The sequence below is a fragment of the Microcaecilia unicolor genome, chromosome 14, assembly GCF_901765095.1.
Source record: "Microcaecilia unicolor chromosome 14, aMicUni1.1, whole genome shotgun sequence".
NCBI classification, from domain to species: Eukaryota; Metazoa; Chordata; class Amphibia; order Gymnophiona; family Siphonopidae; genus Microcaecilia; species Microcaecilia unicolor.
Genome location: NC_044044.1, coordinates 44,466,490 through 44,538,078, shown reverse-complemented (window position 1 = coordinate 44,538,078; position 71,589 = coordinate 44,466,490). Strand labels below are relative to the sequence as shown.

At 49.0% G+C, this 71,589-nt stretch overlaps 2 long non-coding RNA genes across 2 annotated transcripts; both read right to left on the bottom strand.

The window, feature by feature from the left end:
• Positions 1-51,886: 51,886 nt before the first annotated feature.
• On the bottom strand, positions 51,887-52,536 carry LOC115458420. Its single transcript, XR_003940056.1, has 3 exons — positions 52,490-52,536; positions 52,297-52,371; positions 51,887-52,104 (listed from the first exon to the last, which is right to left on the bottom strand). It is a non-coding gene; the product is annotated as an uncharacterized LOC115458420 (long non-coding RNA).
• Positions 52,537-62,180: 9,644 nt separating this feature from the next.
• LOC115458408 lies at positions 62,181-62,980 on the bottom strand. The gene is made up of 3 exons (XR_003940054.1): positions 62,908-62,980; positions 62,790-62,843; positions 62,181-62,191 (listed from the first exon to the last, which is right to left on the bottom strand). It is a non-coding gene; the product is annotated as an uncharacterized LOC115458408 (long non-coding RNA).
• Positions 62,981-71,589: the final 8,609 nt, after the last annotated feature.

The window sequence follows — 71,589 nt, the reverse complement described above, 5'->3', positions numbered from 1 at the left end:
GGGTGGTGGACTTTGGTCCTGAGGAACTGAGTTCGATTCCCACTTCAGGCACAGTCAGCTCCTTGTGACTCTGGGCAAGTCACTTAACCCTCCATTGCCCCATGTAAGCCGCATTGAGTCTGCCATGAGTGGGAAAGCGCAGGGTACAAATGTAACAAAAATAAAATAGATACTATTGGAGATTCAACATGGAATCTAGCTACTATTGGAGATTCTACATGGAATGTTGCTATTCCACTAGCAACATTCCATGTAGAAGGCTGCGCAGGCTTCTGTTTCTGTGAGTCTGACGTCCTGCACGTACGTGCAGGATGTCAGACTCGCAGAAGCCTGCGCGGCCACATTGGTGATCTGCAAGGGCCGACTTCTACATGGAATGTTGCTACTATTGGAGATTCTACATGAAATGTTGCTATTCCACTAGCAACATTCCATGTAGAAGGCTGCGCAGGCTTCTCTTTCTGTGAGTCTGACGTCCTGCACGTACGTGCAGGATGTCAGACTCGCAGAAGCAGAAGCCTGCGCGGCCACATTGGTGATCTGCAAGGGCCGACTTCTACATGGAATGTTGCTAGTGGAATAGCAACATTCCATGTAGAATCTCAAATAGTAGCAACAGTGGAGGAGTGGCCTAGTGGTTAGGGTGGTGGACTTTGGTCCTGAGGAACTGAGTTCGATTCCCACTTCAGGCACAGTCAGCTCCTTGTGACTCTGGGCAAGTCACTTAACCCTCCATTGCCCCATGTAAGCCGCATTGAGTCTGCCAAATAGTGGGAAAGCGCAGGGTACAAATGTAACAAAAATAAAATAGATACTATTGGAGATTCAACATGGAATCTAGCTACTATTGGAGATTCTACATGGAATGTTGCTATTCCACTAGCAACATTCCATGTAGAAGGCTGCGCAGGCTTCTGTTTCTGTGAGTCTGACGTCCTGCACGTACGTGCAGGATGTCAGACTCGCAGAAGCAGAAGCCTGCGCGGCCACATTGGTGATCTGCAAGGGCCGACTTCTACATGAAGCCATGAGTGGGAAAGCGCAGGGTACAAATGTAACAAAAGGAAAAAATAGATACTTTTGGAGATTCTACATGGAATGTTGCTACTATTGGAGATTCTACATGGAATGCTGCTATTCCACTAGCAACATTCCATGTAGAAGCCTGCGCGGCCACATTGGTGAGCTGCAAGGGCCGACTTCTACATGGAATGTTGCTAGTGGAATAGCAACATTCCATGCAGAATCTCAAATAGTAGCAACAGTGGAGGACTGGCCTAGTGGTGAGGGTGGTGGACTTTGGTCCTGGGGAACTGAGGAACTGAGTTCGATTCCCACTTAAGGCACAGGCAGCTCCTTGTGACTCTGGGCAAGTCACTTAACCCTCCATTGCCCCACGTAAGCCGTATTGAGCCTGCCATGAGTGGGAAAGCGCAGGGTACAAATGTAACAAAAATAAAAATTTCAGAGACAGCAGGGGGGGGGGGGGGGGGATTTAGAAACGGAAGGAACAATGACTCAACACAACTGTAAACGCCTTGCTTTCATTTAATAGGCCTTTTGGTTGTTAAACTTGCCCATACCTGCTGTTATACCTGCTAACTGTTAGCCCTGCCTTCCAGCCAGAAAGAAAGTGTGTGTCTCTCTCTCTCTGAGACTGATGGATTGTTTGAGAAAGTTCCTAAGGGTGAAAGCCCCAACCATGATCAAACACCTGTCACCCACCCCATCTGCAGTCATTCCCAGACACACTCTTTAAGATGTTCCCAGTTGACTTGCACAGGATTACTTTATTTATTTTTTGTCTATTAGATTGTAAGCTCTTTGAGCAGGGACTGTCTTTCTTCTATGTTTGTGCAGCGCTGCGTACGCCTTGTAGCGCTATAGAAATGCTAAATAGTAGTAGTAGTAGTAGTAGAGAACCCAGAGCAATCGTCCCTCCATGGACGTGAGTTGTGGGGGGGGGGGGGGGGTAGGGGGAACTCCACTATTTGAATGAAGTATTGAAATCATGGGAACCTGTGGGGAATGAATAGATTCATTGTCTTGCTTTTCTGTTTTGGGGGTTACACGGGATGGATGATTTGCTGGTGTACAATTTTGAATAAACTATGGGTCTCTTCATGGTATTTGGTATCATTCCGGAAGGTTTTAATTGTTAGTGGAATGAGGGAACAATTCTCCCAAGGTGCCAGTGAGTAGAGTGGGCAGAAAAAGAGTGTGTGACTGACTACACAGCTGAGAGTGTGTGGGAGTTGCAAGGTGTACAGAGAATGGAGAGAGACAAGGAGTCAAGTGAACACAGCTGATTCACACACCTGGAACACTGCCCTGAAACCCTTCAGGCAATAGTTTACGGAAGCTGGCAGTTATTGCGCGGTCCACTATAATAAATCTTTAAATCTGTGTTTTCTTTTAATAAACTTCAGATTTTCTCAACATAAAGCCAAAATTAATCCATCAATAGAAAACACTATTTGCACCCATGGAAAGGAATACGCAGACCTGTTTATATATTTTTACTTTGTTAGAATGCAGCAAAAGTTGGTATGTCAAATTTTAAATAACACCAATAAATGAAATGTCCTTTAAATATGATTTAACACTCGTGTTCTCCCCAAAACCGATTCTCACCCCTAAAATCCCATGTTGGACAATTGAGAATAGGGAGGGTGAGTGACTCCATGATTTAACAGCTATAAAGGTTAATGAAAGCAAGCAAAGAAATCCATAGAAAACAGGGTTAAAGAGGGTAAATAGTGGAGTGCCGCATGGATCTGTACTGGGGCTGGTGCTGTTTAATGTAAGCCCCTCCCCCACTCCTGGGTTAAGACGGATTACCAAATGTGTTCTGGTTCAGGTTTTCAATGTAGTCTTGACCGGGTGGCACAAACCCACCAGGAGCAGGAGAGGAGATACAAATAAAACTAGTGAGATGTAACTAGTTAAAAGTTTCTTTATTCAAAACATTCGCTAACAATTTAAGGAACTATAAGACTCACTAAATGACAGTTTTCCCTGATTAACCAGATATTGCTCTTAACTATTGCGTCTTTACTTTTTCACAGGATTCCTTTTACAGAATACCAACCCCCCAAGGAGCTATGGACGTAATCTACTTAGATTTCAGCAACGCTTTTGACACGGTTCCCCACAGGAGGCTCTTAAATAAACTGGAGGGGCTGAAGATAGGACCCGAAGTGTTGAACTGGATTAGGAACTGGTTGACGGACAGACGCCAAAGGGTGGTGGTGAATGGAATTCGCTCGGAGGAGGGAAAGGTGAGTAGTGGAGTGCTGGGGCCAATTCTGTTCAATATATTTGTGAGTGACATTGCCGAAGAGTTAGAAGGTAAAGTTTGCCTATTTGCGGATGATACTAAGATCTGTAACAGAGTGGACACCCGGGAGGGAGTGGAAAACATGAAGAAGGATCTGAGGAAGCTAGAAGAATGGTCTAAGGTTTGGCAATTAAAATTCAGTGCTAAGAAATGCAAAGTGATGCACTTAGGGAATAGAAATCCACGGGAGACGTATGTGTTAGGCGGGGAGGAGTCTGATAGGTACCGACGGGGAGAGGGATCTTGGGGTGATAGTATCTGAGGATTTGAAGGCGACGAAACAGTGTGACAAGGCGGTGGCCATAGCTAGAAGGTTGTTAGGCTGTATAGAGAGAGGTGTGACCAGCAGAAGAAAGGGGGTGTTGATGCCCCTGTATAAGTCGTTGGTGAGGCCCCACCTGGAGTATTGTGTTCAGTTTTGGAGGCCGTATCTTGTTAAGGATGTAAAAAGAATTGAAGCGGTGCAAAGAAAAGCTACGAGAATGGTATGGGATTTGCGTTATAAGACGTATGAGGAGAGACTTGCTGAACTAAACATGTATACTCTGGAGGAAAGGAGAAACAGGGGTGATATGATACAGACGTTCAAATATTTGAAAGGTATTAATCTGCAAACGAACCTTTTCCGGAGATGGGAAGATGGTAGAACGAGAGGACATGAAATGAGATTGAAGGGGGGCAGACTCAAGAAAAATGTCAGGATGCATTTTTTTCACGGAGAGAGTAGTGGATGCTTGGAATGCCCTCCCGCGGGAGGTGGTGGAAATGAAAACAGTAACGGAATTCAAACATGCGTGGGATAAGCATAAAGGAATCCTGTGCAGATGGAATGGATCCTCAGGAGCTTAGTCGAGATCGGGTGGCAGAGCCGGTGGTGGGAGGCAGGGCTGGTGTTTGGGAGGCGGGGATAGTGCTGGGCAGACTTATACGGTCTGTGCCAGCCGTTAGTTGGGAGGCGGGGCTGGTGGTTGGTAGGCGGGGATAGTGCTAGGCAGACTTATACGGTCTGTGCCAGAGCCGGTGGTGGGAGGCAGGGATAGTGCTGGGCAGACTTATACGGTCTGTGCCAGAGCCGGTGGTGGGAGGCAGGGATAGTGCTGGGCAGACTTATATGGTCTGTGCCAGAGCCGGTGGTTGGGAGGTGGGGCTGCTGGTTGAGAGGCGGGGATAGTGCTAGGCAGACTTATACGGTCTGTGCCCTGAAGAGCACAGGTACAAATCAAAGTAGGGTATACACAAAAAGTAGCACATATGAGTTATCTTGTTGGCCAGACTGGATGGATTGTGCAGGTCTTTTTCTGCTGTCATCTACTATGTTACTATGTAGTAACAGATCAGATAAGTACTAGCTAAATATTCTCCGATTTATACTATTAACATGCATGTAATCAACAAAAACTAGTCTAAAATGTGTCAACCTTCAAGAATTGATTCTTTGTGGTTTCTTTTCTTTCCCTAGATACCTCTTCAGGACAACTGTAAAGTAAGTAAAAGTTCATGTGTTTACTTTCTTAATCAAGTCTTGCAGAATCTTTAGTCAATGCACATTTAGTGGCGCAAAGGATACTTTTTTCCTGCTTTCTTGCTCTATCTTCTTTTCTTCTCCTTTCTTGGTTCGGTGGGTACCATGTCGTCATGTGATGATTATGATGATGGAACTGTCTGGGACCAGGAATCTCCGGGTACCTACTATCCTAGGCTTTAATTAACTGAAAAATGCAAAACCTTACACCCTACCTGTTGGCCCTGGTGGATAACACCATTTTCAGTGTGCAAGGATAATTGTTTTTTTTTCTCTGGCTTGCTACCCAGTACACAAAAAAAAAATGATAATTCTGTGTCCCTACTCTTTCCCTCCCACAGTTAATAAATACAAGGAATATTGAGAGTAATTTTCCTTAAACCAGCTGAGAACATAAAATTACCTGGGGTTGAAATAACTCCCAGCTGTATTACTTATGCACTGCCGCCTGAAGACAGTGTAATAAATGTTCTCTTACAAGTAATTGCTCATTCAAAGTCCCTGTGCATCTTTCCACTTTTAAATCTCCTTCCCAAATCTTTTAGATTTGATGGAACTTTGAAATGCACTTATAATCAGCATTTGCGCTGAAAATAAGGAATATGCCACCTTATTACTAAATAATCCTGTTTACCAGCTCATTTAAACATTAGCTTTCTGGTAGGATTTATTGTGTCAGTTCATTTTTGTTTCCCACAGACTCTCACACAGCTCAGGCACCTCTCTAAAAGCCCCTAAAACGCGTTAAGCTTTTTAAATTAAAGAATTAAACTTAGGCTCTCACATCACACTCGTCAATTTCCCTTAAAACACTCCCCAGTCTGTTTTTTAAACAGATTTCCTCTAAAACTGTAAGCAGACACCTAACATAGGTCTGGCCAGGTTTTTTTCCTTACCTCCCAACTGCCTTAACAGTAACATTTGGAACTCTAACTATGTCATACACAGCACAAGCCCAGCAGGAGCCTGTGCCCTGCTCACTGTCTATGTCATACACAGCAGAAGCCCAGCAGGAGCCTCTGCCCTGCTCACTGTCTATGTCATACACAGCAGAAGCCCAGCAGGAGCCTCTGCCCTGCTCACTGTCTATGTCATATACAGCAGAAGCCCAGCAGGAGCCTGTGCCCTGCTCACTGTCTATGTCATACACAGCAGAAGCCCGGCAGGAGCCTGTGCCCTGCTCACTGTCTATGTCATACACAGCACAAGCCCTGCTCACTGTCTATGTCATACACAGCAGAAGCCCAGCAGGAGCCTGTGCCCTGCTCACTGTCTATGTCATACACAGCAGAAGCCCGGCAGGAGCCTGTGCCCTGCTCACTGTCTATGTCATACACAGCACAAGCCCTGCTCACTGTCTATGTCATACACAGCAGAAGCCCAGCAGGAGCCTGTGCCCTGCTCACTGTCTATGTCATACACAGCAGAAGCCCAGCAGGAGCCTCTGCCCTGCTCACTGTCTATGTCATATACAGCAGAAGCCCAGCAGGAGCCTGTGCCCTGCTCACTGTCTATGTCATACACAGCAGAAGCCCGGCAGGAGCCTGTGCCCTGCTCACTGTCTATGTCATACACAGCACAAGCCCTGCTCACTGTCTATGTCATACACAGCAGAAGCCCAGCAGGAGCCTGTGCCCTGCTCACTGTCTATGTCATACACAGCAGAAGCCCGGCAGGAGCCTGTGCCCTGCTCACTGTCTATGTCATACACAGCACAAGCCCTGCTCACTGTCTATGTCATACACGGCAGAAGCCCAGCAGGAGCCTGTGCCCTGCTAACTGTCTATGTCATACACAGCAGAAGCCCAGCAGGTGCCTGTGCCCTGCTCACTGTCTATGTCATACACAGCAGAAGCCCGGCAGGAGCCTGTGCCCTGCTCACTGTCTATGTCATACACAGCACAAGCCCGGCAGGAGCCTGTGCCCTGCTCACTGTCTATGTCATACACAGCAGAAGCCCAGCAGGTGCCTGTGCCCTGCTCACTGTCTATGTCATACACAGCAGAATCCCAGCAGGAGCCTGTGCCCTGCTCACTGTCTATGTCATACACAGCAGAAGCCCAGCAGGAGCCTGTGCCCTGCTCACTGTCTATGTCATACACAGCAGAAGCCCGGCAGGAGCCTGTGCCCTGCTCACTGTCTATGTCATACACAGCAGAAGCCCGGCAGGAGCCTGTGCCCTGCTCACTGTCTATGTCATACACAGCAGAAGCCCGGCAGGAGCCTGTGCCCTGCTCACTGTCTATGTCATACACAGCAGAAGCCCGGCAGGTGCCTGTGCCCTGCTCACTGTCTACGTCATACACAGCACAAGCCCGGCAGGAGCCTGTGCCCTGCTCACTGTCTATGTCATACACAGCAGAAGCCCGGCAGGAGCCTGTGCCCTGCTCACTGTCTATGTCATACACAACACAAGCCCGGCAGGAGCCTGTGCCCTGCTCACTGTCTATGTCATACACAGCACAAGCCCGGCAGGAGCCTGTGCCCTGCTCACTGTCTATGTCATACACAGCAGAAACCCGAGAGGAGCCTGTGCCCTGCTCACTGTCTATGTCATACACAGCAGAAGCCCGGCAGGAGCCTGTGCCCTGCTCACTGTCTATGTCATACACAGCAGAAGCCCGGCAGGAGCCTGTGCCCTGCTCACTGTCTATGTCATACACAGCAGAAGCCCGAGAGGAGCCTGTGCCCTGCTCACTGTCTATGTCATACACAGCACAAGCCCGGCAGGAGCCTGTGCCCTGCTCACTGTCTATGTCATACACAGCACAAGCCCAGCAGGTACCTGTGCCCTGCTCACTGTCTATGTCATACACAGCAGAAGCCCAGCAGGAGCCTGTGCCCTGCTCACTGTCTATGTCATACACAGCAGAAGCCCGAGAGGAGCCTGTGCCCTGCTCACTGTCTATGTCATACACAGCACAATGTCAGTCTATGTCATACACAGCACAAGCCCAGCAGGAGCCTGTGCCCTGCTCACTGTCTATGTCATACACAGCACAATGTCAGTCTATGTCATACACAGCACAAGCCCAGCAGGAGCCTGTGCCCTGCTCACTGTCTATGTCATACACAGCAGAAGCCCGGCAGGAGCCTGTGCCCTGCTCACTGTCTATGTCATACACAGCAGAAGCCCAGCAGGAGCCTGTGCCCTGCTCACTGTCTATGTCATACACAGCACAAGCCCGGCAGGAGCCTGTGCCCTGCTCACTGTCTATGTCATACACAGCACAAGCCCGGCAGGAGCCTGTGCCCTGCTCACTGTCTATGTCATACACAGCAGAAGCCCGAGAGGAGCCTGTGCCCTGCTCACTGTCTATGTCATACACAGCACAAGCCCGGCAGGGGTCTGTGCTCTGCTCACTGTCTATGTCATACACAGCAGAAGCCCGGAAGGAGCCTGTGCCCTGCTCACTGTCTATGTCATACACAGCAGAAGCCCGAGAGGAGCCTGTGCATTCCTCACTGTCTATGTCATACACAGCAGAAGCCCGAGAGGAGCCTGTGCCCTGCTCACTGTCTATGTCATACACAGCACAAGCCCGGCAGGGGTCTGTGCTCTGCTCACTGTCTATGTCATACACAGCAGAAGCCCGGAAGGAGCCTGTGCCCTGCTCACTGTCTATGTCATACACAGCACAAGCCCGGCAGGGGTCTGTGCTCTGCTCACTGTCTATGTCATACACAGCAGAAGCCCGGAAGGAGCCTGTGCCCTGCTCACTGTCTATGTCATACACAGCACAAGCCTGGCAGGAGCCTGTGCCCTGCTCACTGTCTATGTCATACACAGCAGAAGCCCGAGAGGAGCCTGTGCCCTGCTCACTGTCTATGTCATACACAGCAGAAGCCCAGCAGGAGCCTGTGCCCTGCTCACTGTCTATGTCATACACAGCAGAAGCCCGGCAGGAGCCTGTGCCCTGCTCACTGTCTATGTCATACACAGCAGAAGCCCAGCAGGAGCCTGTGCCCTGCTCACTGTCTATGTCATACACAGCAGAAGCCCCAGAGGAGCCTGTGCCCTGCTCACTGTCTATGTCATACACAGCAGAAGCCGGTCAGGGGCCTGTGCCCTGCTCACTGTCTATGTCATACACAGCAGAAGCCCGGCAGGAGCCTGTGCCCTGCTCACTGTCTATGTCATACACAGCAGAAGCCCGAGAGGAGCCTGTGCCCTGCTCACTGTCTATGTCATACACAGCAGAAGCCCGGCAGGAGCCTGTGCCCTGCTCACTGTCTATGTCATACACAGCAGAAGCCCGAGAGGAGCCTGTGCCCTGCTCACTGTCTATGTCATACACAGCACAAGCCCGGCAGGAGCCTGTGCCCTGCTCACTGTCTATGTCATACACAGCACAAGCCCGGCAGGTACCTGTGCCCTGCTCACTGTCTATGTCATACACAGCAGAAGCCCAGCAGGAGCCTGTGCCCTGCTCACTGTCTATGTCATACACAGCACAAGCCCGGCAGGGGTCTGTGCTCTGCTCACTGTCTATGTCATACACAGCAGAAGCCCGGCAGGAGCCTGTGCCCTGCTCACTGTCTATGTCATACACAGCAGAAGCCCGGCAGGAGCCTGTGCCCTGCTCACTGTCTATGTCATACACAGCAGAAGCCCGGCAGGAGCCTGTGCCCTGCTCACTGTCTATGTCATACACAGCACAAGCCCCGCAGGAGCCTGTGCCCTGCTCACTGTCTATGTCATACACAGCAGAAGCCCCAGAGGAGCCTGTGCCCTGCTCACTGTCTATGTCATACACAGCACAAGCCCGGCAGGAGCCTGTGCCCTGCTCACTGTCTATGTCATACACAGCAGAAGCCCCAGAGGAGCCTGTGCCCTGCTCACTGTCTGTCATACACAGCACAAGCCCGGCAGGAGCCTGTGCCCTGCTCACTGTCTATGTCATACACAGCAGAAGCCCGAGAGGAGCCTGTGCCCTGCTCACTGTCTATGTCATACACAGCAGAAGCCCAGCAGGAGCCTGTGCCCTGCTCACTGTCTATGTCATACACAGCAGAAGCCCAACAGGAGCATGTGCCCTGCTCAATGTCTATGTCATACACAGCAGAAGCCCGGCAGGAGCCTGTGCCCTGCTCACTGTCTATGTCATACACAGCAGACGCCCAGCAGGAGCCTGTGCCCTGCTCACTGTCTATGTCATACACAGCAGAAGCCCGGCAGGAGCCTGTGCCCTGCTCACTGTCTATGTCATACACAGCAGAAGCCCGGCAGGAGCCTGTGCCCTGCTCACAGTCTATGTCATACACAGCACAAGCCCTGCTCACTGTCTATGTCATACACAGCAGAAGCCCAGCAGGAGCCTGTGCCCTGCTCACTGTCTATGTCATACACAGCAGAAGCCCGGCAGGAGCCTGTGCCCTGCTCACTGTCTATGTCATACACAGCACAAGCCCAGCAGGAGCCTGTGCCCTGCTCACTGTCTATGTCATACACAGCACAATGTCAGTCTATGTCATACACAGCACAAGCCCAGCAGGAGCCTGTGCCCTGCTCACTGTCTATGTCATACACAGCAGAAGCCCGGCAGGAGCCTGTGCCCTGCTCACTGTCTATGTCATACACAGCAGAACCCCGGCAGGAGCCTCTGCCCTGCTCACTGTCTATGTCATACACAGCAGAAGCCCAGCAGGAGCCTGTGCCCTGCTCACTGTCTATGTCATACACAGCAGGAGCCTGTGCCCTGCTCACTGTCTATGTCATACACAGCAGGAGCCTGTGCCCTGCTCACTGTCTATGTCATACACAGCACAAGCCCGGCAGGAGCCTGTGCCCTGCTCACTGTCTATGTCATACACAGCAGAAGCCCGAGAGGAGCCTGTGCCCTGCTCACTGTCTATGTCATACACAGCACAAGCCCGGCAGGGGTCTGTGCTCTGCTCACTGTCTATGTCATACACAGCAGAAGCCCGGCAGGAGCCTGTGCCCTGCTCACTGTCTATGTCATACACAGCAGAAGCCCGGCAGGAGCCTGTGCCCTGCTCACTGTCTATGTCATACACACACTGTGTATGTCATACACAGCACAAGCCCAGCAGGAGCCTGTGCCCTGCTCACTGTCTATGTCATACACAGCAGAAGCCCGAGAGGAGCCTGTGCCCTGCTCACTGTCTATGTCATACACAGCACAAGCCCGGCAGGAGCCTGTGCCCTGCTCACTGTCTATGTCATACACAGCACAAGCCCGGCAGGAGCCTGTGCCCTGCTCACTGTCTGTCATACACAGCAGAAGCCCGGCAGGAGCCTGTGCCCTGCTCACTGTCTATGTCATACACAGCAGAAGCCCGAGAGGAGCCTGTGCCCTGCTCACTGTCTATGTCATACACAGCAGAAGCCCAGCAGGAGCCTGTGCCCTGCTCACTGTCTATGTCATACACAGCAGAAGCCCAGCAGTAGCCTGTGCCCTGCTCACTGTCTATGTCATACACAGCAGAAGCCCAGCAGGAGCCTGTGCCCTGCTCACTGTCTATGTCATACACAGCAGAAGCCCAGCAGGTGCCTGTGCCCTGCTCACTGTCTATGTCATACACAGCAGAATCCCAGCAGCAGCCTGTGCCCTGCTCACTGTCTATGTCATACACAGCAGAAGCCCAGCAGGAGCCTGTGCCCTGCTCACTGTCTATGTCATACACAGCAGAAGCCCGGCAGGAGCCTGTGCCCTGCTCACTGTCTATGTCATACACAGCAGAAGCCCGGCAGGAGCCTGTGCCCTGCTCACTGTCTATGTCATACACAGCAGAAGCCCGGCAGGAGCCTGTGCCCTGCTCACTGTCTATGTCATACACAGCAGAAGCCCGGCAGGTGCCTGTGCCCTGCTCACTGTCTACGTCATACACAGCACAAGCCCGGCAGGAGCCTGTGCCCTGCTCACTGTCTATGTCATACACAGCAGAAGCCCGGCAGGAGCCTGTGCCCTGCTCACTGTCTATGTCATACACAACACAAGCCCGGCAGGAGCCTGTGCCCTGCTCACTGTCCATGTCATACACAGCACAAGCCCGGCAGGAGCCTGTGCCCTGCTCACTGTCTATGTCATACACAGCAGAAACCCGAGAGGAGCCTGTGCCCTGCTCACTGTCTATGTCATACACAGCAGAAGCCTGCAGGAGCCTGTGCCCTGCTCACTGTCTATGTCATACACAGCAGAAGCCCGAGAGGAGCCTGTGCCCTGCTCACTGTCTATGTCATACACAGCAGAAGCCCGGCAGGAGCCTGTGCCCTGCTCACTGTCTATGTCATACACAGCAGAAGCCCGAGAGGAGCCTGTGCCCTGCTCACTGTCTATGTCATACACAGCACAAGCCCGGCAGGAGCCTGTGCCCTGCTCACTGTCTATGTCATACACAGCACAAGCCCAGCAGGTACCTGTGCCCTGCTCACTGTCTATGTCATACACAGCAGAAGCCCAGCAGGAGCCTGTGCCCTGCTCACTGTCTATGTCATACACAGCAGAAGCCCGAGAGGAGCCTGTGCCCTGCTCACTGTCTATGTCATACACAGCACAATGTCAGTCTATGTCATACACAGCACAAGCCCAGCAGGAGCCTGTGCCCTGCTCACTGTCTATGTCATACACAGCACAATGTCAGTCTATGTCATACACAGCACAAGCCCAGCAGGAGCCTGTGCCCTGCTCACTGTCTATGTCATACACAGCAGAAGCCCGGCAGGAGCCTGTGCCCTGCTCACTGTCTATGTCATACACAGCAGAACCCCGGCAGGAGCCTCTGCCCTGCTCACTGTCTATGTCATACACAGCAGAAGCCCAGCAGGAGCCTGTGCCCTGCTCACTGTCTATGTCATACACAGCAGGAGCCTGTGCCCTGCTCACTGTCTATGTCATACACAGCAGGAGCCTGTGCCCTGCTCACTGTCTATGTCATACACAGCACAAGCCCGGCAGGAGCCTGTGCCCTGCTCACTGTCTATGTCATACACAGCAGAAGCCCGAGAGGAGCCTGTGCCCTGCTCACTGTCTATGTCATACACAGCACAAGCCCGGCAGGGGTCTGTGCTCTGCTCACTGTCTATGTCATACACAGCAGAAGCCCGGCAGGAGCCTGTGCCCTGCTCACTGTCTATGTCATACACAGCAGAAGCCCGGCAGGAGCCTGTGCCCTGCTCACTGTCTATGTCATACACACACTGTGTATGTCATACACAGCACAAGCCCAGCAGGAGCCTGTGCCCTGCTCACTGTCTATGTCATACACAGCAGAAGCCCGAGAGGAGCCTGTGCCCTGCTCACTGTCTATGTCATACACAGCACAAGCCCGGCAGGAGCCTGTGCCCTGCTCACTGTCTATGTCATACACAGCACAAGCCCGGCAGGAGCCTGTGCATTCCTCACTGTCTATGTCATACACAGCAGAAGCCCGAGAGGAGCCTGTGCATTCCTCACTGTCTATGTCATACACAGCAGAAGCCCGAGAGGAGCCTGTGCCCTGCTCACTGTCTATGTCATACAAAGCAGAAGCCCGGCAGGAGCCTGTGCCCTGCTCACTGTCTATGTCATACACAGCAGAAGCCCAGCAGGAGCCTGTGCCCTGCTCACTGTCTATGTCATACACACACTGTGTATGTCATACACAGCACAAGCCCAGCAGGAGCCTCTGCCCTGCTCACTGTCTATGTCATACACAGCACAAGCCCAGCAGGAGCCTGTGCCCTGCTCACTGTCTATGTCATACACAGCAGAAGCCCGGCAGGAGCCTGTGCCCTGCTCACTGTCTATGTCATACACAGCAGAAGCCCAGCAGGAGCCTGTGCCCTGCTTACTGTCTATGTCATACACACACTGTCTATGTCATACACAGCAGAAGCCCGGCAGGAGCCTGTGCCCTGCTCACTGTCTATGTCATACACAGCAGAAGCCCGGCAGGAGCCTGTGCCCTGCTCACTGTCTATGTCATACACAGCAGAAGCCCGGCAGGAGCCTTTGCCCTGCTCACTGTCTATGTCATACACAGCAGAAGCCCGGCAGGAGCCTGTGCCCTGCTCACTGTCTATGTCATACACAGCAGAAGCCCGGCAGGAGCCTGTGCCCTGCTCACTGTCTATGTCATACACAGCAGAAGCCCGGCAGGAGCCTGTGCCCTGCTCACTGTCTATGTCATACACAGCACAAGCCCAGCAGGAGCCTGTGCCCTGCTCACTGTCTATGTCATACACAGCAGAAGCCCGGCAGGAGCCTGTGCCCTGCTCACTGTCTATGTCATACACAGCAGAAGCCCGAGAGGAGCCTGTGCCCTGCTCACTGTCTATGTCATACACAGCAGAAGCCCGAGAGGAGCCTGTGCCCTGCTCACTGTCTATGTCATACACAGCAGAAACCCGAGAGGAGCCTGTGCCCTGCTCACTGTCTATGTCATACACAGCAGAAGCCGGTCAGGGGCCTGTGCCCTGCTCACTGTCTATGTCATACACAGCAGAAGCCCGGCAGGAGCCTGTGCCCTGCTCACTGTCTATGTCATACACAGCACAAGCCCGGCAGGGGTCTGTGCTCTGCTCACTGTCTATGTCATACACAGCAGAAGCCCGGCAGGAGCCTGTGCCCTGCTCACTGTCTATGTCATACACAGCAGAAGCCCGGCAGGAGCCTGTGCCCTGCTCACTGTCTATGTCATACACAGCACAAGCCCAGCAGGAGCCTGTGCCCTGCTCACTGTCTATGTCATACACACACTGTGTATGTCATACAGAGCACAAGCCCAGCAGGAGCCTGTGCCCTGCTCACTGTCTATGTCATACACAGCAGAAGCCCCAGAGGAGCCTGTGCCCTGCTCACTGTCTATGTCATACACAGCACAAGCCCGGCAGGAGCCTGTGCCCTGCTCACTGTCTATGTCATACACAGCAGAAGCCCCAGAGGAGCCTGTGCCCTGCTCACTGTCTGTCATACACAGCACAAGCCCGGCAGGAGCCTGTGCCCTGCTCACTGTCTATGTCATACACAGCAGAAGCCCGAGAGGAGCCTGTGCCCTGCTCACTGTCTATGGCATACACAGCAGAAGCCCAGCAGGAGCCTGTGCCCTGCTCACTGTCTATGTCATACACAGCAGAAGCCCAACAGGAGCATGTGCCCTGCTCAATGTCTATGTCATACACAGCAGAAGCCCGGCAGGAGCCTGTGCCCTGCTCAATGTCTATGTCATACACAGCAGAAGCCCGGCAGGAGCCTGTGCCCTGCTCACTGTCTATGTCATACACAGCAGACGCCCAGCAGGAGCCTGTGCCCTGCTCACTGTCTATGTCATACACAGCAGAAGCCCGGCAGGAGCCTGTGCCCTGCTCACTCTCTATGTCATACACACACTGTGTATGTCATACACAGCAGAAGCCCGAGAGGAGCCTGTGCCCTGCTCACTGTCTATGTCATACACAGCAGAAGCCCGAGAGGAGCCTGTGCCCTGCTCACTGTCTATGTCATACACAGCAGAAGCCCGAGAGGAGCCTGTGCCCTGCTCACTGTCTATGTCATACACAGCAGAAGCCCGGCAGGAGCCTGTGCCCTGTTCACTGTCTATGTCATACACAGCAGAAGCCCAGCAGGAGCCTGTGCCCTGCTCACTGTCTATGTCATACACAGCACAAGCCCGGCAGGAGCCTGTGCCCTGTTCACTGTCTATGTCATACACAGCAGAAGCCCAGCAGGAGCCTCTGCCCTGCTCACTGTCTATGTCATATACAGCAGAAGCCCAGCAGGAGCCTGTGCCCTGCTCACTGTCTATGTCATACACAGCAGAAGCCCGGCAGGAGCCTGTGCCCTGCTCACTGTCTATGTCATACACAGCACAAGCCCTGCTCACTGTCTATGTCATACACAGCAGAAGCCCAGCAGGAGCCTGTGCCCTGCTCACTGTCTATGTCATACACAGCAGAAGCCCGGCAGGAGCCTGTGCCCTGCTCACTGTCTATGTCATACACAGCACAAGCCCTGCTCACTGTCTATGTCATACACAGCAGAAGCCCAGCAGGAGCCTGTGCCCTGCTCACTGTCTATGTCATACACAGCAGAAGCCCAGCAGGAGCCTCTGCCCTGCTCACTGTCTATGTCATATACAGCAGAAGCCCAGCAGGAGCCTGTGCCCTGCTCACTGTCTATGTCATACACAGCAGAAGCCCGGCAGGAGCCTGTGCCCTGCTCACTGTCTATGTCATACACAGCACAAGCCCTGCTCACTGTCTATGTCATACACAGCAGAAGCCCAGCAGGAGCCTGTGCCCTGCTCACTGTCTATGTCATACACAGCAGAAGCCCGGCAGGAGCCTGTGCCCTGCTCACTGTCTATGTCATACACAGCACAAGCCGTGCTCACTGTCTATGTCATACACGGCAGAAGCCCAGCAGGAGCCTGTGCCCTGCTAACTGTCTATGTCATACACAGCAGAAGCCCAGCAGGTGCCTGTGCCCTGCTCACTGTCTATGTCATACACAGCAGAAGCCCGGCAGGAGCCTGTGCCCTGCTCACTGTCTATGTCATACACAGCAGAAGCCCGGCAGGAGCCTGTGCCCTGCTCACTGTCTATGTCATACACAGCAGAAGCCCAGCAGGTGCCTGTGCCCTGCTCACTGTCTATGTCATACACAGCAGAATCCCAGCAGGAGCCTGTGCCCTGCTCACTGTCTATGTCATACACAGCAGAAGCCCAGCAGGAGCCTGTGCCCTGCTCACTGTCTATGTCATACACAGCAGAAGCCCGGCAGGAGCCTGTGCCCTGCTCACTGTCTATGTCATACACAGCAGAAGCCCGGCAGGAGCCTGTGCCCTGCTCACTGTCTATGTCATACACAGCAGAAGCCCGGCAGGAGCCTGTGCCCTGCTCACTGTCTATGTCATACACAGCAGAAGCCCGGCAGGTGCCTGTGCCCTGCTCACTGTCTACGTCATACACAGCACAAGCCCGGCAGGAGCCTGTGCCCTGCTCACTGTCTATGTCATACACAGCAGAAGCCCGGCAGGAGCCTGTGCCCTGCTCACTGTCTATGTCATACACAACACAAGCCCGGCAGGAGCCTGTGCCCTGCTCACTGTCTATGTCATACACAGCACAAGCCCGGCAGGAGCCTGTGCCCTGCTCACTGTCTATGTCATACACAGCAGAAACCCGAGAGGAGCCTGTGCCCTGCTCACTGTCTATGTCATACACAGCAGAAGCCCGGCAGGAGCCTGTGCCCTGCTCACTGTCTATGTCATACACAGCAGAAGCCCGGCAGGAGCCTGTGCCCTGCTCACTGTCTATGTCATACACAGCACAAGCCCGGCAGGAGCCTGTGCCCTGCTCACTGTCTATGTCATACACAGCACAAGCCCAGCAGGTACCTGTGCCCTGCTCACTGTCTATGTCATACACAGCAGAAGCCCAGCAGGAGCCTGTGCCCTGCTCACTGTCTATGTCATACACAGCAGAAGCCCGAGAGGAGCCTGTGCCCTGCTCACTGTCTATGTCATACACAGCACAATGTCAGTCTATGTCATACACAGCACAAGCCCGGCAGGAGCCTGTGCCCTGCTCACTGTCTATGTCATACACAGCACAATGTCAGTCTATGTCATACACAGCACAAGCCCAGCAGGAGCCTGTGCCCTGCTCACTGTCTATGTCATACACAGCAGAAGCCCGGCAGGAGCCTGTGCCCTGCTCACTGTCTATGTCATACACAGCAGAAGCCCGGCAGGAGCCTCTGCCCTGCTCACTGTCTATGTCATACACAGCAGAAGCCCAGCAGGAGCCTGTGCCCTGCTCACTGTCTATGTCATACACAGCAGGAGCCTGTGCCCTGCTCACTGTCTATGTCATACACAGCAGGAGCCTGTGCCCTGCTCACTGTCTATGTCATACACAGCACAAGCCCGGCAGGAGCCTGTGCCCTGCTCACTGTCTATGTCATACACAGCAGAAGCCCGAGAGGAGCCTGTGCCCTGCTCACTGTCTATGTCATACACAGCACAAGCCCGGCAGGGGTCTGTGCTCCGCTCACTGTCTATGTCATACACAGCAGAAGCCCGGCAGGAGCCTGTGCCCTGCTCACTGTCTATGTCATACACAGCAGAAGCCCGGCAGGAGCCTGTGCCCTGCTCACTGTCTATGTCATACACACACTGTGTATGTCATACACAGCACAAGCCCAGCAGGAGCCTGTGCCCTGCTCACTGTCTATGTCATACACAGCAGAAGCCCGAGAGGAGCCTGTGCCCTGCTCACTGTCTATGTCATACACAGCACAAGCCCGGCAGGAGCCTGTGCCCTGCTCACTGTCTATGTCATACACAGCACAAGCCCGGCAGGAGCCTGTGCCCTGCTCACTGTCTGTCATACACAGCAGAAGCCCGGCAGGAGCCTGTGCCCTGCTCACTGTCTATGTCGTACACAGCAGAAGTCCGAGAGGAGCCTGTGCCCTGCTCACTGTCTATGTCATACACAGCACAATGTCAGTCTATGTCATACACAGCACAAGCCCAGCAGGAGCCTGTGCCCTGCTCACTGTCTATGTCATACACAGCACAATGTCAGTCTATGTCATACACAGCACAAGCCCAGCAGGAGCCTGTGCCCTGCTCACTGTCTATGTCATACACAGCAGAAGCCCAGCAGGAGCCTCTGCCCTGCTCACTGTCTATGTCATACACAGCACAAGCCCGGCAGGAGCCTGTGCCCTGCTAACTGTCTGTGTCATACACAGCAGAAGCCCGAGAGGAGCCTGTGCCCTGCTCACTGTCTATGTCATACACAGCAGAAGCCCGAGAGGAGCCTGTGCCCTGCTCACTGTCTATGTCATACACAGCAGAAGCCCGGCAGGAGCCTGTGCCCTGTTCACTGTCTATGTCATACACAGCAGAAGCCCAGCAGGAGCCTGTGCCCTGCTCACTGTCTATGTCATACACAGCAGAAGCCCAGCAGGACCCTGTGCCCTGCTCACTGTCTATGTCATACACAGCAGAAGCCCAACAGGAGCATGTGCCCTGCTCACTGTCTGTCATACACAGCAGAAGCCCGGCAGGAGCCTGTGCCCTGCTCACTGTCTGTCATACACAGCAGAAGCCCGGCAGGAGCCTGTGTCCTGCTCACTGTCTATGTCATATACAGCAGAAGCCCAGCAGGAGCCTCTGCCCTGCTCACTGTCTATGTCATACACAGCAGAAGCCCAGCAGGAGCCTCTGCCCTGCTCACTGTCTATGTCATATACAGCAGAAGCCCAGCAGGAGCCTGTGCCCTGCTCACTGTCTATGTCATACACAGCAGAAGCCCGGCAGGAGCCTGTGCCCTGCTCACTGTCTATGTCATACACAGCACAAGCCCTGCTCACTGTCTATGTCATACACAGCAGAAGCCCAGCAGGAGCCTGTGCCCTGCTCACTGTCTATGTCATACACAGCAGAAGCCCAGCAGGAGCCTCTGCCCTGCTCACTGTCTATGTCATATACAGCAGAAGCCCAGCAGGAGCCTGTGCCCTGCTCACTGTCTATGTCATACACAGCAGAAGCCCGGCAGGAGCCTGTGCCCTGCTCACTGTCTATGTCATACACAGCACAAGCCCTGCTCACTGTCTATGTCATACACAGCAGAAGCCCAGCAGGAGCCTGTGCCCTGCTCACTGTCTATGTCATACACAGCAGAAGCCCGGCAGGAGCCTGTGCCCTGCTCACTGTCTATGTCATACAAAGCACAAGCCCTGCTCACTGTCTATGTCATACACGGCAGAAGCCCAGCAGGAGCCTGTGCCCTGCTCACTGTCTATGTCATACACAGCAGAAGCCCAGCAGGTGCCTGTGCCCTGCTCACTGTCTATGTCATACACAGCAGAAGCCCGGCAGGAGCCTGTGCCCTGCTCACTGTCTATGTCATACAAAGCACAAGCCCTGCTCACTGTCTATGTCATACACGGCAGAAGCCCAGCAGGAGCCTGTGCCCTGCTCACTGTCTATGTCATACACAGCAGAAGCCCAGCAGGTGCCTGTGCCCTGCTCACTGTCTATGTCATACACAGCAGAAGCCCGAGAGGAGCCTGTGCCCTGCTCACTGTCTATGTGATACACAGCACAATGTCAGTCTATGTCATACACAGCAGAAGCCCAGCAGGAGCCTGTGCCCTGCTCACTGTCTATGTCATACACAGCAGAAGCCCGAGAGGAGCCTGTGCCCTGCTCACTGTCTATGTCATACACAGCAGAAACCCGAGAGGAGCCTGTGCCCTGCTCACTGTCTGTCATACACAGCAGAAGCTGGTCAGGGGCCTGTGCCCTGCTCACTGTCTATGTCATACACAGCAGAAGCCCGGCAGGAGCCTGTGCCCTACTCACTGTCTATGTCATACACAGCAGAAGCCCGGCAGGAGCCTGTGCCCTGCTCACTGTCTATGTCATACACAGCAGAAGCCCGAGAGGAGCCTGTGCCCTGCTCACTGTCTATGTCATACACAGCAGAAGCCCGAGAGGAGCCTGTGCCCTGCTCACTGTCTATGTCATACACAGTAGAAGACCGAGAGGAGCCTGTGCCCTGCTCACTGTCTATGTCATACACAGCACAAGCCCGGCAGGAGCCTGTGCCCTGCTCACTGTCTATGTCATACACAGCACAAGCCCAGCAGGTACCTGTGCCCTGCTCACTGTCTATGTCATACACAGCAGAAGCCCAGCAGGAGCCTGTGCCCTGCTCACTGTCTATGTCGTACACAGCAGAAGCCCGAGAGGAGCCTGTGCCCTGCTCACTGTCTATGTCATACACAGCACAATGTCAGTCTATGTCATACACAGCACAAGCCCAGCAGGAGCCTGTGCCCTGCTCACTGTCTATGTCATACACAGTAGAAGACCGAGAGGAGCCTGTGCCCTGCTCACTGTCTATGTCATACACAGCACAAGCCCAGCAGGTACCTGTGCCCTGCTCACTGTCTATGTCATACACAGCAGAAGCCCCAGAGGAGCCTGTGCCCTGCTCACTGTCTATGTCATACACAGCACAAGCCCGGCAGGAGCCTGTGCCCTGCTCACTGTCTATGTCATACACAGCAGAAGCCCAACAGGAGCATGTGCCCTGCTCAATGTCTATGTTATACACAGCAGAAGCCCGGCAGGAGCCTGTGCCCTGCTCACTGTCTATGTCATACACAGCAGAAGCCCAGCAGGAGCCTGTGCTCTGCTCACTGTCTATGTCATACACAGCACAAGCCCGGCAGGAGCCTGTGCCCTGCTCACTGTCTATGTCATACACAGCACAAGCCCGGCAGGAGCCTGTGCCCTGCTCACTGTCTATGTCATACACAGCAGAAGCCCGAGAGGAGCCTGTGCCCTGCTCACTGTCTATGTCATACACAGCACAAGCCCGGCAGGGGTCTGTGCTCTGCTCACTGTCTATGTCATACACAGCAGAAGCCCGGAAGGAGCCTGTGCCCTGCTCACTGTCTATGTCATACACAGCACAAGCCTGGCAGGAGCCTGTGCCCTGCTCACTGTCTATGTCATACACAGCAGAAGCCCGAGAGGAGCCTGTGCATTCCTCACTGTCTATGACATACACAGCAGAAGCCCGAGAGGAGCCTGTGCCCTGCTCACTGTCTATGTCATACACAGCAGAAGCCCAGCAGGAGCCTGTGCCCTGCTCACTGTCTATGTCATACACAGCAGAAGCCCAGCAGGAGCCTGTGCCCTGCTCACTGTCTATGTCATACACAGCAGAAGCCCGGCAGGAGCCTGTGCCCTGCTCACTGTCTATGTCATACACAGCAGAAGCCCAGCAGGAGCCTGTGCCCTGCTTACTGTCTATGTCATACACACACTGTCTATGTCATACACAGCAGAAGCCCGGCAGGAGCCTTTGCCCTCCTCACTGTCTATGTCATACACAGCAGAAGCCCGGCAGGAGCCTGTGCCCTGCTCACTGTCTATGTCATACACAGCACAAGCCCGGCAGGAGCCTGTGCCCTGCTCACTGTCTATGTCATACACAGCAGAAGCCCGGCAGGAGCCTGTGCCCTGCTCACTGTCTATGTCATACACAGCAGAAGCCCGGCAGGAGCCTGTGCCCTGCTCACTGTCTATGTCATACACAGCAGAAGCCCGGCAGGAGCCTGTGCCCTGCTCACTGTCTATGTCATACACAGCAGAAGCCCAGCAGGAGCCTGTGCCCTGCTTACTGTCTATGTCATACACACACTGTCTATGTCATACACAGCAGAAGCCCGGCAGGAGCCTTTGCCCTCCTCACTGTCTATGTCATACACAGCAGAAGCCCGGCAGGAGCCTGTGCCCTGCTCACTGTCTATGTCATACACAGCAGAAGCCCGGCAGGAGCCTGTGCCCTGCTCACTGTCTATGTCATACACAGCAGAAGCCCGGCAGGAGCCTGTGCCCTGCTCACTGTCTATGTCATACACAGCACAAGCCCAGCAGGAGCCTGTGCCCTGCTCACTGTCTATGTCATACACAGCACAAGCCCGGCAGGAGCCTGTTCCCTGCTCACTGTCTATGTCATACACAGCACAAGCCCGGCAGGAGCCTGTGCCCTGCTCACTGTCTGTCATACACAGCAGAAGCCCGAGAGGAGCCTGTGCCCTGCTCACTGTCTATGTCATACACAGCACAAGCCCGGCAGGGGTCTGTGCTCTGCTCACTGTCTATGTCATACACAGCAGAAGCCCGGCAGGAGCCTGTGCCCTGCTCACTGTCTGTCATACACAGCACAAGCCCAGCAGGAGCCTGTGCCCTGCTCACTGTGTATGTCATACACAGCACAAGCCCAGCAGGAGCCTGTGCCCTGCTCACTGTCTATGTCATACACAGCAGAAGCCCGGCAGGAGCCTGTGCCCTGCTCACTGTCTATGTCATACACAGCACAAGCCCGGCAGGAGCCTGTGCCCTGCTCACTGTCTGTCATACACAGCAGAAGCCCGAGAGGAGCCTGTGCCCTGCTCACTGTCTGTCATACACAGCAGAAGCCCGGCAGGAGCCTGTGCCCTGCTCACTGTCTGTCATACACAGCAGAAGCCCGAGAGGAGCCTGTGCCCTGCTCACTGTCTATGTCATACACAGCACAAGCCCGGCAGGAGCCTGTGCCCTGCTCACTGTCTATGTCATACACAGCACAAGCCCAGCAGGTACCTGTGCCCTGCTCACTGTCTATGTCATACACAGCAGAAGCCCCAGAGGAGCCTGTGCCCTGCTCACTGTCTATGTCATACACAGCACAAGCCCGGCAGGAGCCTGTGCCCTGCTCACTGTCTATGTCATACACAGCACAAGCCCGGCAGGAGCCTGTGCCCTGCTCACTGTCTATGTCATACACAGCAGAAGCCCAGCAGGAGCCTGTGCCCTGCTCACTGTGTATGTCATACACAGCACATGCCCAGCAGGAGCCTGTGCCCTGCTCACTGTCTATGTCATACACAACACAAGCCCAGCAGGAGCCTGTGCCCTGCTCACTGTGTATGTCATACACAGCACAAGCCCAGCAGGAGCCTGTGCCCTGCTCACTGTGTATGTCAAACACAGCAAGAGCCCAGCAGGAGCCTCTGCCCTGCTCACTGTCTATGTCATACACAGCAGAAGCCCAGCAGGAGCCTGTGCCCTGCTCACTGTCTATGTCATACACAGCAGAAGCCCAGCAGGAGCCTGTGCCCTGCTCACTGTCTATGTCATACACAGCACAAGCCCGGCAGGAGCCTGTGCCCTGCTCACTGTCTATGTCATACACAGCAGAAGCCCGAGAGGAGCCTGTGCCCTGCTCACTGTCTGTCATACACAGCAGAAGCCCGGCAGGAGCCTGTGCCCTGCTCACTGTCTATGTCATACACAGCAGAAGCCCGAGAGGAGCCTGTGCCCTGCTCACTGTCTATGTCATACACAGCACAAGCCCGGCAGGAGCCTGTGCCCTGCTCACTGTCTATGTCATACACAGCACAAGCCCAGCAGGTACCTGTGCCCTGCTCACTGTCTATGTCATACACAGCAGAAGCCCCAGAGGAGCCTGTGCCCTGCTCACTGTCTATGTCATACACAGCACAAGCCCGGCAGGAGCCTGTGCCCTGCTCACTGTCTATGTCATACACAGCAGAAGCCCGAGAGGAGCCTGTGCCCTGCTCACTGTCTATGTCATACACAGCACAAGCCCGGCAGGAGCCTGTGCCCTGCTCACTGTCTATGTCATACACAGCAGAAGCCCAGCAGGAGCCTGTGCCCTGCTCACTGTGTATGTCATACACAGCACATGCCCAGCAGGAGCCTGTGCCCTGCTCACTGTCTATGTCATACACAACACAAGCCCAGCAGGAGCCTGTGCCCTGCTCACTGTGTATGTCATACACAGCACAAGCCCAGCAGGAGCCTGTGCCCTGCTCACTGTGTATGTCAAACACAGCAAGAGCCCAGCAGGAGCCTCTGCCCTGCTCACTGTCTATGTCATACACAGCAGAAGCCCAGCAGGAGCCTGTGCCCTGCACACTGTCTATGTCATACACAGCAGAAGCCCGAGAGGAGTCTGTGCCCTGCTCACTGTCTGTCATACACAGCACAAGCCCGGCAGGAGCCTGTGCCCTGCTCACTGTCTATGTCATACACTGCAGAAGCCCAACAGGAGCATGTGCCCTGCTCAATGTCTATGTCATACACAGCAGAAGCCCGGCAGGAGCCTGTGCCCTGCTCACTGTCTATGTCATACACAGCAGAAGCCCGGCAGGAGCCTGTGCCCTGCTCACTGTCTATGTCATACACAGCAGAAGCCCGAGAGGAGCCTGTGCCCTGCTCACTGTCTATGTCATACACAGCAGAAGCCCAGCAGGAGCCTGTGCCCTGCTTACTGTCTATGTCATACACACACTGTCTATGTCATACACAGCAGAAGCCCCAGAGGAGCCTGTGCCCTGCTCACTGTCTATGTCATACACAGCACAAGCCCGGCAGGAGCCTGTGCCCTGCTCACTGTCTATGTCATACACAGCAGAAGCCCGAGAGGAGCCTGTGCCCTGCTCACTGTCTATGTCATACACAGCACAAGCCCGGCAGGAGCCTGTGCCCTGCTCACTGTCTATGTCATACACAGCAGAAGCCCGAGAGGAGCCTGTGCCCTGCTCACTGTCTGTCATACACAGCACAAGCCCGGCAGGAGCCTGTGCCCTGCTCACTGTCTATGTCATACACAGCAGAAGCCCAGCAGGAGCCTGTGCCCTGCTCACTGTCTGTCATACACAGCACAAGCCCGGCAGGAGCCTGTGCCCTGCTCACTGTCTATGTCATACACAGCAGAAGCCCGAGAGGAGCCTGTGCCCTGCTCACTGTCTGTCATACACAGCAGAAGCCCGGCAGGAGCCTGTGCCCTGCTCACTGTCTATGTCATACACAACACAAGCCCAGCAGGAGCCTGTGCCCTGCTCACTGTGTATGTCATACACAGCACAAGCCCAGCAGGAGCCTGTGCCCTGCTCACTGTGTATGTCAAACACAGCAAGAGCCCAGCAGGAGCCTCTGCCCTGCTCACTGTCTATGTCATACACAGCACAAGCCCAACAGGAGCCTGTGCCCTGCTCACTGTCTATGTCATACACAGCAGGAGCCTGTGCCCTGCTCACTGTCTATGTCATACACAGCAGAAGCCCGAGAGGAGCCTGTGCCCTGCTCACTGTCTGTCATACACAGCAGAAGCCCGGCAGGAGCCTGTGCCCTGCTCACTGTCTATGTCATACACAGCAGAAGCCCGAGAGGAGCCTGTGCCCTGCTCACTGTCTATGTCATACACAGCACAAGCCCGGCAGGAGCCTGTGCCCTGCTCACTGTCTATGTCATACACAGCAGAAGCCCAGCAGGAGCCTGTGCCCTGCTCACTGTGTATGTCATACACAGCACATGCCCAGCAGGAGCCTGTGCCCTGCTCACTGTCTATGTCATACACAACACAAGCCCGGCAGGGGTCTGTGCTCTGCTCACTGTCTATGTCATACACAGCAGAAGCCCGGCAGGAGCCTGTGCCCTGCTCACTGTCTGTCATACACAGCACAAGCCCAGCAGGAGCCTGTGCCCTGCTCACTGTGTATGTCATACACAGCACAAGCCCAGCAGGAGCCTGTGCCCTGCTCACTGTCTATGTCATACACAGCAGAAGCCCGGCAGGAGCCTGTGCCCTGCTCACTGTCTATGTCATACACAGCAGAAGCCCGAGAGGAGCCTGTGCCCTGCTCACTGTCTATGTCATACACAGCACAAGCCCGGCAGGGGTCTGTGCTCTGCTCACTGTCTATGTCATACACAGCACAAGCTTCCTGTTCCGGGGTAGAGAAGAAGGATTGAACAATGGAGGACAGGCGCGCGGCACCCCCCCCCCTCCCGGCGGCGTGCACCCGGCAGGGGGGGTTCCTTTGTGGGGGTGTCCTTTTGCCTGGGGGGGGTTCCACGCTGCATCGGGGGGTGCGCTGCACCCGGGGGGCGGGGCACATCGGCGATCCGCCCTGGGTGCCAGCCCCCCTAGGAATGCCACTGATACTATAATACCTCTGTATTGCTCAATGGTGTGACCTCATCTTGAGTTCCGTTCTGGTTGCCGTATCTCAAAAAAGATATAGCTGAATTAGAAAAGGTTCGAAGAAGAGCGGCCAAAATGATAAAGGGGATGGAACTCCTTTCGTATGAGGAAAGGCTAAAGAGGTTAGGGCTCTTCAGCTTGGAAAAGAGACGTCTGAGGGGGGGATATGATTGAGGTCTACAAAATCCTGAGTGGAGCGGAGCGGGTGGCGGTGAATCGACTTTTTCACTTTTTCGAAATGTACAATCAATTAAATTACAAGGAAATACTTTTAAAATAAATAGGAGGAAATATTTTTTTCAATCAAAGAATAGTTAAGCTCTGGAACTTGTTGCTGGCAACAGCGGTTAGCATATCTGGGTTTAAAAAAAGGTTTGGACAAGTTTCTGGAAGAAAAGTCCATAGTCTGCTATTGACATAGACATGGGGAAGCCACTGCTTGTCCTGGGATTGGTAGCATGGAATATTGCTGCTAATTGGGTTTTTGGATTGGCCAGTGCTGGAAGCAGGATACTGGGCTAGACTAACCTTTGGTCTGACCCAGTATGGCTATTCTTATGTTTTTATACAGTGAAACTTTTTTATTAACTAATGTGACAGGGTTTTTGAAAGTTTCTAGGTAAATCAATAGAAGAAAATATGATACCTTTTTTATTGGACTAACTTAATACATGCTTTGATTAGCTTTTGAAGGTAGCCCCTCTCTGTCAGATCAGAAGTAAGCAAATGTTGATAGATGAAAGTGGACTAACACGGCTACCGCATCTGTCTACTCGAGTTGGACGTTTCTAGGAACTATAACAACTCCCTCCCTCTACTCAAATCAGAATAAGGAACAGCTGCAAAACTGAAATGACTCGTGCTGATAGTCTGCATCGGGACGGGGAGTCTGGGGGTGATGGGTGATCAGAGAGGGACTGGCAGTAGGGGTTCAGGGCTTAAACAGACCTTTCTTCTGTCCTTTCATAACCTTTCCAATGTGTCTCATCATTTCATTTGAAGCTTAGACTATTGCAACTTGCTTCTCACAGGTCTCCCACTAAGCCATCTCTCTCCCCATCAATCTATCAAAATTCTGCTGCATGACTCATATTCTACCAGTGTTGCTATGCTCATATTAGCCTGCTCCTCAAGTCACTTCATTGGCTACTTATCTATTTCTGAATACAGTTCAAACTCCTCTTATTGACTTACAAGTGCATTCACTCTGCAGCTCCTCAGTACCTCTCCGCTCTTACCTCGCCCTACATTCCTCCCTAGGAACTCCATTCATTGGGTAAATCTCTGTTATCTGTACCCTTCTCCTCCACTGCTAATTCCAGACTCCGTTCCTTTTATCTTGACGCACCATACGTTTGGAATAGACTTCCCGAGTCAGTACGTCAAGCTCCAACTCTGGCCGTCTTCCAATCTAGGCTAAAAGGCCACCCATGTTACCCAATATCCTTATGTAATACTAAATGTATATTCTCTTATATACATTCCACCATTCATGATGTAAGCCACATTGAGCCTGCAAAGAGGTGGGAAAATGTGGGATAGAAATGCAATAAATAAAATAAAAAATAGTGTGTCTGAAAATTCACAGACAAGGCATTTATATACTTGACATACCAGGGCCTTGGAATACTGAGCGATCTTCGGGAATAAAAGACCTTGTGCATTAATAGACAGTTAGGCTGCCTACTGTGAGCGTCTACACTGTGTCTCCCTGCAGATGTTGTCTGCGGAATTTGTACTTGTGTATTTTTATGCTCCTCCTGATTTCTTTGTATTATCTCCACAGCCAGAGGGGGTCTCGGTGGAAAAGACCCACAGCTGCTTGCTCTGTCTGAAAGGTAGGGGGATAAACTATGCATGGAAAAGTGTGTAAGCATATTATGTTTTGTGTATGTGGTATTTGCACCTGGATCTTTATGTACATGGATTTGTGGGCACGTGTGTGATTTTTGTCTGTGAATAGAGTACAGTTAAAGATGAGATGAGAACGCATATTCACAGAAGATCAGGAATTCCAGTTCCACTTCTACTGTTCATTCTGTAGGAACCTTTGAGGAGTCTGTACCACTGGAAGTTCCTGATTCTGGGGTTGAAGGGTAAACTAGAGCCTACATATCTGTGTTTGGTAAGGAATTACGTGAAACTGGACACCAACTCTCATTCTCATGCCATAATTCTAAAAGTATTCAGTATGACCCTGCATTTTACACAGGTTTCTCGTACGTCTGTGGAAAACTCCCTTTTTTCAGGAGACATCTTGGGTCCCACCCTGCACAATATGGATAGACTGATTCAGATGCCCGTTGGTGGTGGAGAGCAGAACATGATGGCCTTTGTCACTGTCATATATATATGTTGCAGTACCTGGAGAACACACATCAGTTGACTGATGAAATCACGACACAGGCATATGAATATTTGATAAGCGGTCAGTACCGTTCACCGGGAGGGCTAGATTGGTGGTGGGAGTCTAGGAGTATGAATCAAAGAGTGTGTGTTGAACTCCATGCGCGCATACAAAAAAAATGGTCTTTCGTGGAGGAAACGGGACATTTACTACATTGGACAGCTCAGTTATTCTAAACTCATGAAGGAAAAAAATATATAGAACATTCAGCACCACGGACAGCTCACTCAAGTAGGAAGTGTATGTTGTGACCCACTTGGGAAGGGAAAGGAGGAGATTAGCTGATCCTCCAGTCCCCTCTAGTCATATCTGATTTGTGGAGTATCCATATTAAATATGCATGAGATAGAGTCAATTGTGTTGCTTTAGTTATGTGCAAATATATTCATTGTGACTAGGGTTTACTCAAAGAGCAGATTACGGATTCACCAATAGCAAATGAACAAAAGAATTTTATGGGTGCTTTTTAAATCCAGTTTATCAGCAGCAGTTGACTTATAAACACAACGATGGATCCTACGGTGCTTTTGGGAAACGCGATGGAGGCGGTAGTATCCGGTGAGTGATTCACAGCGGCCCTCGAGGAGACTTACTGTGAAAGTAGGTTACATTAGCGCGTAACTTTATTTCAGACCACATCCCATTCAGTTTTAAAATGAAACCCAGAAATGACCCGTTGCCCATTAATCTCCCCCCACTTTAGGCTGACTGCCTCGGTTATGAAGAGCTTTGTCCAGGCCGTGTCATATATCCCCATTGATCAGCAGACCATAAAGGATTCCATGAGATGGCTGAGAGACCAGCAGCTCCCCAGTGGCTGTTTTCCTGATGAGGTTAGTTTCTTCCTGTCAGCCATCTAAGGTCGGTGCGAGACCACTTCAGCTCTGTGTTTCAGGGATAAATGACAAAAAGGTCAGATAAGAAGAGCCGGTGGTGTGTTTTGTCTGTCAGAGTAGGTTGTACTCTCCTGGACTCACACTGAGATACACTAGTCTGTAACCGGGACCTCCTTTTAGGTGGCCTGAAGCTGCGTGGTGCGTCTGGGCACCTCGATTCAGTTACAAAATACTAATGTAACCTGATATGAGTGGACCTAACATTGGGGAGCCCAGGTTGCGGTAGCAAGCGGCAGCTGCAACCACACAAACACCCCTTTCAGTTATACATTGTGCCACTCACCTTACCCTTAGAGAAAAGCCACTTACTCCCTTATACGGTAGATAGGATGCACTGCATAGGGCAGGTTGATGCCTTTTTCAACCGGCTTTCCCGCAATTCTGCGCTATAAACAAACTGTGGGGTCGCTTTAAGAGCCGCCAATATAACGCTGGGACTAACCAGGAGCCCAAGGTCTCGCTCCCGCTGCTCCATGGCTAAACGCAGGTCTAAAGTCGGGGCATGATGCAAGAGCGCCCTGCAGAACCGTGAAAGAGTGAGTGAGATTTATGTGCGGGGGCAACATATAACCATTTATCTTTTCTTTCCCCTTCTCACCCCCCCCCCCCCTCTACTGTTTGCATTGCAGGGTAGTGTGGATGATGGCAAATCTCTCACAGCCTATGTTGTGGTGACAGTGTCGGACACAGGCATTTCCACCTCTGTGACTTACTCAAATCATTTATACTTTCCCCACATCCCTCCCCTAATGCTTTTATGTCTCATTTAACAGTGAAAAGCAACATAAAAAAAAACCCAATTCCATTTTCTTTCCATGGTTTAGAATTGCTGTTTGTTACTTACAATAGGCTGGGAGCGGGAAGGATGGAGGAGGTGACAGAGGTGGCAGTCACAGCATCTGATCACACAAGCAGCTTTTACACAGTGAATTGTGTTGCAGAAAGAAGCTTGTATAGCTATAAGCCTCTGAGATCTGTGTCAAATAGGGGCGTCACGATCAGTAAAAATAGGAACCGATCCACAGCTGCCAAAAGACGGTACCAAAGCTTCACGAATCCAAACTGTTTTCCGGGATGATTTGGGGTTTATACGTAGCACCGGACACGGTTCTGTTCCTATCTCGAGTCCAAAGTGCTACGCATAAGTATGCAAAGCTCCTGGTTCTACTCCTGGCCCAGTGTTTCTGGATCTCTGTCGGTATAGTGACTGTGCTCAGAGCAGATGGGGAAAGGTGAGACCAGGGCTGATGCAAAAGTGTTGGGGGTCCTAGGAAAATCTTCAGCCTTACACCCCTCCCCAATTAATTTTCAAATTCTTGGTCCATCAGCTTCTCCTCCCCCCCCCCCCCCCCCCCCCATAATATTTTAATAAATACTTGAAAATAGCCTCCCCTCACCCCCCCCCCCCCCCCCCCACTTTTCTGCAGGTAAAAATACTTGCTGATTGTTCGTTTGACTGTTGAAACTTATTCTTCTATTTTGATGCAGCTGCTGTTCTAGACAGCTGTCTAGTGTTGCCTAATTGTTAGACCAGTCCTGGATGAGACAGATTTAAAGCTGATAATTGCAGGGGTGAAGGAGGCCTAGTGCATGAGCTCTGTTAGGCCAACGAATGGATGAGAGTAAGCTGGCAGGGTGGATTTAAAAGAGCGGCAACATTCCAGTGTAGTTATAAATGAAGACTCAAGGTGTCAGATCTCAGACCCAGCACCCCTTGAACTGCATGAAAATGCCACGTCCTGTGTTCTAAAATAAAATACACTCCTCGCAAAGTCCACAGTTTCCAGGGACACGGAGGGGGCCACCTGTCCTCGTTAATGTCTCAAGTGATGGAGGAAAATGCTTCTTTTTCTTTCCAGGATGGCACGGTGTCGAAAGCTCTGTCACGCTTAATGGCCTCAGCCAGAAACCTTACCAGTCTATACACCCAGATATTGCCGGCAGAGGCCCGCTCGCCGACAGGAGACGTGGACACCAGAGCGTTCCTCGTGGAGCTGATAGTTCAGCAAGCCATCCGGTCAGGTAAGACCTCTGGTGAAAGTAAAAGAAGCTGCTTGGGTTCGGCTTGAAATGTCCTTTTTGGTTTTATTTTTCTCTTTGGCTAAGTATTTCTAATGTTTGATGTAAGTTCTGCAATTTATTGTAGCTTTTTTATTTGTATTTTATTAAAAGTTAAAAAAAAAAAAAAAGCTTTCCAGCCCAGCCACCCTTTTCCTTTTCCTAAATCACAGAGGTGGAAACCGCCCTTCCTCTGTCCTCCAAGCTTATTACTCACTCCTCTAACCACAGTGCCCACCAGCTCCTGCAGTAATTCCCCTCTCCGTCACATCCCGTCTCGTTCCCTGTTGGGTTCACGCACGCTACGATCACATCATCGGGCCTATGCGATAAGCCCCTCTCTCCCTTTCACGTTCAAACTAGGCAATCATGTTATTTACCTTTCTTACAACTCAAACCATTCTTGGTCCATTCCCATCCGGTACACCGCAGATTCTGTGTAAATAGCCTTGGCTAAAGTCTGTAGACCTTACTCAATCCACATCCCCTTAATTTTTTGCACCATTGATCACCATCTGCCGCTTCATTCTTTCTGTAGATTTCCTGATTCTGTTGATCTTGCTTCTCCTCGACTCTCCCTTTGCATTTTTAGTGTATTATGTAACGGATGATTCTTCGCTGTTATCCCATTAGCAGTCGGTGTCCTTGGAATGTTGTCTGGAGGTCTTCCCTTTCTCTATACTCGTCCTCTTGCTGTTCTTCTCTACGCCTCCCATGGTTTTCATGACTAGTGCATGAGCTCTGTTAGGTCAACGAACGGATGAGAATAAGCTGGCAGGGTAGATTTAAAAGAGCGGCAACATTCCAGTGTAGTTATAAATGAAGACTCAAGGTGTCAGATCCCAGCCCCAGCACCCCTTGAACTGCATGAAAATGCCACGTCCTGTGTTGTAAAATAAAATACACTCCTCGCAAAGTCCACAGTTTCCAGGGACAGCTGAGGGGTGCCCGGCTCTACCACCGGCTGCCTTTCAGGTGCTGCGGAGGACTCGCAGCTCATCTGCATATCCTTACAGCCTTCTCCGGGGTGAACACCCAGGTCCACTCCGATCCACCCAGGGCCTCCGCTCTAGGTGCCACGCGCCGGGGCATTTTTCTCTTTACATCTAATCTTCCCAGTCGCTAAAGTACCTCAGTCGTTTATGGCCCCTATTCACATTCTCTTCCTAGCCCTGTCCGTTCCTAATCTTTTCCCTCACCCCCTACCTCTCTCCGCTACAGGAACTCACTGCCCATCCATCGACTTCATCACCTCACCTTCTCTCCTACCCTTTTCCTTTAATCTCCGTCTCTTTCTTCCCTCTATTTTGCCTTCCCCATTCCACCTAAATACCTCTCGCCTTCATGGCCACACCTCTCCTACTCTCCTCCGCTCTCTTTTACTCCTTCTCTTACTCTCAGCCGGCGACATCAATCCCAATCCTGGCCCTCCTCACCAACTATTATCCCAACTCTACAGATCTCACCTCGACCTCTCTATTCCTCTACTCCCCTCCTCCTCTCTGCCCTTTTCTTGCACCCTACGGAATGCCCGCTCTATCTGTAACAAACTCCCCTCTATCCAGGACCTCTTTATCTCGCGTCACCTCCATCTGCTCGCCATAACAGAAACCTGGCTCTGCCCCGATGACTCTGCTTCAGTCGCAGCCCTTTGCCACGGCGGTTCTCTTTTTTCACATACTCCTCGCCCTGCTGGTCGCGGGGGCGGTGTTGGACTACTTCTCTCTCCCTCCTCCAGATTTCAAGCCCTTCTTACACCTCAATCTCACGGTTTTTCCTCCTTTGAAGTGCACTCTTATCCGCCTTTTCTCTCCTCTGCCTCTTCGAATAGCGGTCCTGTATCGTCCCCCCGATAAGTCCCTTTAATCTCCAACTACGCTCCACCTCCCCCACTCATCAAAACGGTCCCTGTCTTGATCTCATCTTCTCCTCCAACTGTTCACCCTCTAGTTTCCTTGCCTCTGATCACCATCACACTTAAATCTCCTCCCTCCCAGTCCTGTCCTATCTTATCTAATTTATGTAGGAATCTTCACGATATTGATCCTCCCACGTTTCAAACCTCCTCTCTACTGTGGCACCATCCACGTCTGTCAACGAGGCTGTTTCTTCTTACAACAATACTCTATTAGACACTCTTGCACTTTTGACGGCCCGTCCTATAAGGCGTACAAAACCACCAACCTCGGCTGACTTCTAATATCCGCTACCTACGTTCCCGTACCCGCTCCACCGAACACCTCCTCTGGTGGAAATCTCGGGCCCTCGCCGATTTCTTACACTTTAAGTTCACGCCGACCTCCTTCCAATCTGCTCTTTTACGCGCGAAACGGGATTATTATATCCAACTGACCGACTCTCTCGGCTCTAACCCTTGACTTCTCCACCACATTGAACTCTCTCCTCAAGGTGCCCCCTCCCCCAGCTCCCCCTTCATTATCTCCTCAGACCCTCGCTGAATTCTTTCACGACAAGGTTCAAAAGATAAACCTTGAATTCTCTACCTCGCCACCTCTCCCTCCACCAGTCCGTTCCCCTCCTTTCCTGAAGTTACTATAGAGGAAACTACACTTCTCCTTTCTTCCTCAAAACGTACCACCTGTTCCTCTGATCCCATTCCCACCCACCTTCTTAATGCCATCTCACCTGCTCTTATTCCTTTTATCTGTCACATTCTCAACCTCTCACTTTCCACTGCGACTGTCCCTGCTGCCTTTAAACATGCTGCGGTCACACCTCTCCTTAAGAAGCCTTCACTCGACCCTACTTGTCCCTCTAATTACCTCTCTTTTCTGTCCAAATTACTCGAACGTGCCGTTCACCACCGCTGCCTTGATTTTCTCTCCTCACATGCTATTCTCGACCCACTACAATCTGGTTTTCGCCCTCTCCGCTCAACTGAAAGTGCGCTTACTAAAGTCTCCAATGACCTATTACTGGCTAAATTCCATCCTCATTCTTCTTGATCTTTCCGCCGCTTTTGACACTGTCGATCGCAGCATACTCCTCGATACCCTGTCCTCACTTGGATTCCAGGGCTCTGTCTTTTCCCGGTTCTCTTCCTACCTCTCCCTCCGCGCCTTCAGCGTTCACTCTGGCGGATCCTCTTCTACTTCTATCCCTGTGCCTGTCGGCATACCTCAGGGTTCTGTTTTCGGTCCCCTCCTCTTTTCTATCTCCACTTCTTCCCTTGGTTCATTTGGCTTTTCCTACCATCTCTATGCCGATGACTCCCAAATCTACCTTTCTACCCCTGATATCTCACCTCGCATCCAAACCAAAGTTTCTGCGCGCTTGTCTGACATTGCTGTCTGGACATCTCGACGCCACCTGAAATTAAACGTGACCAAAACCGAGCTTCTCATTTTTCCCCCCAAACCCACCTCCCCACTCCCCCCGTTTTCTGTTTCTGTTGACTGCTCTCTCATTCTCCCTGTCTCCTCAGCTCGAAACCTTGGGGTCACCTTTGACTCTTCTCTGCTCATATCCAGCAGATCGCCAAGACCCGTCGTTTCTTTCTTTCCGAGCACTCTACCAAAACCCTCGTCCACACCTTGTCACCTCTCGTTTAGACTACTGCAATCTGCTTCTTGCTGGCCTCCCACTTAGTCACCTCGCCCCTCTCCTATCAGTTCAAAACTCTGCCAGGGTCGCTTTACTCGTACTACCCCTCTCCTCAAGTCGCTTCACCGGCTCCCTATCCGTTTTTGCATCCCGTTCCAACTTCTTGTACTAACCTATAAATGTACTCACTCTGCTGCTCCCCAGTATCTCTCCCACTCGTCCTTCCCGTGCACTCTGCTGTTCCCTTCTCCACTACTGCCAACTCCAGACTTTGCGCCTTCTGTCTCGCTGCACCCTACGCCTGGAATAAACTTCCTGAGCCCCTATGTCTTGCCCCATCCTTGGCGACCTTTAAATCTAGACTGAAAGCCCACTGCTTTTGACTCGTAACCACTCGCCTCCACCTACCCTCCTCTTTTTTTTCTTCCCTTGTCCAGTGGGTAATTTTGTAACCTGGGGGGGCAAAGTTGCAAATTTACGGGGTCTTTTTGGTTGCGGATCCAGGTTTGGCTGATAATTAGTAGGTCAAGATCCAACGTGTTACGGTTATAGTTTTATCGACTACTGATCTGGCGTTTGTGTAAGCCACTTGAATGTTTTGGTACGGGTCCGTGTGGATTTTTATTAGTTGTCGTTCCTTTATTTTGGCGGTACCTATATTTCCCTTGTGTCGCGGTTGTCCGCGTGTCGGTGTTTTTTCATTATTTGAATTCTTGTGAAATCGGTAAGGTGTTTTATGGCCTATCAGTCTTTGGTGTGCGTGTAGTGTGGGTATCACGTTAGTTTGTGTGAGCGGTGCGGTTAGAGTAGCGCGAGTCAATGTTAAGGAGTAAGTTCTTAGGATCAGTTTAAAGGTATTCATTTGGCTCAGGGATTTATCTAGTGATTTGGTAGTACAGTTATTAATAAGTGTAGATCATTTAGTCACGGTTAGATATTCAAATGTATGGTCCCAGGTGCAGAGATTCGGTGGCGTTTAGCGTTTTGTTGGTGGTTGAAGATAGGAGTGCGGGAGAAGGCTGCTATTTTGTAGAGGTGAGGGAGCGGGGAGCGTCGGGGCCCGTCAGGGTGTTGCTGTGTTCTCGTAGCAAGGAGGGAGACGTGGCTGGACTCGGGAAATCCGCTGCTTATTTATAAAATAAGCAGCATACAATGTTTCGTACCGTTTTGGGCTCTTGCAGGGTAACTTGTGACCTGGATCGGCCACTATTGAAAACAGGATGCCGGGCTTGACGGACCTTCGGCGTGTCCAAGTACGGCAACAGTTCTGTAGTTAGATATCTAAATTAAATGGAATCTTGCTACTCTGGGGTTTTACATGGAATGTTGCTGCTACACTTTGGAATTGTGCACAGAATCGTGTTATTCTTTAGAATTCTTTGCTACTCTTTGGGGTTTCTACATGGAATGTTGTACACTTTGAAATTCTGCATGAAATCTTGTTGTTATTTAGCATTCTAGAATCTTGCTTCTCTGGGCTACATGGAATGTTGGTACTATTTGAGTTTCTGCCAGGTACTTGTGACCTGGATTGGCCACTGCTGGAAATAGGATGCTGGGCTTGATGGATGTTTGTTCTGTCCCAGTATGGCAACAGTTCTGTATTCTGTAGTTAGATATCTAAATGGAATGTTGCTGCTACACTTTGAAATTGTGTTATTCTTTAGAATTATTTGCTACTGTGGGGTTTGATGTGGAATGCTGCAAGGTACTTCTGACTTGGATTGGGTACTCTTGGAACCAGGATGCTGGGCTTTTGGTCTGTCCTAGTGTGGCAATACTTATGCACCCTTTTATCTCCCATCCATACTGTGATACTAGAACATAAACTGCACACTTAAGAGTTTCTTTATTATTGCAGATAGAGCTCATGTTCCATGATGGTGTAGTTTCCTGTTGTAAGTGGGCACTTTGAAATTCTGCACAGAATGGGTTATTCTTTAGAAATCTTTGGGGTTTCTGCATGGAATGTTATACGCTTTGAAATTCTGCATGAAATCTTGTTCTTCTTTAGAATTCTAGAATCTTGCTACTCTGGGGTTCTATGTGGAATGCTGCTACTGTTTGGGTTTCTGCAAGGTACTTCTGACTTGGATTGGCTACTCTTGGAGACAGGATGTTGGGCTTTTACCACTACTACTTATATACCAGCTATACTAGAATATAAATTGCACATTTTTAATGGTAGCCAAGAGTTTCTTTATTATTGCAGATTGAGCTCATGACGGTGTCAATCCAGAGCAGGAATTGTGTTCGGTCCATCATGTCCTGCGGTAAGAGGGTTAGTGGGTAAGAGGGTTAGTGGGTAAGAGCGTAAGAGCGTTAGTGGGTAAGAGCGTTAGTGGGTAAGAGGGTTAGTGGGTAAGAGGGTAAGAGCGTAAGAGGGTTAGTGGGTAAGAGGGTTAGTGGGTAAGAGGGTTAGTGGGTAAGAGGGTAAGTGGGTAAGAGCGTTAGTGGGTAAGAGGGTAAGTGGGTAAGAGCGTTAGTGGGTAAGAGCGTTAGTGGGTTAGTGGGTTAGTGGGTAAGAGCGTTAGTGCGTTAGTGGGTAAGAGGGTAAGAGCGTTAGTGCGTAAGAGCGTTAGTGGGTTAGTGGGTTAGTGGGTAAGAGGGTAAGAGCGTTAGTGGGTTAGTGGGTAAGAGGGTAAGAGCGTTAGTGCGTAAGAGCGTTAGTGGGTTAGTGGGTAAGAGGGTAAGAGCGTTAGTGCGTAAGAGCGTTAGTGGGTTAGTGGGTAAGAGGGTAAGAGCGTAAGAGCGTTAGTGGGTTAGTGGGTAAGAGGGTAAGAGCGTTAGTGCGTTAGTGGGTAAGAGCGTAAGAGCGTTAGTGCGTTAGTGGGTAAGAGCGTAAGAGCGTTAGTGGGTTAGTGGGTAAGAGGGTAAGAGCGTTAGTGCGTTAGTGGGTAAGAGCGTAAGAGCGTTAGTGGGTAAGAGCGTAAGAGCGTAAGAGCGTAAGAGCGTTAGTGCGTTAAGTGCGTTAGTGCGTTAGTGGTAGTGCGTTAGAGCGTTAGTGGGTAAGAGCGTTAGTGCGTTAGTGCGTTAGAGCGTAGTGCGTTAGTGCGTTAGTGCGTTAGTGCGTTAGTGCGTTAGTGCGTTAGTGCGTTAGTGCGTTAGTGCGTTAGTGCGTTAGTGCGTTAGTGCGTTAGTGCGTTAGTGCGGTTAGTGCGTTAGTGCGTTAGTGCGTTAGTGCGTTAGTGCGTTAGTGCGTTAGTGCGTTAGTGCGTTAGTGCGTTAGTGCGTTAGTGCGTTAGTGCGTTAGTGCGTTAGTGCGTTAGTGCGTTAGTGCGTTAGTGCGTTAGTGCGTTAGTGCGTTAGTGCGTTAGTGCTTAGTGCGTTAGTGCGTTAGTGCGTTAGTGCGTTAGTGCGTTAGTGCGTTAGTGCGTTAGTGCGTTAGTGCGTTAGTGCGTTAGTGCGTTAGTGCGTTAGTGCGTTAGTGCGTTAGTGCGTTAGTGCGTTAGTGCGTTAGTGCGTTAGTGCGTTAGTGCGTTAGTGCGTTAGTGCGTTAGTGCGTTAGTGCGTTCGTGCGTTAGTGCGTTAGTGCGTTAGTGCGTTAGTGCGTTAGTGCGTTAGTGCGTTAGTGCGTTAGTGCGTTAGTGCGTTAGTGCGTTAGTGCGTTAGTGCGTTAGTGCGTTAGTGCGTTAGTGCGTTAGTGCGTTAGTGCGTTAGTGCGTTAGTGCGTTAGTGCGTTAGTGCGTTAGTGCGTTAGTGCGTTAGTGCGTTAGTGCGTTAGTGCGTTAGTGCGTTAGTGCGTTAGTGCGTTAGTGCGTTAGTGCGTTAGTGCGTTAGTGCGTTAGTGCGTTAGTGCGTTAGTGCGTTAGTGCGTTAGTGCGTTAGTGCGTTAGTGCGTTAGTGCGTTAGTGCGTTAGTGCGTTAGTGCGTTAGTGCGTTAGTGCGTTAGTGCGTTAGTGCGTTAGTGCGTTAGTGCGTTAGTGCGTTAGTGCGTTAGTGCGTTAGTGCGTTAGTGCGTTAGTGCGTTAGTGCGTTAGTGCGTTAGTGCGTTAGTGCGTTAGTGCGTTAGTGCGTTAGTGCGTTAGTGCGTTAGTGCGTTAGTGCGTTAGTGCGTTAGTGCGTTAGTGCGTTAGTGCGTTAGTGCGTTAGTGCGTTAGTGCGTTAGTGCGTTAGTGCGTTAGTGCGTTAGTGCGTTAGTGCGTTAGTGCGTTAGTGCGTTAGTGCGTTAGTGCGTTAGTGCGTTAGTGCGTTAGTGCGTTAGTGCGTTAGTGCGTTAGTGCGTTAGTGCGTTAGTGCGTTAGTGCGTTAGTGCGTTAGTGCGTTAGTGCGTTAGTGCGTTAGTGCGTTAGTGCGTTAGTGCGTTAGTGCGTTAGTGCGTTAGTGCGTTAGTGCGTTAGTGCGTTAGTGCGTTAGTGCGTTAGTGCGTTAGTGCGTTAGTGCGTTAGTGCGTTAGTGCGTAGTGCGTTAGTGCGTTAGTGCGTTAGTGCGTTAGTGCGTTAGTGCGTTAGTGCGTTAGTGCGTTAGTGCGTTAGTGCGTTAGTGCGTTAGTGCGTTAGTGCGTTAGTGCGTTAGTGCGTTAGTGCGTTAGTGCGTTAGTGCGTTAGTGCGTTAGTGCGTTAGTGCGTTAGTGCGTTAGTGCGTTAGTGCGTTAGTGCGTTAGTGCGTTAGTGCGTTAGTGCGTTAGTGCGTTAGTGCGTTAGTGCGTTAGTGCGTTAGTGCGTTAGTGCGTTAGTGCGTTAGTGCGTTAGTGCGTTAGTGCGTTAGTGCGTTAGTGCGTTAGTGCGTTAGTGCGTTAGTGCGTTAGTGCGTTAGTGCGTTAGTGCGTTAGTGCGTTAGTGCGTTAGTGCGTTAGTGCGTTAGTGCGTTAGTGCGTTAGTGCGTTAGTGCGTTAGTGCGTTAGTGCGTTAGTGCGTTAGTGCGTTAGTGCGTTAGTGCGTTAGTGCGTTAGTGCGTTAGTGCGTTAGTGCGTTAGTGCGTTAGTGCGTTAGTGCGTTAGTGCGTTAGTGCGTTAGTGCGTTAGTGCGTTAGTGCGTTAGTGCGTTAGTGCGTTAGTGCGTTAGTGCGTTAGTGCGTTAGTGCGTTAGTGCGTTAGTGCGTTAGTGCGTTAGTGCGTTAGTGCGTTAGTGCGTTAGTGCGTTAGTGCGTTAGTGCGTTAGTGCGTTAGTGCGTTAGTGCGTTAGTGCGTTAGTGCGTTAGTGCGTTAGTGCGTTAGTGCGTTAGTGCGTTAGTGCGTTAGTGCGTTAGTGCGTTAGTGCGTTAGTGCGTTAGTGCGTTAGTGCGTTAGTGCGTTAGTGCGTTAGTGCGTTAGTGCGTTAGTGCGTTAGTGCGTTAGTGCGTTAGTGCGTTAGTGCGTTAGTGCGTTAGTGCGTTAGTGCGTTAGTGCGTTAGTGCGTTAGTGCGTTAGTGCGTTAGTGCGTTAGTGCGTTAGTGCGTTAGTGCGTTAGTGCGTTAGTGCGTTAGTGCGTTAGTGCGTTAGTGCGTTAGTGCGTTAGTGCGTTAGTGCGTTAGTGCGTTAGTGCGTTAGTGCGTTAGTGCGTTAGTGCGTTAGTGCGTTAGTGCGTTAGTGCGTTAGTGCGTTAGTGCGTTAGTGCGTTAGTGCGTTAGTGCGTTAGTGCGTTAGTGCGTTAGTGCGTTAGTGCGTTAGTGCGTTAGTGCGTTAGTGCGTTAGTGCGTTAGTGCGTTAGTGCGTTAGTGCGTTAGTGCGTTAGTGCGTTAGTGCGTTAGTGCGTTAGTGCGTTAGTGCGTTAGTGCGTTAGTGCGTTAGTGCGTTAGTGCGTTAGTGCGTTAGTGCGTTAGTGCGTTAGTGCGTTAGTGCGTTAGTGCGTTAGTGCGTTAGTGCGTTAGTGCGTTAGTGCGTTAGTGCGTTAGTGCGTTAGTGCGTTAGTGCGTTAGTGCGTTAGTGCGTTAGTGCGTTAGTGCGTTAGTGCGTTAGTGCGTTAGTGCGTTAGTGCGTTAGTGCGTTAGTGCGTTAGTGCGTTAGTGCGTTAGTGCGTTAGTGCGTTAGTGCGTTAGTGCGTTAGTGCGTTAGTGCGTTAGTGCGTTAGTGCGTTAGTGCGTTAGTGCGTTAGTGCGTTAGTGCGTTAGTGCGTTAGTGCGTTAGTGCGTTAGTGCGTTAGTGCGTTAGTGCGTTAGTGCGTTAGTGCGTTAGTGCGTTAGTGCGTTAGTGCGTTAGTGCGTTAGTGCGTTAGTGCGTTAGTGCGTTAGTGCGTTAGTGCGTTAGTGCGTTAGTGCGTTAGTGCGTTAGTGCGTTAGTGCGTTAGTGCGTTAGTGCGTTAGTGCGTTAGTGCGTTAGTGCGTTAGTGCGTTAGTGCGTTAGTGCGTTAGTGCGTTAGTGCGTTAGTGCGTTAGTGCGTTAGTGCGTTAGTGCGTTAGTGCGTTAGTGCGTTAGTGCGTTAGTGCGTTAGTGCGTTAGTGCGTTAGTGCGTTAGTGCGTTAGTGCGTTAGTGCGTTAGTGCGTTAGTGCGTTAGTGCGTTAGTGCGTTAGTGCGTTAGTGCGTTAGTGCGTTAGTGCGTTAGTGCGTTAGTGCGTTAGTGCGTTAGTGCGTTAGTGCGTTAGTGCGTTAGTGCGTTAGTGCGTTAGTGCGTTAGTGCGTTAGTGCGTTAGTGCGTTAGTGCGTTAGTGCGTTAGTGCGTTAGTGCGTTAGTGCGTTAGTGCGTTAGTGCGTTAGTGCGTTAGTGCGTTAGTGCGTTAGTGCGTTAGTGCGTTAGTGCGTTAGTGCGTTAGTGCGTTAGTGCGTTAGTGCGTTAGTGCGTTAGTGCGTTAGTGCGTTAGTGCGTTAGTGCGTTAGTGCGTTAGTGCGTTAGTGCGTTAGTGCGTTAGTGCGTTAGTGCGTTAGTGCGTTAGTGCGTTAGTGCGTTAGTGCGTTAGTGCGTTAGTGCGTTAGTGCGTTAGTGCGTTAGTGCGTTAGTGCGTTAGTGCGTTAGTGCGTTAGTGCGTTAGTGCGTTAGTGCGTTAGTGCGTTAGTGCGTTAGTGCGTTAGTGCGTTAGTGCGTTAGTGCGTTAGTGCGTTAGTGCGTTAGTGCGTTAGTGCGTTAGTGCGTTAGTGCGTTAGTGCGTTAGTGCGTTAGTGCGTTAGTGCGTTAGTGCGTTAGTGCGTTAGTGCGTTAGTGCGTTAGTGCGTTAGTGCGTTAGTGCGTTAGTGCGTTAGTGCGTTAGTGCGTTAGTGCGTTAGTGCGTTAGTGCGTTAGTGCGTTAGTGCGTTAGTGCGTTAGTGCGTTAGTGCGTTAGTGCGTTAGTGCGTTAGTGCGTTAGTGCGTTAGTGCGTTAGTGCGTTAGTGCGTTAGTGCGTTAGTGCGTTAGTGCGTTAGTGCGTTAGTGCGTTAGTGCGTTAGTGCGTTAGTGCGTTAGTGCGTTAGTGCGTTAGTGCGTTAGTGCGTTAGTGCGTTAGTGCGTTAGTGCGTTAGTGCGTTAGTGCGTTAGTGCGTTAGTGCGTTAGTGCGTTAGTGCGTTAGTGCGTTAGTGCGTTAGTGCGTTAGTGCGTTAGTGCGTTAGTGCGTTAGTGCGTTAGTGCGTTAGTGCGTTAGTGCGTTAGTGCGTTAGTGCGTTAGTGCGTTAGTGCGTTAGTGCGTTAGTGCGTTAGTGCGTTAGTGCGTTAGTGCGTTAGTGCGTTAGTGCGTTAGTGCGTTAGTGCGTTAGTGCGTTAGTGCGTTAGTGCGTTAGTGCGTTAGTGCGTTAGTGCGTTAGTGCGTTAGTGCGTTAGTGCGTTAGTGCGTTAGTGCGTTAGTGCGTTAGTGCGTTAGTGCGTTAGTGCGTTAGTGCGTTAGTGCGTTAGTGCGTTAGTGCGTTAGTGCGTTAGTGCGTTAGTGCGTTAGTGCGTTAGTGCGTTAGTGCGTTAGTGCGTTAGTGCGTTAGTGCGTTAGTGCGTTAGTGCGTTAGTGCGTTAGTGCGTTAGTGCGTTAGTGCGTTAGTGCGTTAGTGCGTTAGTGCGTTAGTGCGTTAGTGCGTTAGTGCGTTAGTGCGTTAGTGCGTTAGTGCGTTAGTGCGTTAGTGCGTTAGTGCGTTAGTGCGTTAGTGCGTTAGTGCGTTAGTGCGTTAGTGCGTTAGTGCGTTAGTGCGTTAGTGCGTTAGTGCGTTAGTGCGTTAGTGCGTTAGTGCGTTAGTGCGTTAGTGCGTTAGTGCGTTAGTGCGTTAGTGCGTTAGTGCGTTAGTGCGTTAGTGCGTTAGTGCGTTAGTGCGTTAGTGCGTTAGTGCGTTAGTGCGTTAGTGCGTTAGTGCGTTAGTGCGTTAGTGCGTTAGTGCGTTAGTGCGTTAGTGCGTTAGTGCGTTAGTGCGTTAGTGCGTTAGTGCGTTAGTGCGTTAGTGCGTTAGTGCGTTAGTGCGTTAGTGCGTTAGTGCGTTAGTGCGTTAGTGCGTTAGTGCGTTAGTGCGTTAGTGCGTTAGTGCGTTAGTGCGTTAGTGCGTTAGTGCGTTAGTGCGTTAGTGCGTTAGTGCGTTAGTGCGTTAGTGCGTTAGTGCGTTAGTGCGTTAGTGCGTTAGTGCGTTAGTGCGTTAGTGCGTTAGTGCGTTAGTGCGTTAGTGCGTTAGTGCGTTAGTGCGTTAGTGCGTTAGTGCGTTAGTGCGTTAGTGCGTTAGTGCGTTAGTGCGTTAGTGCGTTAGTGCGTTAGTGCGTTAGTGCGTTAGTGCGTTAGTGCGTTAGTGCGTTAGTGCGTTAGTGCGTTCTTTACCTCCTCACATCCAGTACCTCCTAGCTCCCAGAAATCACCATGAAACGCACTTGCTTTTTCAGTTCAGTTCCTCTTGTCTACATGGAAGGTGTGGAGTAGACAAGAGGAACTGAACTGAAAAAGCAAGTGCATTTCATGGTGATTTCTGGGAGCTAGGAGGTACTGGATGTGAGGAGGTATAACACACTAACACAAACAGATAGGAAGTCACTTCAGGAGAGAGTGCATTAGTCATGCAGCAGTTTTGAATAGATTGAGGAGAAGGGGGGAAGATAGCAACCTCACTGACAGATAGAATGAGTATTGCAACATAGAGTAAAAAAACACCACCAGACATGTAAGAGGGAGGCACAGATGGGCAACACCCAAACAGCCTAGCACTTAGAGATAAAAATTGAGAGGCTAAAGATTCAGAAAAATGGGACCACAAATAATCCACCCACCAAGTGGCAGAGCTTCCACAGGGACACCTCAAGAGAGTTTTAGACAAAGCTAGAGAGTAAGATCTAGATAGATGGTTTTGTACAGGTGGTGAATAGAGAAAGAAACCAGAAAAAGAGCAGAATCCATACAAAGAATGTGAAGAGAAGGAGTAGAAAACGCACAACCTCTAAGGACCGTTAAGCGAGGAGCTAGCATAAGACCGATCCAAAGAATTGAACGTGATATAAGCAAACAGCAAATGCGAGATCGCAGTCGCCTGGTCTCGCAATTATGCGCCAATCATACAACAATCACACACTTGCGCACAACACTCAAATCAAAAAGGGACAGAGTGGAAGAAGGAAAAGGAGATGAGGACAAAACAGAAAAAGCAAAGACATAAAAGAGCCCACAAACGTCACAAGGGACACGAACCCAATTGGACAAAAGGTCAAACACAGGAGACAAAGTTAAGGAAAGAAACTGTAAAAAGTAAACTCAGTGTAAGGAGATGCAGAAGAGTTGGGACCTGCCCCTCCTCTCAAACATTTCTTCATACTGAGAGAGATCTGTCTTTCTAGCATGTGATTCTGGGAGCCATGTTATAAAGACAGACTCCATTTTAAGAACCAAGCTTGTTACCATTTTTGTCATTCATTTCTACATCTTAAGTGTTACACTCAATTTCAAAGTTGTACCAGGTTTCAATAAGACTCACCAAGCAGTCCTGCTCTTGCAGGCTCTCTGCTGGTTATCAGGCCTAGTCAGTGCTTTTCAGCTGTTTAAGCTATGTAACTTGGCCCACCACTATTCCAGTGGATAGGTCTCAAGCTGGGACACATTAACAATGGGTAAGTGGGAGACCTGTAAGAAGCAAGTAGAAATAGTCTAAGCAAGAGTGTGGATGAGGGTTCTGTTAGGGTGCTCAGAAAGGAAAGGGTAAAGTTTGCTGATATTAGAGAGAAAGAAACAGGTTTCAGCAGTCTGCTAAATATGTGCAGAGAAGGAGAGAGCGCGGAGTCAAAAATGACCCCAGGGTTACGAGCTGAGGAGATAGAAAGAGAATGAGGAGGAGGAGAGGTTGCTTTAGGGGGAAGTGAGCTTCAAGCTCAGTCTTGGTCATGTTTAGTTTCAGATAGTGCTGAGACATGCAGGCCGATACCTTGGCCTAGATTTCAGCTGAGAGTTCTGGTGTGGAGAGGTAGATCTGGGAATCAACATAAGATGGTACGAGATCAGAGTGAAGAAAATCAGCCAAGAACAAAGAACAGAGCCCTAAAATCTAAGCGAGGACAGCGTATCAAAGAGTTGGCTGTGATCAACAGTGTCAAAAGCAGCAGAGAGTGAGAAGGATGAGGATAGAAGAGAGACCTTTGGATCTGGCCAGGAACAGATCATTGGAGACTTTAGCAAGCACCATGTCAATTGAATGAAGGTGGCGAAACCAGATTGAAGTGAATTGAGAATAGCTTCTTGAGATGTAAGTCAAGGCAACGGCAGTTCAAGTATCTTGGACAGGAAAGGGAGATAGTGTCCACTGAAGGTTGAGTGGTGTGACTACGGCATGTTTGAAGGCATCAGGAACAGTCGCAGTGGACACAATAGGAGAGAGAGTGAAGTAGATGGGTGGGAATAGGATCAGAGCAACAAGTAGTTGGTTCATGAGGAAAGATGTGTAGTTTCCTCTTCAGTGATTACAGAAAAGGAAGAAAAAGGAGGCAGCAGTTGGAGGGTTGAGAGAATGGGCTAAAGGAAGGAGAGGTGGAGGTGACCTGGTTGAGAATTCAAGTTTAATCTTGTGAACCTTATGAAAAAAAAAAAAAAAAAACTCAGCCAGAGTCTTGGGGGGGGGGGGGGGGGGGGGGGGAGTGAAGGCACTTTGAGCAGAGAGAGTTCAGTGTGGCAAAGACGAGGGTTTGAGCCAACAGAATTTATCAACTGGGCGCAGGAACGTAGGTAGCGGATTCTAGAATTCAGCCAAGGTTGGGGTTTGGTAGGTCTTCCACAACAGGGAATGAGAGGAGCGAGAGTATCCAAAGCAGAGGACAGAATAGTATTATAGGAAGAGACAGCCTCATTGAGGGACTTGGTAACAGTGGTAGAGAAGAGATTTGAAACATTGGAGGATAGAGTAGAGGGTCAATAGCCTGAAGATTCCTAAATGTATTGGTTAAGATTGGACGGGACTGGGGAGGAGGGTGTTAAGTGTGAAAGTTCAGATGATGGTCAGAGGGAAAGGAGTTGAGGCACAAACTGGAGAGTGAGCAGATCAAGACAGTGGAGCACAGTTGACGATTGAAAGGGGATGTTAAACCAAGAAACTGCAAAGCATTAAGAGTCAGAGGGATTGTTAGCATGAATGTTAAAATCCCCAAGAATGAGGGAAGGAGATGAAGGTTCAAGAAAGAAGGAAAGCGACTTATCGGGGGGGGAGGGTCGATAAATGACTGCTACTCAGAGGCAGAGGAGCAAAATAGACGATGGCGTGGACTTCGAAACAAGACCAGTGAGACTGAGGTAGAAGCAGTTGAAATCTACAAGAAGGTGAAAGTAGTAGCCTGACACCACCTCTGCAACTTAACTGGGCGAGGAGTATGGGAGAATGCTTCAGTTGCGGCCCTATGCCACAGAGGTTGAGTCTTCAGGGTAAAGACAAGTTTTAGTTAGGGCAAGCAAGAGAGTACAAGAGGTCATGGATGTAGGACAGTTTTGTTACAGAGCAGCCATTCCACAGCGCAAGAGAAAGGCAGGGAAGGAGAGTAACAGAAATTAGATTGGACCTGCACAATTAGGATGAGAGCTGATGTGGAGGACCAGGATTGGGATTAATGTCCCCAGTGGAGAGCAGGAGTGGTATAACGACACCGACAAAGGTGAGATGTACTCACTCAGAAAGGAGATGGATTAATAGAGGAAGGAAATAAGGTTAGAGCTGAGAAAAAAAAAATGGTGAGAAGAATACAGATGGACAATGTGTTCCTGCAGTGTACAGTGGTTTAGGATGGAGAAATTAGGAAGGGACAGTGCCAAGAAAAAAAAAGTGTACTGGAGCCATAAGTAGTCACTGGGAGAAAAAAATGTAAAGAGAAAAATGCCCCACCTAGAGCAGAGGCCCTGAGTCGACTTGGGAGTCACCCCCCCCCCCCCCCCCAAGAAGGCTGAAAGGATATGCAGATGAGCTGCAAGTCCTCTACCTCTACAACACCTGAAAGGCAGCCAGTGGTAGAGCTGGGCACCTCAGCTGAGGAAAAGGCTTACCAGGGGTTAGGCCGAAGCCAGCATTCCTCCCCCTGAGGGTCACCTGATCCTCTAACAATAGTGTGTGTGTGCGGGGTGGGGGGTACGGTCCACATCACAGCCTGGTCAAGGTTTGCTTCATGGATGAAGATGTTAAGTCTGTGCCTGAGCAAAACACTTGGCAACAAAAGCCGTGAGCCTGGGGGAAAGGTGAGAACAGTGCGAGACAAATATCTTTAGCTGTTTCACTTGCTTCTATTTTTATAATTTGGGGGCTTTGTCAGTGAATCTAGGAGCTACAGACTCAGATCTGCTTGTTTTCCCAATCCTAATTCCAGAGTGCTAAATCAATAAACCATATATTGTTCCATAGGAGACAGGGTAGTTTTGCTCCAACACACGAGAAACTTTCTAAAATTCAGTGTTTACCTAAAGAGCCTGGCAGTCAAAGTTACACACGCTGCATAACACCTAAACCACAACTTTAAGCTCAGCTGTAGATGCAGTTTGTTCAATCAGCAGGACAGTGTTCTCATCAGCTGGGAGGCCTGTTGCAGCGAAAGCCTGAAGCGTCCAGACCATGTCTTTTCTGCACCGTGCGTCCATCCACAGAATGAGCCCCAGAGTTCCACCGCAACAAGCCCCCTTTAAGCTAAAACTTATCCAGAAATGTGCGCGGGGATGCCGTCACACACAGTTCAAGAAAACAAACTAGCCAGGTGAATCGTTTACCGAACCTCAAGAGTACCCACCCCACCCCCCTTCTGCACAAGCTGGCTTCAGGGACATAACATTGACCCAAAAGTGACTTTCCTGGTATCTCAAAGAGCAGGCTGGTATAAGATAAGGCACCTCTCAAACAAAGACAGATTTTAAAAATGTATTATCGATTAAAGCAAGACTGAAAAGCAATTTTCCATCACATTCACTTCTTTGCTTATATGATAATGGTATAATAGAACTATGAGATATTTTTTGCATTTAATGAGTAAGAATTCCATATAGTCAAAATAATGATTATGCAAACTATGATTAAGATAGGATGAAATAGCAAAATTTAATGCTTTGGTAGCTGAAGGTGAATGTCCAGAGAAAGTGTCCCACCAATTATGGGTGGTAGCTTTTTGCAAGCGTGAAGAAAATGTCCACAAGTGTATCTCCAGTGAGAGTTGTATCAAATCCAAGTTTTATTGCGCTTCTGCAAATATTGTAAAAGTTGTGTTTTGTATAGCATCTCTCAAAGGCTGTAAACGTCATGAAATGTCAGCTGCATTTAGTACTTGTGGATACCAATATAGGGTCAATTGTTGCTCCATATCCAGTACAAAGGTATAATTGTCCATGCCACCATAAATGAGTCACGTTGGTAAAACAACCTGAAAAAGGATAGGATAAATTATATAAATGGGTTACATTGAAATCATAAGCTAAACAAATGTATTGAGCATTAATCTCATACTAAATTAGCAGGGAGTATAGTCCAAGGGCAAACGTTAATAGAACGCTGTAATAAAGCACGGCAGATATAAAGGAGAATGTTGTCCGCAAATAGCCCCATTAATGGTATGTTGGCAAAATTGTCCCAATTTCCAGAAAAATGTGGTAATCAAAATCAGCAAAAACAATGGGCAAAATTATAAATTTACACAACACGTGTTGCTTGGTTACATTGAAATGCACAATTTGCCCAGAACAAAAAGAGGTCAGTACATATTACAGTATTTGGCTTTATTAAAACCCAATTTGCAGAAGGAATCCACCGGTGAAAGATTCGCCTCCACAAATATTCAGAATTAAGTCATTAAATCATCCTGAGCCTTCTTTTGTACGAGGGCAAATAAATGCTGTGATGTGCATGTAGTTCAATTCATAAAATGTTATATTGACATCTACTTGTAATTGGGCTATTTGAGTACAATTGAAAAGGTTTACAAAAAAGTTACCATAAAGTCATCTGTTGTGGTTTAAACACTTTTGGCATCCACTGAGCTGATTAATATCAGTTCTAATACGCTTAGCTTTATAAGCTAAAGTCTCACAATCAATAGCATTTACTGCTCCTGCACCAAACACTCCCAATGTGTCATTCCGAGCTCATTTTAACTCTACATTTGGGCAGTTGAGGAAAAGTAATATTGGAATGAACATTCTGATTTATAATTATGAAGGCTCCTTCTAACTATCAAATAACACACTTAAATATGGAGGAGATATCAAAATAACAATTGGCATATTTACTAACCAGAGAATGATAGAGCAGCCCAGCCCTCGTGAGCTCTGCATATAGAGAGCCGGGGGCTTCTAGAGGCAACATCTCTAATCTGAAGATTCATTCTCTGGTCAGTAAATATGCCGATTGTGTTATTTCGATCTCCTCCATAATTAAGTGTTATTTTATAGCAGTATTTATACAGGTAGAAGGTACATAGACTAGGTTGTCAGCGTGTACCCCTAGATTTGAATAAGTACAGTATCAACCCACCAAGTACAGTTCTTGATAGGTGTAGCATTTACACAAAGTGTATAGACATTTGCTAATGATACATTAGTATAAATGGCCACAATATTTGCAATTTTAGGACAGCACTGTTGTATTGTCTGACTCTGGTTTCAGCAAAACTTAGCTGTGCAAGTCATTAAAATCGACAACACCGGATCTGGGTGTTATTGGTAACCCGAGCAGAAAGTAATTGTTTATCTTGCGGTTGAACACAAGCTTGTTCATATAGCTGAACTCCTTTCCATAATTGTATGGATGGACCATACAGGTCTCTGCCATCATCTACTCTATGTATGCATCTTTGTTCCTGTGAAAACCATAGAAAAGTAAAATAAGATCTATATATATATGTATACATCATCACTGGGCAGGAGTTACATCAATCAGGCCCTTCTCATCAGCTGGGAGGCCCGTTGCAGCGAAAGCCTGAAGCATCCAGACCACAGTCTTTTCTGCACGATGCGTCCATCCACAGAATGAGCCCCAGAATTCAACTGCAACAAGCCCCCTAAGCTTTAAAAAAAAAAAAAATCCAGAAATGTGCATGGGGATGCCTTCACACTCTGTTCAAGAAAACAAACCACTGGCCAGGTGAATTGTTTACTGAACCTCAAGAGTACCTGCCCTCCCCCCTTCTGCACAAGCTGGCTTCAGGGACATACATTGTTCTTAGAGAGGTGCCTTATACCAGCCTGCTCTTTGAGATATACCAGGAAAGTCAGTTGTGTCAAAGATGGGGGATTTTAAAAATGTATCAAGACTGAAAAGCAATTTAATATTTTCCATCACCCACCCCCCCCCCCACCCCCCATGGTGGACCTGTAGTACCCAGCACAGACAAACTGGTCCTTCCAGCCCACAGTGACTCCACCCCACTCCATGACTGACCCAGCCTACCTGCCCCCAAATGCACATCTGGGGAAAGGAGGGAGAAGCTGAGCAATGACTAGAATCCGCAAAACAGAGGCAAGTGGTTGATGTATCTTTCCTCCTGAGTGGCTATCCCTGCATGTCTCTTTACTCTCTTACCCGCACAGGTCGGACTTCTAAGTCAAGACCTTATAAACGAGTGGGCTAGCAGGAAGACAGTGTACTGGGCCAGGCATTCAAGGAGGAAGGAAAAAAAGAAACAGCCCAGCTTTTCCTAACCCTTTGCCTGTGTCTCTGCTTGTACGCATTGCTGAGGTGTGACCAGCTCCCTAGTAGCGGCTACAGGGATGCGTGGGCACTGCCGAGTCACTTCTAACACATTTTATGTATATTTAAATGATTTGCACACTGTCCACCATTCTATGCAACACACATGGAGTATTCAAAACAACAAAACTTATTGAAACTATACAAAGGTGGCCTATACCTTAAACCATCCTAAATATATTATAAATGAGAACCCCCACCCCCCTTCTCTTTAACTGAAGCTCCAAAGGGTTTGCCCCAACTTTAGTTGCAGGCAAGAGCCATTTATTTGGCCCATCCCTGATAGTTACTGACTTGAGCTGCCAAAAGCTCTGGATGTCTTATTTCCCCCATGGTGGGTCTAGAACAGAATGTTAGCTGTCCGTGGTGCTGACTTGTATTTCATTCATGGCAGGTCTACAATGCACAGTCCCTGCCTGAGCTGTACAAGGTGCTAAGTGTTCCATTTCCCCCATGGTGGAGTCTATATGGTCTTTTTTTTTTTTTATATACGAGTTCATGGTGTTTATGAATATTCTCAATTCACTCTCCTGAAATATTAACACCAAAATTCAGTCCCCCCAATGAAACACACTAACCACGTATCAGGTATTGTATTTTATTTTAGTTACATTTGGACCCCGCGCTTTCCCACTCATGGCAGGCTCAATGCGGCTTACGTATTGCATACAGGTACTTATTTGTATCCATATGCCCGAGTCTTCATCTCAGTCAGCTGTAGTGTCTGGTATAAGTACTGCAACACATATAGGGGCAAAGGTCACCACGTTCTGCTCTCCACAACCATAGAGCATCTGAATCAGTATCCAGGGCGGATCCCATGATGTCTCCTGAAAAAAAAAAAAGGGAATTTTCCACAGAAGCACAAGAAATCTGTGTAAAGTGCAAGATCATATTTGATGTTTGGGTTACATCATGTGGTATTTTCATGAGAATGATGTGGTGTTCTGGGCAGGTGCCACAGGGTGATGGATAGTGCAAGAACTCAGTCTGATGGACCTTCCCTCAATCTCACTCCTTACCCAGCACAGATATGTAGGCTCTGGCTGACCCCTCAACCACATCGGAGACTTCCAGTGGAACAGACTCCAAGATTCCTGCAGGAGTGAACAAAAAAAAAAATCACACAAACCTATATAAACACAAGATGCAAAAAAAAAAAAAAAAAACAAACCCATATTCACACCCCCTTCTATGCAGAGTGAATCCTCCTACCTTTCAGACAAGAGCAAGGACCTGCAGGTCTTCACCAAGATCCCCTCAGGCTGTGGAGAAAAATAAAGTGTGATGTCAGAGAAAGGAGAAAACAAGTACAAATTCCATGGCCAACATCTGCAGGGAGTCACAGTGCAGAGACAGCTGGCAGCCTAAGGGTTTTCATCCCCAGAGGGGAGACAATGGGTTGATCTCAAGCTGACCTGGGACCCAGGAGACTGAAGTGAGGGATGGAGGGGGGCAACAGACCCGGAAAAGTGTTCTGAACTCAAACACATGACTCTTACCCAGTTTTCATGCTTTTGTATTATCATGCATACATTTATTGTAATAGTTTTAGACTAGACTAAACTTAAATTCAGCAGCCAGGATGCTTGTCAAGCGAAACATTTTGATCCAGTGATTGCTTATTAGACTTCAACTAGTGAAGTCTAAGAGGAATCGCTAGATCAAAATGTTTAGCTTGAAAAACATCAGTCCTAGAGTTTCTCTGACCAGCTTAGATATACTCAGTTAATAGAAGAAAGTTTTAGGACTAAGCCTCAGTCCCTCAAACAGTTTAGTAACAAAACCTTTAGAGCACAGGCAGACTATTTACTAAACCAAACCAGCTCTAAATCCTACAGGTTCAAGTTAAGCTCTCACCTTACCACCTGGATATACACTAATCACCCTTCCTCCTCTGTTATGCAAATGGCTCACTTCACTGGGTAGAGAAAACCACAGCCCCAGAGAGCACCCCCCAAACACTTCAACACAAATAGGAAACCCACCAGCACAGCAATGCAATTTAAAGAAAAACCTAGCCCAAAGTTGTAAAGCTACCAAATTTAGATTAGGGAATAGGATAGACCCACAGCAAAAGTGGGGTTTTTTTCCCAAGTTTTAGAGTCCTAAAACATTTCTATGAGTATATATCTTAACAGCCTCAGTCCCTCAAACAGTTTAGTAACAAAAGTTTTAGAACACAGGCAGACTATTACTAAACCAGCTCTAAGAATCCCACATGGTCAAGGTAAGCTCTCACTCACCTGGATATACACTAATCACCCTTCCTGTTATGCAAATTAAATGGCTCACTTCACTGGGTAGAGAAAAGCACAGCCCCAGAGAGCACCCACCAAACTTCAACACAAATAGGAAACCCACCAGCACAGCAATGCAATACAATTTGAAGAAAAACCTAGCCTAAAGTTGTAAAGCTAGCAATTTCAGATTAGGGAATAGGATAGACCCACAGCAAAAGAAACTCAAAAGGTTTTAGATATATACAACAGTTAATAGAAGTTTTAGGACTAAGCCTCAGTCCCTCAAACAGTTTAGTAAGAAAACCTTTAGAGCACAGGCAGACTATTACTAAACCAAACCAGCTCTAAGAATCCCACAGGTTCAAGTGACAGAGCTTCACTTACCACCTGGATATACACTAATCACCCTGGCCCCAGAGAGCACCCCCCAAACACCTTTTCAGCACAAATAGGAAATCACCAGGCCAGCAATACAATTTAAAAGAAAAACTTTCTAGCTCAAAGTTGTAAAGTAGCTTTAGATTAAGGAATAGGATAGACCCACAGCAAAAGAAAAACAAAAAAAAGTTTTAGATATATACAACAGTTAATAAAAGAAAAGTTTTAGGACTAACAGCCTCAATCCCTCAGTGTAGTAAGGAAAGTTTTAGAGCACAGGCAGACTGCTACTAAACCAAACCAGCTCTAAGAATCCCACAGGTTCAAGTTAAGCTCTCTCACCTGGATACACACTAATCACCCTTCCTCCTCTGTTATGCAAATGGCTCACTTCACTGGGTAGAGAAAACCACAGCCCCAGAGAGCACCCACCAAACACTTCAACACAAATAGGAAACCCACCAGAACAGCAATGCAATACAATTTGAAGAAAAACCTAGCAATTTTAGAATAAGATAGACCCACAGCAAAAGTGGGGTTTTTTTTCAAGTTTTAGAGTCCTAAAACTTTTCTATGAGTATATATCTTAAGAGCCTCAGTCCCTCAAAACAGTTTAGTAAAAACCTTTAGAGCACAGACTGCTACTAAACCAAACCAGCTCTAAGAATACCACAGGGTCAAGGTAAGTGAAGTGCCCTCACTTACCACCTAGATATACACTATCACCCTTCCTCCTCTGTTATGCAAATGAAATGGCTCACTTCACTGGGTAGAGAAAAGCACAGCCTGAGAGCACCCCCCAAACACTTCAACACAAATAGGAAATCACAGGCACAGCAATTCAATACAATTTAAAGAAAAACCTTCTAGCCCAAAGTTGTAAAGCTAGCAATTTTAAATAGGATAGACCTACAGCAAAACAAGTGGTTTTTTTCTCAAGTTTTAGAGTCCTAACACTTTTCTATAACTGAGTATATATCTTAACAGCCTCAGTCCCTCAAGTTAGTAAAAAGTTTTAGAACACAGGCAGACTACTAGGTAAGGTATACACAAAAAGTAGCACATATGAGTTTGTTGGGCAGACAGGATGGACCGTGGTCTTTTTCTGCCGTCATCTACTATGTATGTATGTTACTAAACCAAACAAGCTCTAAGAATCCCACAGGTTCAAGTTAAGCTCCCTCACTTACCACCTAGATATACACTAATCACCCACCAAACACTTTAGCACAAATAGGAAATCACCAGCACATCAATACAATTTAAAGAAAAAAAACTTTCTAGCCCAAAGTTGTAAAGCTAGCAATTTCAGATTAGGGAATAAGATAGACCCACAGCAAAAGAAAACAAAAAGTTTTAGATATACTCAGTTATAGAAGAAAAGTTTTAGGACTAACAGCCTCAGTCCCCTCAACAGTTTAGTAACAAAAAGTTTTAGAACACAGGCAGACTATTACTAAACCAAACCAGCTCTAAGAATCCCACAGGTTCAAGGTAAGTGAAGCCTGTTACCACCTGGATTACACTAATCACCCCCCAAACACTTTCAGCACAAATAGGAAAACCACCAGCATAGCAATTCAATTTAAAGAAAAACCTTCTAGCCCAAAGTTGTAAAAGTAGCACTTTTAGATTAGGGAATAGGATAGACCCACAGCAAAAGAAAAAAAAAAAACCCTCAAAGTTTTAGCTATATATACACTCAGTTAATAGAAGTTTTAGGACTAAGCCTCAGTCCCTGAAACAGTTTAGTAAGAAAACCTTTAGAGCACAGGCAGACAGACTATTACTAAACCAAAACAGCTGTAAGAATCCTACAGGTTCAAGTTAAGCTCTCACCTGGTTATACACTAATCACCCTTGCTCCTCTTATGCAAATGGTTCACTTCACTGGGTAGAGAAAACTACAGCCCCAGAGAGCACCCCCCCTAACACTTCAACACAAATAGAAACCCACCAGCACAGCCAATGCAATTTAAAGAAAAACCTAGCCCAACATTGTAAAGCTACCAATTTTAGATTAGGGAATAGGATAGACCACAGCAAAAGAAAACAAAAAAAAGTTTCAGTATAGAAGAAAAGTTTTAGGACTAAGCCTCAGTCCCTCAAACAGTTTAGTAAAAAACGTTTTAGAACACAGGCAAACTGCTACTAAACCAAACCAGCTCTAAGAATCCCACAGGTTCAACTTAAGCTCTCACCTTACCACCTGGATATACACTAATCACCCTTCCTCTGTTATGCAAATTAAATGGTTCACTTCACTGGGTAAAGAAAACCACAGCCCAATAGAGCAACCCCCCCCCCCAAACACTTTCAGCACAAAGAATAGGAAATCACCAGTGCAGCAATTCAATACAATTTAAAGAAAAACCAGCAATTTTAGATTAGGGAATAGGATAGACCCACAGCAAAAGAACAGTGGGGTTTTTTTTTTTCTGTTTTAGATAAGATATACTTATAGAAAAGTTTAAGGACTCATCTAAACCTTTGAGAAAAAAAAAAAAAAAACAGTTTTGCTGTGGGTCTATCCTATTCCTTAATCTAGGTGTTTGGGGGGGGGGGGTGCTCTCTGGGGCCAGGGTGATTAGTGTATATCCAGGTGGTAAGTGATACAGCTTCACTTACCTTGAACCTGTGGGATTCTTAGAGCTGGTTTGGTTTAGTAGCAGTCTGCCTGTGTTCTAAAACTTTTTTTTTTTACTAAACTGTTTGAGGGACTGAGGCTGTTAGGCAGACTGCTACTAAACCAAGCCAGCTCTAAGAACCCCATAGGTTAAAGGTAAGTGAAGCTGTATCACTTACCACCTGGATATACAGTAATCACCCCTGCCCCAGACAGCACCCCCCAAACACCTTTTCAACACAAAGAATAGGAAATCACCAGCACTTTTCCTGGGACTATAATTCAGATTCTCAAGTCTTCACCAATATGCAAATTAGGCAGTCAACAAATGCAAATTCAATTAGTACCTGGATCCAGTCTTGTGGGAACAGCTTCTTTCCAGTTTTTCACTCACTGAGCCCATTTACTTTGGGGGACCGAGGTCTCAGTGTAAAACAGCCACCACCCCTGGATAGGACTTTCTTCACTCTCTTAACTTTACAGTCCTATCCTCCACCCCATGGCTGCTAGTTCATTTTAAACAATTCACAAGTCCATCAACAACATAGCTTGGTAATTACCTTCCTAGCTTTCAGAGTCTCCTTCTCTCTTGCTTCCATCTTCCTGGTACTCCTCCAGCTGGCTTTCCAGGCTTCTATCTCTCTTGGTTTAGATGGGTGCTTTTTATAGGGTGGCCAAAATCCACCCCCACCTCTTTAGGCCTCGCCCATACTTCCAGAAAGGTCCAGACCCAGAACTCTCTCCAACTTTCCATCTCCTATTCTGAGAGTTCCCCCTAGTGGCCACTTCAGGGAAGGACAGGTCCTAAACCATGAGCACCCCCTAGCTGTCCCCTCTGGTCATTACACTGGTGTGTTCCCCTTTTGCTCCTCTAGTGACCAGATCAGGGCATTTACCAGATCTCTTGTAGGAGAGCGCCCCCTGGTGGTCACCTCAGGGTAGGGCAGTCACTGTGTTTATCATATACCCCCACCCTTATGATATTGCTGGTCTGCCTAATTTCTTCGCCCGCTTTCCTAGCCATGTGTACACCCCCATCTTCACTATGGGTTTCTGGCGCGCTTTCCTAAGGCCTAGTTTCCTTAGCATATTAGGGGAACCCTTCCTTTTGGTATAAGGTTACCACCTTTGGTACAGGACTCTCCCCAGCCTCTGGGTGATCCGGTATCCCCCTGGCACCATCTCTGAGCCGGTGTCCCCTGCCTAGGACTTCTTCCCTCACCCGCCTCTAACGCGCTGGTGTCTGGGCTCTAGGATCAACCCTTTCTTCTGAGACCTGAGCCTTTTTCTCCCTTGGCAGCCCCCTTCACTTCCCTGCTTGCCCTTCTGGGGTTTCTCACACTCGTTAAACTTTACACCACCCCTCCGTGTGGTTTTAACAGGGCCCTTCTGACTCTCCCTATCGTGACCCTTACTCATGGACAGGAGTTTACTTAATTTAACCCCTCCTGGGTCCTTCTTTCCCTCAAGCTTTTTCTGGAGGTCTACAATGCAGGCTTGGGCTTCCTGAAGCTCTTTCAGTCTTCTCTGCCCATCCTGGAAGAAGACATCTACCGCTAGGGTCAACACCCTGCACTTCTCCTCCAGGGCCTCCTTCTGCCCTTTCTATGGTTTCCTTAGCCCGCTGTTTCTCTACAGTCCCCTCAGCTGTCACCTGAGCTTGCTTCTGTTGCAACTCCTCTGAGTTTCCAACTTCAGCTTACTCTGGGTCAGGTATCCAACCCTTTGCTTGGCTACCTGCATCTCCACAAATAACCCCTCTATCCTTTGGGTGTATACATTGTGCAGGTTTTCTATCTGGATCACCTTCTCCTCATTAAGCTCCCTCAGGCCCCTGGCCTCAGCTTGGGTCTGCTGCAATGCCAGTTAACTCTGCCACAGCTTTATCATACCTCTGCTGTACTTCCCTCCGCTGGATCTCCTGTTCTTCTTGCCACTTGTTTGTGAGGTCATTTCTTGCTCATGTGTGGACTGCGGCTTTGCTAGTTGGGTCTCATTTAAGGCTTGGGTCTCTTCCAGGGTTTACCCTTCTTACCAGGACTTTTCACTATCCTGCAACTGGGGTTTTCCTTCCTTGTCAGGCACCAGCCTCCCCCTCTTGGCACTTTTCAGGTTGTGGCCTCCCCTCTCCCTGGGACATTGGGTGCTTTCCCTACAGCGGGTTCCTCCTGACCCTCTCCCTACAGACACCTCTTTCCCCCTTGGGTTCCCGGCCTAACCGTATAGTCCGCCCCTGAGGAAGGGTCACCCTCCCGACTCCTGTGGCATTTTGGGCTTCCTCTTGCCTGCCATGTCACCTAACCCCCACCAAATGACTGTAGGATTCCCTATCTCCTCCCCAGTCTCCCAGTTCATCCTCTGAACTGCATATACCAGACACCACTCTCCAACATGGCCCATTTTCCCCCGTTGGTAACATAGTGGCTCAATTTTTTCTCTTCTCCTCGGGGTCCTGTTCTTCCCCAGACCCCCCCCCACCCTTCAGGCTTAAACATTGTCCCAACAGTCTCCAAACAAAGTCCCCTCCAAGTCCCAGAACCGGGATCGTGGTGTCCATCTCTGTGTCCACTCCTCCCGCCGGTGACTTGGGCTCCGGCTCCTCGGGCCTCTGGACCTCTCTCCGGTCTGAACCGTCTCCGCCTTCCCATGGCTCCGACGTCCTCCTCGACCGTCTGATGGGACGCAACCTGTAACACAAAAGAATCCAAGTGCGGACTGCCTGTTTCCCTGGTCCTACATTTGCGCTACTTCTTAAAACTCGTACCAGAAATCACACAGGGGATCTGATTAAAGGGGAAAGGTGTGACAGCTTATGAACTAAATTTGTTAGGGGGTTGGGTGGATGACAACAATAAGAAATGGAGATGTTGAAGGAAATTTTGTGCATACCAGAATCAAATATACCACCATTCACCAGAGTATTTTATTTACCACAAAAATTATCTGAACAACAAAGAGAACAAGAAAATGTGGATCTCTCTGCCTTCCTGGAGACATCGGATACAGAATTAGCTAAGGCGGCAACATTACTTGCCACTGTAGCATTTCGGAATAAACTATTTTTGGGTCTACGTATCTCTTTGTTTCCAGATTTGGCGAGAGAGACTCAAAAAAGAAGGAAGCAATTTCTCATAATGAAGACAGCAGTATTACAGGCAGGGGGTGACTTTTTTTTTTGAGGTACCCCTGCAAATGCATAATTAGATTTGGTAATGCTAAATATATATTTCGGGAGCCTTCTCAATTATCATCATATCTAGCGTCCAAGGAAAGCTCAAATAAAGAAGTTCCAGTTCTGTCGTAAACAACAAAGAATCATATAATGATTTCCTTTTTCTCCTCAAGTTTTTAATTCTTGGATCTCCTTAAATTGAAGACTTGAGTAACATTCCTGATTATGTTTAATAATATTCCTTTATGTTAATCTCTATGGAATGTTACTTTCTATTCAAGTGTTAATCCTTGAAAATTATTTTGTAAACTATAAATAAATAAAAAAGAAACGGAGGGAAAAGTCATGAGCTACAAACAGGCTAGAGTAATAATTTGGACCAGCCACACTTCCAACTAAACTAGGGTGGCAAAATTTAACTGCGTTCAATTTCAATGTGAAATTGTACAGCTTTCTTTGTTGTTACCATCTGCATTTTTGTGCTGAGTGGAATGAGATATTTATCTTTAAACATGACGAACTTGCAAAGTTTTAGCATGACCACCCCGTGATTCTCACACATTCAAAAATGTTTGCACCTGCTGCACCCCTGCCCTGCCCCAAATACAAGCAGAGTCAGCACTGTGCACACACTGTAAGTAGGCCCACACTGAGGCACAGACATGTCCTGCCCCCTCCAAGGCTGATTCCCTGGGGGGGGGGGGGGCATGAAATGGGTCTAAGCTTACAGGACCTATGCAGCATTCATGGGGACAGCATGGGACAAGATAAGGGGATTGACAATGGTCCAGAAGCAGAGAGGGAAAGGGGGAGATGCTGGATGCAAGGTGGGGGTAGGGAAGGGCAAAAGGGATGCTGAACGATTGGATAAGGGGAGGGTTAGAAGGGATGAGAAATGCTGGCAACCTGGGGGGCAGAGTAGAGAAGGAAAGGGAAGATCCTGGCCATGAGGGGGGGGGGGGGGGGGGAGTAAAGGAGAAAGAAGGAGAGATACTGGCAACCTCAGGAGGCATTGGAAGGGGAAATGCTGAACTAAGGGAAGGGGTTCAACTGAAGGTTTGCTTAGGGCATCCTATCCCCGTGGCAGTAATCTGCAGAATTACATAAGGGCTTGTTTGAGCTGTTTCAGATCTTTCTACAGGGCGTCCCTAGCCACAATTCTGTGTCAGCTACTCATGCCCCCCCTTTCCTAAACCACAAAACACAGCGCTACATCCATAACAAGTGCAGGAACTCTTCTCTACTGTGGGGAGATGGGCACGCAGTGAACTGGTCACCCCGACACTCTTTCCACCATCCATCACACCTCGAAAGGAACCAGTGACAGCAGATTGTTAGAAACAGTACCCAAATGCCTCAGTATTTACCCTCACCTTGATCCCGGTCAGGGTGACATTGAAGCAGGTGTGAAAGCTGCAAGGGACCCACTTCCTTAAAAGGACAGTAAGCAGGAGCCCAGAGGACACCTCAGAGCAGGACTGCCGTCTGTACCTCCACCAGAAACAGTATATAACACAAAGTCTTTACCAGAATTATTCTGAGCAGTCTCTCTAACAGAAGCAACAGAGCTCAACTCTGTAATGAAGTAGTTTTGCATGATCTCCCTCCTTGGGGAAAGGAGCCCCCGTGAAAAAGCATGACCCAGTGAACCCTGAGGAGTGTCAGGTCCTACCTAGTTTTAGCAGAATTGACAGTGCTGTAAAAGAGGTTAAGTCTTTATGTCCTTACCCGGAGGGAACATCATGGCTCCCTGAGGTCCCTCTCTTCTCCCACCCCTGGTTTTATGGCGTGTACGCTGGGTTATCCTTTCCCCACTCCACCAATCACTTCGGCAGTACATCCCACACTCCTTCCCTGCCCCCTCCTTTCCCAGTAGCCCGGTGTCAGCCTCGGACCCTGCGTGCCATTTCTATGGTAAAGGGCGTTGCTCAGCTGCACCTGGGGAAGGCTGGGGGATCCAGTCAGCAGGTCATTAAGTCTGTAAAGAACACCGGGATATGTGTCATAGGAAAGCAGCTCCTGTAGTTCAGAGCTTTAGGTATGAAATAGGAATATACCTTCCTCCCCTCCTGCTATCAGCTCAGAAAGATTTGCCAGTGATTCACACCTATATCTCACACGCAAAGTACATGTTTTATTTTATTAAACCTTTGGTAGTCAGAAAATTCAAGATGCTTTAGGAAGCAGTGGAGAAGCCTCTTATGCACAGTAATGTCCAGAAAGAGCATTACAGAGTCCGATATGAGAGGTTGGGGGGGGAGGGGGGGCAGGAGAGAGGATTGGCTGCTAATTGACACGTCCAGATCTTGGCTGGGTACTGCCAGAGCTCCATCCACCATTCAGGAGTCAGGAAACCAAGCTTCAAGTCAGTTTAAGTATCACATAGTGGGAAAACTGCAAGACAAGCTCAGCAATTGGGAGGTAGATGTTCGTTCCACCATATCATCCAAAAGCAACAGTAAGGCTATCCAGAGGGCAGGTTCTGACCCGTCCTTATCCTAAAAAAGAAGGGGAAAAAAATCCATGAATAAACTTACGTCAGCAATTACTGGATGGTCTTGAAAGGAAGCTCTGGAACGAGGGGGCATAGGACAAAGGTGACAGGGGAGAGACTCAGAAGTAACCTGAGGAAATACCTCTTCACAGAAAGGTTGGTGAATTCATGGAACGGCCTCCGGTGAAGGTCATGGAAGCAAAACAGTATTTGAATTCTAGAGAGCTTGGGACAAGTACATAAGATTTCTGGCAGGGGAGAGGAGGCTTGAAAAATTGCATGGACACTAAGGGTGCCGTAAACCAAAAAATTTGGGTCTTTATCTGCTGCCATTTTTTCTACATTTCCATCTTCTCTATCCCCCCACCCCAACATCAGTAATTTCTGTATCTCTGGTTGTTGCACCTGCTTTTCCCCTCCTGCCCCTCTCTCCCCCTCAGCAGTTCTGTATCTCTGGTTATTGCCCCTGTTTTTCCCTTCGTGCCCAACTCCCCAACCCCCCAGCACCCTGGCTGAGCAGCTCCTGTATCTCTGGTTACTGCCCCTGTTTCTCTTCCCATCCCTCTCTTGGATTCAGACTTGGTGGGGGCAATAATTCCTACCTCCGATGCAGGTGGTTCAGCAACTGGCAATGTATTCCACCTCTGCAAATTCATCTGTAAGAGAGAGAAGAGACATTTCTGCTGGAATAAATCGGAGGTCCCCTGCAGTGTCACATACCTGGCTTATAGTAATCATACACTCGGACTGTGGCCGGCTTTACGTTCCCGATGTCATAGTCCCGGCTGAGGCTCGCTGTTGTATTATGAGACTCCTTTTTCACCTGCACAACAGACAGATTGACAGAGGAATACGGCAGGTTTAGTTCCACAAGTGAGGTGCCACGTTAGGGGGGGTGTGAGCGCCAAGGCCCAGAAAAAACAAGAGCAAGACATATCAGGCGAAAGAGGTGGTGGTCCTGGGTGAAATGGAAGAGGAGAATGATAAGGTGACACTGGGTTCTCACCTCATCCAGGCAGATGTTAATCAGCTCCTTCGTGGTATCTACACATTTCACAAACGGTTGCTTCAGCTGTGGAGAGAACAAGAACAGAAAGTGTAGTTACTTACCTATAACATAGGTTCTCCGTGAACAGCAGGATAAATTAGTCGCACATAAATGACGTCATCTGATAGTTCCGTCCAACGGGAGCCATCGGATGATGTCACTTATATATGGCTGACACATCCTGCTTGTCCTAGGAGAAAGCCATCTGTACCCCCCACCATAAGCCAGTGCTAAAGGCCACGAAGCATTACCACCACCCCCTCGAAACAGAAAGGATCCACCAGTGCTCAAAAAACTCTCCCTGGATGGCATCTCAAACATCCGTTGCAAATGTTCTCCCCGAGGTGCAAATTTAGTGCTGAGCAAAACCTAACTCTGGAACAGCAAGAGGACGGCCTCAAATCCAGCACCACCTCTCCCTTCTCCAGTCTCCTCATCTCTCAGCTTTGTCCTGCTTTCCACACAGAGACACAAAGGGTCATTTTATAACTGGTCACCTAGATGGATGCCTGTGCATCTTTACAACACAGCAGCACAAATCCTGCAGAAATCACTCTAAAACGAAAACGCAGATTATGCAGGTGTAAATTATTTATTCTGTATTCTGTAATCTATACATGTAAACTTCAAATGTGTCCAAAGAAATTAGTATGTGCTTGTACATGATGGGTAATTTACACACACCAAAATTACCCTCACAACCAGCTCTGCATACCCAGTGGGGCAGATTCAGGATTTCAGTCACAAACTTCCCACCCTAAACCCAACCTCTCCCCCTTCCCCCACTCTCTATTTCTGTCGACAACACGGCTCGTTCTTCCTGTCTCATCTGCTCGTAACCTTGGGGTCATCTTCGACTCCTCCCTCCCCTTCCCTGCACATATTCAACAGATTGCTAAAACCTGTCGTTTCTTCCTCTATAATATCGCCAAAAATCGCCCTCTCCTTTCTGAGCACGCTACCAGAACCCTCATCACCTCTCGCTTGGACTACTGCAACTTGCTTCTCACCGGTCTTCCACTCAGCCATCTCTTTCCTCTTCAATCTGTTCAAAATGCTGCTGCACGATTAATATTTCGCCAAAGTCGCTATGCCCATATCAGCCCTCTCCTGTAATCACTTCACTGGCTCCCTATCCGTTTCATATACAGTCAAGCTCCTCTTATTAACCTACAAGTGCATTCACTCTGCAGCCCCTCACTACCTCTCCACCCTCATCTCTCCTACACTCCTTCCCAGGAACTCCGTTCACTAGGCAGATCTCTCCTAATTGCACCCTTCTCCTCCATCGCTAACTCCAGACTCCGTTCCTTTTATCTCGCCGCACCTTATGCCTGGAATAGACTTCCTGAGCCATTACATTCAAGCTCCATCCCTGGCCGCCTTCAAATCCGGGCTAAAGGCCTACCTGTTTGATACTGCTTCTAATTCCTACCTTGTCACCTGCTCATAACTTATCTTGTCTTCCTCTCTTCAATAGTCCCTTTTTCCCTGTGTGTCCTATCTGCCTGTCCTTCCCTTATCCCTTATCCATTATTTGCCCTGTCTGTCTGTCCTGATTGTAAGCTCTTTTGAGCAGGGACTGTCTTTTCTTCATGTTCAATTGTGAAGCGCTGCGTACGACTGGTAGCGCTACAGAAATGATTTGTAGTAGTAGTAACTCTCTCCATCATCCACTGTCACTCGCTGTCTCTTACATCTGGGAGAGTTACACTGTAACGGCATTTCTACAACTGGGGCCTGGATGCCCAGAGTCCATTATAGATAATGAGGTAACCTGGTATCTGTGCACTTATCTAGCCATATGCCTGTCGTACAGGAGCACGTAAATTCAGCGGGGGTGCCCGTAAATTTCATGCATACAAACCCCTTCCATTTACACGCTATGTAAGTAACGCACACCAATACACAATACCCCTAGGAGCCCCCACTGGTGCCCTCGCACGATAAATGCTAGCATTCTATACATTTACACATACAAGGGCGGGTATATGCGGGTGCCTAGTTCATGGACTTGCTCTTTCAGTGTGATGCCAGAGCTCCCTCTAGCGGAAGGGCACATACTCACAGTCTGGTTGGAGAGCTCGCTCTCAGGTTTCAGAAGCAGCACGCTCTGATCCACAGCGACCCTGGGGCTGCACTCAGCTGCAGGCCAGTTCTCGATCCCGGCAGGTCTTCCGTCACTGAGAACCCGATGGTCACCTGAAAGGCACAGGAGGTAAGCAGATGACAGGGAGCCACAGATCTGCAGCAAACTGGGACGCCTGCTGTTTTTCTTTTTTTTTGAGCAAACATCCCGCAGGATTTTCTGGAAAGGTTTGGCTGTTGCACCAGTTTTAATGTGGAAACTAGACCCCCACCCCCATCCCCCAGGACAAGATGCAGCTACTTTTAACACCGCACAGATAAAGGGGAAGGGAAAGGGGAAAGGGAAATGGGACTTGATATACCGCCTTTCTGAGGTTTTTGCAACTACATTCAAAGCGGTTTACATATATTCAGGTACTTATTTTGTACCAGGGGCAATGGAGGGTTAAGTGACTTGCTCAGAGTCACAAGGAGCTGCAGTGGGAATAGAACCCACTTCCCCAGGATCAAAGTCCGCTGCACTAACCATTAAGCTACTCCTCCACTCCTAAAGGCTAACTTGCGAGCTTTTTGCGCTTTGTCCAAATTTGTATCCAAACTGGGAACTGACCAATGACCCTCTGATGCATCAGTCTCCAGTTCACCTGGTTTTTGAAGCACATTGACACCTGAAACTCAGCCCTATCAGCGGTGACCCCACCTTGGGGAACTATTGTATACACCAGGAGACTAGCGACTGGAGCCAGGTCAGAGGTGAAGGTCACGGAGATGGTGAACGAGCTCGTAAGTGCTGAAGAGGGTAAAGAACAGGAGGAGGCATGACCAATGTATCGCCGGCCCAAGGACAGTATTCAACCTGCTTTCCCTCAACCCCCATTTTCTGGCTCTCTGTCCCACTTCTCCATAATCTTTCTAATGTTTTCGTGCTTCTTTTACATCTTCTCTACTGTTTCTCCACCCCTTTAAACCGTCATTGACTTCTCTTCCACCATGTTCTGACTTTGTTTTTTCATATCTTCTATACATCCAATAAAACACATTAGCCCCAAACTTCAACCTTATAAATCTTCCTTGGCAGCAGGATCTATCATATTCAACCTTATTCACAAGCTCTCCTCATTCAACATAAGAAGAAGCCCCAATTTTCGGAAGCTTATCCACCACCCCCACTCTTTAGAGCTGTCATCTTGCTGAAAATAAATATTCCAAAGCTTTATAGGGAAGACGGACAACGTCAACGAGGCTGGATTCATCCCCAACCTGGTGATCTGCACCTTACAAGAAGTCTGTTCAGTGCCTTATCCACCTTGATAACTGCTTAGTGTTTGTTTTAAATGATTTGCAGTATATCAAAGTAAATATGAATTATGAACTTTAAGTGGATCTAATTCGTAAAGCAAAATGTTGCTTCCAGAATATTTGTAAAGTAGAACATTCCCGCAAATATGTAGCATCATGCCTTCCCGTCCACACCCTCTCCTGCAACTCTTTAGAACTGATTGATCCATTTTACGCAACATTGTGAAAAAGCACTTCCTCCCTCCCTCCCTCTAGGCTGCTCCCTCAGTCTTCTGGCATTAGAGAGGTGACTCAATTCCTGTCTGCCCCCTTTACTGGAGGTTTGACTTACAGCCAACAGTAGAGCTAGTCTTCTGCCCATGGGACAACCACGCACCTTTCCCCATGGCCTAAAGAAGGAAAAAAGGAGACACGTGTGAATAACAACCTACGATAATAGCATTAGTACAGGACATTTTAAAAAAATAGTGAACCAGTGGGACATACTAGGAAAACGTTCACTTCATCACAAAATATCACGATTCTCTTCTTTCTTGCTAGCTAGTTAGCTATTGCACTGATATACCACTTTTTCCCAAAATCCTTGAGCCCAAAGAAAACAATGAAAGAAGATAAAAAGGTTTCAAGGTACAGACAAGCCTTTTAAGAAATAAAATGTCTTCAAATTTCAGCGAAATATAAGAATGAGGACAGCCACATCCTTTGCAACCCAGCCCCAGCAGAGAACTGTCCCTCATGATGTGCCTTAGCAGAAAGACTTCTAGGTCACCCACAATTCTTTACAATGTCCCCCATCCCCATCCTGGTACTCACAGAGTAATAAATGGTCAACTGCTTGCTTGTCCTAGGTCACTCCTATCAAGAGTGTAGTCAACCTGGATGTCCTGCTTCTGCCCACCAGGCTAAGGTCCCTGAATGTGTAGGAAGCTCTTGGCGCTGGAGTATAAGGGTTGCACTGTGTAGTAGGCATGTTGGTAATACGCAGTAACCTTCCCCTCTTGGTAGACAGGGTCTTTAAGAACAAGCTTGCCCTGAAAACATTGAATAGAAGGTGTGCGAGACAACACATGGTAAGCACACTGAAAATAGATACTCGCTGTCCTACAAAGATCAAGGAAGATAGCTAGCGTGAGCATCATTACAAGTCATAACTGAAAGGCATCAAAGCTCCAGACCTTTACATCGCCACAAGGAACACACCAAAACCTCACCTGAAGGTTTACGGAATTAGTCCAGTCTGAGGTGTCCAGAGTGAAGGTCACCATTCCCTGGCTGTCTGTTAAAAAACGTTCTCAGTTTGGCCGACTGCCATCAATTTGAACAGCAAGATAAACTTTCTGGTTCATCAAAACACCACCATCAGAACCCTGAGCTTTCATCTAAGGGGAGAGAAAGCATAAAGCCAAGAAGGTCCTTCCTCCGGAGTACTTCACCATCATTCACATATCCTGACTGACTGTACGTTTCAGAAAAGGTAACGGCTGCCCTGATATTCGATGATAAGGAATTTATCACACCCCCGGACTGGCTGTAGCTTCAGATTGGTACAGCCAATGATCTATATAAATACATAAGTAATGCCACACTGGGAAAAGACCAAGGGTCCATCGAGCCCAGCATCCTGTCCATGACAGCGGCCAATCCAGGCCAAGGGCACCTGGCGAGCTTCCCAAAAGAACAACCATTCTATACATGTTATTCCTGGAATTGTGGATTTTTCCCAAGTCCATTTAGTAGCGTTTATGGACTTGTCCTTTAGGAAACCGTCTAACCCCTTTTTAAACTCTGCCAAACTAACCGCCTTCACCACGTTCACCGGCAACGAATTCCAGACTTTAATTATGCGTGGGTGAAGAAAAAATTTCTCTGGTTTGTTTTAAATTTACTCAGTGGCGTAGGAAGGGGGGGCGGTGGGGCGGTCCGCCCCGGGTGCACGCGCTGGGGGGGGTTGTCGGCTCGCTGGTTCTCTGCTCTTTCTGGCCCGGAACAGGTTACTTCCTGTTCCAGTGCAGAGAAAGCAGGGAAGCAGCAGAGCCGACGCAGCTCCCAGTGACGTGCACTGGGGGCAGATCGGCCCTCCCGCCTGCCCCCCGCTGCAAGGTAGGGTGCATTTCGGGGGGGGGGGGGGTGCGCTTCGGGGGGGGGGGGCGCTCTGGAGGGGGGGGGGCGTCGTGCCCTGCACCTGGGGGGGGGTGCGCAGCGGCGACCCGCCCGGGTGTCAGGCACCCTCGCTACCGGCACTGAATTTACTACACTGTAGTTCATCGCATGCCCCTAGTCCTAGTATTTTTGGAAAGCGTGAACAGACACTTCACATCCACCTGTTCCACTCCACTCATTATTTTATACACCTCTATCATATCTCCCTTCAGCATCTCTTCTCCAAGCTGAAAAGCCCTAGCCTCCTTAGTCTTTCTTCATAGGGAAGTCGTCCCATCCCCGCTATCATTTTAGTCGCCCTTTGCTGCACCTTTTCCAATTCTACTATATCTTTCTTGAGATGCGGCAACCAGAATTGAACACAATACTCAAGGTGCGGTCGCACCATGGAGTGATACAACAGCATTATAACATCCTCACACCTGTTTTCCATACCTTTCCTAATAATACCCAACATTCTATTCGCTTTCTTAGCCGCAGCAGCACACTGAGCAGAAGGTTTCAGTGTGTTATCGACGACGACACCCAGATCCCTTTCTTGGTCCGTAACTCCTAACGTGGAACCTTGCATGACGTAGCTATAATTTGGTTTTTTTTTCCCACATGCATCACCTTGCACTTGCTCACATTAACGTCATCTGCCATTTAGCCGCTCAGTCTCATAAGGTCCTTCTGTATTTTTCACAATCCTCTCGTGAGTTAACTTACTTTGAATACTACTACTACTACTATTTAGCATTTCTATAGCGCTACAGGCATACGCAGCGCTGTACAAACATAGAAGAAAGACAGTCCCTGCTCCAAGAGCTTACAATCTAATAGACCAAAAATAATAAAGTAAGCAAATCAAATCAATTAATGTGAACGGGAAGGAAGAGAGGAGGGTAGTGGAGGCGAGTGGTTTACAAGTGGTTACGAGTCAAAAGCAATGTAAGAGGTGGGTTTTCAGTCTAGATTTAAAGGTGCCAAGGATGGGGCAAGACGTAGGGGCTCAGGAAATTCAATTACCCTCGCTGGTTACTCCCATCTCTAAATCATTTATAAATATATTAAAAAGCAGCGGTCCTAGCACAGACCCCTGAGGAACCCCACTAGCTACCTTCTCCATTGTGAATACTGGCCCATTTAATCCCACTCTCTGTTTCCTATCCTTCAGCCAATTGTTAATCCACAATAGGACATTTCCTCCTATCCCATGACCCTCCAATTCCTCTGTAGCCTTTCACGAGGTACCTTGTCAAACGCCGTTTGAAAACCCAGATACACATGTTCGTTTACTCCTTCAAAGAAGTGAAGTAAATTGGTCAGGTAAGATTTCCCCACACAAAAGCCGTGCTGACTCGGTCTCAGTAATCCATGTCCTTGGATGTGCTCTGTAATTTTGTTTTAATAATAGCTTCTACCATTTTCCCCGGCACTGACGTCAGACTCACCGGTCTATAATTTCCTGGATCTCCCCTGGAACCTTTTTTGAAAATTGGCGTTCAACAAGAAGGCATTTATGACACTTTAATAACCTCATTGGAAGTGGAGATCTCTTTTAAAGCCTCACCTGTCCTGTGTAGGCAACTCCTGCATGATACGCCTTGTCCATGTTCGCAAACGTCACGGTGCCAGCAGTGAAGGAGAATGAAAAAGTGCTGCTGGCTTTTGAGACCGCACCTTTACAAAAAGAAGCGTCATCAATGAATGTGGACCCTAGGCTCTCTCTACCAGTCCCCTCCCTATCCAAGGCTCTGATACTACTACTACTACTATTAAACATTTCTACAGCGCTACTAGACTTACGCAGCGCTGTACAAATCAACATGAAAAGACAGTCCCTGCTCAACAGAGCTTACAATCTAAATTGGACAGACAAACAGACAGCTAGGGGTGGGGAAATTGCAGTGGTAGGGGTGATAAGTGAGGGTGTTGAGTAAGAGAGTCATGGTTAGGAGTCGAAAGCAGTAGCAAAGAGGTGGGCTTTAAGCCTAGACTTGAAGACAGCCAGAGACTGAGCCTGACGTACTGGCTGGGAGCAGCGAGATAGAAGGAACGGAGCGGGAGTTAGCAGTGGGGAGAAGGGGGACGACAGGAGACATTTACCCAGCGAACGGAGTTCACGGGGAGGAGTGTAGGGAGAGATGAGAGCGGAAAGGTACTGAGGACTGCGGAGTGGATGCACTTGTAGGTCAAAAGCAGAAGTTTGAACAGTATGCGGAAGCGGATAGGGAGCCAGTGAAGCGACTTGAGAGGGCTAACGTGAGTATAGCGACTCTGGCGGAATATAAGACGCGCAGCAGAGTTTTGGACAGATTGAAGAGGAGATAGATGGCTGAGCGGGAGACCAGCGAGAAGCAAATTGCAGTAGTCTAGGCGAGAGGTGATAAGGGTGTGGGTAAGGGTTTTGGTAGCGTCCCTCGGAGAGGAAAGGGCAAATTTTGTTAATATTATAGAGAAAGAAACGACTGGTTTTGGCAATCTGCTGAATATGAGCAGAGAAGGAGAGAGCGGAGTCAAAGATGACTCCAAGGTTGCGCGCATACCGGGACAGGGAGGATGAGAGTGTTATTTACATATGGTACATAAAGACCGTCAGCACCACTATAATCTCTGTAGGTTCTATGGTAGCTGCTTAGGTTTAAGTGGGATATCAGTTTGTAAAATAAAATAAATTAAATTCTATCCTTTCCTCTCCTTAGTTTTGTCTCAAGCTTTACAGTCTCCATCTTCCTTGGGAAGCCGTTCCACGAATTCACCTCCCTTTCCATGAAGAATATTTCCTTAGGCTACTCCCGAGTTTATCCATGGTCCATAAAATTTTA